The 72,089-nt window shown below is 37.2% G+C and overlaps 4 protein-coding genes across 4 annotated transcripts; 3 read left to right on the top strand and 1 right to left on the bottom strand.

Annotated features, from left to right (window-relative positions):
- The first annotated feature begins 21,507 nt into the window (after positions 1-21,507).
- Positions 21,508-30,410, top strand: LOC139149124 (GDP-D-glucose phosphorylase 1-like). Its single transcript, XM_070720688.1, has 11 exons — positions 21,508-21,628; positions 22,830-22,928; positions 23,378-23,494; positions 24,642-24,749; positions 25,315-25,485; positions 25,816-25,874; positions 26,470-26,572; positions 26,835-26,935; positions 27,396-27,541; positions 27,830-27,895; positions 28,960-30,410. The coding sequence occupies exons 1-11, from the start codon at positions 21,599-21,601 to the stop codon at positions 29,082-29,084; spliced, it is 1,125 nt and encodes a 374-aa protein (XP_070576789.1). The 5' UTR covers positions 21,508-21,598; the 3' UTR covers positions 29,085-30,410.
- Positions 30,411-32,514: 2,104 nt separating this feature from the next.
- On the bottom strand, positions 32,515-39,087 carry LOC139149123 (BRISC and BRCA1-A complex member 2-like). Its single transcript, XM_070720687.1, has 11 exons — positions 38,909-39,087; positions 38,622-38,704; positions 37,753-37,850; positions 36,888-37,079; positions 36,593-36,667; positions 36,187-36,287; positions 35,282-35,381; positions 34,802-34,872; positions 34,105-34,187; positions 33,262-33,415; positions 32,515-32,858 (listed from the first exon to the last, which is right to left on the bottom strand). The coding sequence occupies exons 1-11, from the start codon at positions 39,031-39,033 to the stop codon at positions 32,792-32,794; spliced, it is 1,149 nt and encodes a 382-aa protein (XP_070576788.1). The 5' UTR covers positions 39,034-39,087; the 3' UTR covers positions 32,515-32,791.
- Positions 39,088-39,159: 72 nt separating this feature from the next.
- LOC139149121 (probable ATP-dependent RNA helicase DDX28) lies at positions 39,160-58,180 on the top strand. The gene is made up of 15 exons (XM_070720685.1): positions 39,160-39,249; positions 39,346-39,525; positions 47,917-48,189; positions 48,551-48,673; positions 50,514-50,571; positions 51,091-51,233; positions 51,575-51,643; positions 52,169-52,250; positions 52,918-53,024; positions 53,945-54,043; positions 54,511-54,607; positions 55,086-55,240; positions 56,207-56,299; positions 57,255-57,407; positions 57,871-58,180. The coding sequence occupies exons 1-15, from the start codon at positions 39,190-39,192 to the stop codon at positions 57,970-57,972; spliced, it is 1,794 nt and encodes a 597-aa protein (XP_070576786.1). The 5' UTR covers positions 39,160-39,189; the 3' UTR covers positions 57,973-58,180.
- A 9,292-nt stretch (positions 58,181-67,472) lies between these two features.
- LOC139149114 (tRNA (guanine(37)-N(1))-methyltransferase-like) lies at positions 67,473-70,979 on the top strand. Its single transcript, XM_070720675.1, is given in 4 exon segments — positions 67,473-67,963; positions 67,966-68,245; positions 68,969-69,760; positions 70,220-70,979. Coding segments are annotated over 4 exon segments (1,545 nt in total). The 5' UTR covers positions 67,473-67,549; the 3' UTR covers positions 70,279-70,979.
- Positions 70,980-72,089: the final 1,110 nt, after the last annotated feature.

Below are 72,089 nucleotides of genomic sequence, written 5' to 3'. Positions count from 1 at the left end.
TACGATTGTGTAAAGTGTCTTTCAATCATATTGGTCAGCTAAGTTCAATTCTAAATGGGAACTACGCTCACCAACATTTGTATACGTCATTTTTGATTCGCTGTAAGTTACAAATATTATGATAGAGATATTTGGTTCCTCTTGTGTGCAAACTGTTGTATTTACCAGAATAACTGCTTATGTCATCCCTGTTTCTTCTCTCTCTCTCTCTCTCTCTCTCTCTCATATATGTTTCGGCTCTTGTCAGACAAATCATTGTAAAATCACGCTAGAAATAAAAGCTATATTCATTTTACAGTTATTATTCACATCGTTTTGTTTCGGGTAAAAAATTATCTGCATTTGAAGTCTTTAACACTAGTATGATGTATTTCTTTACTCCTCAAAGCTTAGAATATTTTGCGATGTATGACCCATCGACACTTTACTCTTATTATACTCATCGTCCGTAATATTGACATGGCTTTCTCAATGAAATATTATCAGACACAGTAGATATAATATTTCAAGTGGGATTGATGAAGCCCGACCGAGACCAGACGCTATCTGAAAAAGAGGGTTAGGTTATGAAGCAGGGTTGAATTACCCCCATGAGGGCATAAACTGTCAAACTGCGGTTTGGAGGAAATATATGATATGTATAGACAAAAGGTTGTCATGCTCGTATCACTACGTGTATATGCAGGTATTATTTATGTGTCTGCCAGTCGATTAAATGTGTTTTTCAGAAACCAATTTATAGAGACCCGAAGATCAGCGTATGATAGATCGTCAAATAGCTATGATGATCTCCTAATGATTACTTTCCTAGAAACATAGACGATACAGTTACTGCAGCGTCAAAGAGAATGCCCCGATAAATATTCGAAATTAAAAACTGCTGAAAGCGACACTGCGTCTCTCTGAATAGCATACAGACCTATCGTCTGCAAAATGCCTTTTTGGTTGTAGCTTTGTTGTTTGTTTGTTTCATATAATGTGTTCGTTTACTCGGTTACAGGTACATAAAACGTCATGATGACATGAAATACATCTATGGTTGCTACAATGCATGTATCTTTTGCGCATGTCGAGCAATCAATATTTGCTCCCGCCTGATAGCGAAGCGGGTTGTGTGAGATCACAGACCTCGTTTTTTGGAGGGTCTATGGTGAGATACGTAATTAATCAAGATACTAAATTGAGCTTTAAAAATCAATTAGTTACATGAAGTTACTCATAGTTTTTCTCATTATTTCAATATCAAGGACACCACAATGACTCTTTTTTAATATTGCTAGAACGCCTGCTCAAGTTCGGTTCAATACATTAAATATTTCTAAAAAAACTTGTGATGTGTTTAAGGGGTTCCTGCTCGAATGAACACCGCTTTGCTAGCGAAGATGTGTAAGTTTAACTCGTGTGCTCTCAACGCTGTCAACGTTCAAGACTCTCTACGGTCAGAATATGATATTTTTACACTATAGTTAGTCATCCTGTTTTCCACCATTCCGAGGTGGTCTAACTTTGGAGAGCGAGCTGGGTTCACTGGTATAGTCAACGATATTTTGACAATAGAAGACCTGTATGTTGAACTGCCAGTCTCTCGTATTTCTAAGCAGCGAGGATAGATGCTTTTGACGCGAAGACCCGACACGTGTCGGATACCCACCTAGTCTGATTCCTCTGAAATTAATTCTCTGCGATAGACTGTCTTATCTACAACTTTATCAACTGTATTCAGAGGGTTGGATAAAAGGAGCATTGTGCTGGGCGCATTGTGCCGCGACTGGTGTGTGTCAGTCGGGCATAGTTGCGAACCTATGCCGGTCATACTCGGCCATAACAGTGCTGTGGTGTTCAACTTTCTGGTTCGATGTCGCTGGTAAGCGATCGACAGCCACACAACCGACGTGTGTGAAGGAAACTTGACGTGCGCTCTCACATCAACCTAGACAACATTAGTCAATGGTGACATTGGCGACCACGCATCCGCGGGGTCGTCGCCATGGCTACCAAAGAGTTTTGTGGGAAAGGCTTGCTCCAATTCGACGCATCAACTGATGAAGCGCAGGTCGTTTATAAAATTGTTTTCCTCTTTCTTGATCCTTTTCTTTAATCGCTGTAATTACCTATCTCGTTCCGATTTCTTCGCTGCCATCAATTGCTGCCTTTAACTATCTAGTAACTAAAAGCTATCCCAGAGTTCTCTTTCAGTTCAGTTTAATTTTCTCAGTAACTGTTTGTGTGTGTAAGTGATACACTAAGGTGGAACTCGGGTAATCCGAGTATGAACTTTGCATGGTTTGGAGCAACGCAGTGTCAGTTAAGGGTCGTTTTAGACATAGTTTTATGTAAAATAATTACCTTTTACGATTTTGAGAGTTATTTAGTAATACATATTCACGTCTGTCTGTCGATCTGTCTGCATGCGTGCGTGCGTGCGGTGCGTGCGTGCGTGCGAGTGTGTATGTATGTATGTATGTATGTATGTATGTATGTATGTATGTATGTATGTATGTATGTATGTATGTATGTATGTATGTATGTATGTATGTATGTATGTATGTATGTATGTATGTATGTATGTATGTATGTATGTATGTATGTATGTATGTATGTATGTATGTATGTATGTATGTATGTATGTATGTATGTATGTATGTATGTATGTATGTATGTATGTATGTATGTATGTACACATACACGTATGATGGCAGGCAGGATGGCAGACGAGCAGGCAGGGAGATGGTTGTATATGCTTGGTCCTACACCATAATATCAAGATCTTCAAGCATTCCTGCTCTTTGTTCTCTTTGTTTTACTTTCGAAGGAAGTTGATCCGACATTTTTGTCAATAGTAGCCTACACTAGTGCCATTGTTCGTGACCAATACGGGCCATCGCATAACTGTTTACAATTTGGTGGGTTTGTTTTGACAACTATAGGCAGAAAACATTGCAGCTTCTATGATAGGTGTCTATACTCACCTAAAACAAGATGACATCGTGAAGAAAAAATGTATGGAATTTCTGGCATCCTCTATCGACGTGGTTCGCATCGATTTCCTTTTTCAACGATAGTTCGTTGGAACACGCCAAATATTTCTTCAAACTGATCGAAAGCTTGAAATTGAAACTGAAATCTCAAAAATGAAGTCTTTGTATTTCTATGTTGATAACTGGCAATGGGTCGATTGTTGATAGCTTTAAAAACAAACAAAATATAGGAATTGGCGACAGGAATTTCAAATTAGATAGTTTCGACAATGGACCTTCTCGCTTTAGGGTCGTGTTTCGTGACCAACCCGCTCTTGTACCGTTGTTGAACTGTAACAGGCGGAGCAAGATATCATTGTAACCATACACTTTGGTCACGAGTACCTTCATCGCTACAATTTTGTTTGTTTTCACGCCTCTCTGATTGTTTTTCTTTGCTTTTATGATTTTTTTATTTTGATTGATTCGTTGGTGCCATGCTTTAAATCACTTCGACTAGGTTGCATTGTCTTCAGTCTTGTTACTGCTTCCCGCCTTTGTTGTTGACGTGTCAATTAAATGAATCGTGCCGGGGGAACATATGATGCACATGGCTTCGGCACCTTTACCTTTTCGCATGCCGGTTTTTACTAGTAGGCTGCTTCTTTTAAGGTAGTATGCGCCTCGAAAGTAAAAGGCTTAAACATTTGCTCAAACTTCCTGAATGAAACTTTTAACCACTCTTTTACCAAATCAACAATAAAAATCGGGGGTCACCGTGCAAAGTTTGGAACTAGCGAAACAAATTAGGCCTACCCAACATTTTGCGATATTTTAAATTCAAAATGGCCGCTATTCCTGTGTTAATTCCATGAGGTGAAAATTAAACTTTGGATTTTCGAAAAACTTAGCCGCTGAAAGGTTTTCTTTCTCCAAGAGCTTTAAAATGAGCCCCAACAAGTGGTAGATCAGAAAAGAATTATAGAAATTTGAGAGTCCGACTATCTGTCACCGAGGCGCGTTCTACACTAATATCTATCGATGTGATATTTGGACAACTCCGAGAATGACCGTTTATCGTGAATCTTTGGTTTTGGTGCACTCGATAATTGTTGGCATTAGTTGATTATACATCACATCTTCATTGCGCTGGAAAATTACGTCATCAGTTTATGCGTAGATGGGGGACTTGGGAGGCAGTCGGTCGAGAGTAGTGGCTGGCGACGCGATATTCTCGTATGTGAGCTGAACGAGCGGGCCAACAAGAAGGAACGCTTAAATCGCCGACAAGCCAAGGTGAAGTTTTGAAAGAATGATATGTTTGGCCACACGTTAAGGGACTGTGGTTTTTCCGCGCTATTACCTAAATCCAGGCACGTAAATCATCGCAAACCTTAAAATTAAAATTACGGAAACATGTGGTGACACATTTATTTAATTATTCGTTCTGTGTTGAAATGACACATAGCGCGCTGTAGATATACATCCATAATCGTCTTAACACAATACAAACCATGCAGCGTGAACATTTATCCAGCGCGGTCTGAGCGAAAACGTTTTAAATAAATGAGTGATCAATAAAAGAAAACGCCACAATGAGGCAAGTCTGGATATTATGTTTATCGAAAAAGAGGGCTAGCTTCTTGTTCATTTCGGAGTTTTAGTTTATGAAAAGTTAACATTAAAATTCAAATAGATGTACCCCATTTCTTTAGGCTTAGGCTAATTTTGAAATAATGGAAATGACACGTAATGGTATATTTTACAGGCACACATAGGCAATGCACCAGAATACTGCAACAACCACCTGTTGTGCAACTAAAGAGTGGATGAGCATACGGAGGGAAGATCTTGAAAATTAAAGACAGGAAGCCTCCACATTTCCTACAGTGAACTGGGTATTTCTGTCAGCTTTCATGAACTACCTCATCGTCTTTGCGACGGGGAACGAGAAATATCTGCCACCGGCCACCTGATGACGTGCGCCAATTCAGCTCGCGTCCTGTCTCGCACTCACACTGACGCGCTATGCTCGCATCCGCGCTGCGCCGTGTCACGCGGGTACGAAATAACCCCACTTCACTGATGAGGGGTTCCTCAATTTATATTTAGGATAACTCGCTTCTCTGATCTTGACTTTGTGTTTTTTACGCATACTAAATTTATTTTCCCTTCGAAAATTTTCAATTTTAATCACCGATTATCGGCTTAGCAGTTCACAACAATCAATTTAATCAGAACAACCGCAATTAGGCAAACAGTAGCTCATCGAAAAGAAAACGCTATCTTTCACCATTGTAGCGTCCATTGTTTCCGTTCTTTTGGTACCCATAGCGGGTCTAAGTCCGAAAGACGGATTTCACGGAACCGTCAAATGATGACGACGGCCACCAGAGAGCCATTATCCGCCAGGTTTTTATTTCTCCTTTCGTCAATTATTGAAGTCAACGGTGTTTAATTTTAATATGCGCTGTCTGGAGATTTGGACATACGATAAGCTATTTAATAACAATGACTGTTCTAGGCAACTAAAGTACAATTATTTTCATACAACGTCTGATGACAGTTTTTTATGTCATTCAATAACTTTTAATTAGTCGAAACAGACAAGAGGACTAGCTGGCGAGAAACTGACATTACAGAAACCCCACTGACGATGCTGTACATTTCATACTTCGGTAATCAAATGCATCAATACTGGGCGGTTAATTACGCAGGAAATGCGGCTCTTAAAAGATAATTATACTAACACGTGTCTATATCAATTACTGTACTCACGGCCCTGTTTCAATTGTCTCAGCAATGCTATTGTGTATTTCTTTGTATTACTGTGGCTACACTACATGCAAACTCGGTTAATTGTTAACACAGTTGCCTTAGAGACTAATTAAGTTATCGTTTCAAATTATTTTATTTTTTGTTATCAGTTAATTTCATTTGACCTGTTCATTTTCAAGCGTAAATAGCAATTTTTCGCAGCTGTAATTTAAAGAAGAAGTAATTTTCACACTTTTTTCATAAAAAATTAATATGATAGTGTGTGGCTTGATTGTACAGATAAACGATAATTTTGTCACTTGATTGCACAAATTTGCGGTGCTCCAAAGTTTCTGTTTTTCTTTTTACGATCGAATCCTGGGACTGGATAAAACAATAATGTACTATAAAGTAAGAGCTGTAATTAAGAGTGTTCGAGTGATTTACGTCACGTATAAACGGTTGAAACTGAAAAAATGCGAAACATCGCCGGCCAGCAGCCTGTTAACCTTTTGTAATGTGATGACAGCAGTGTGAATGGGAACCTATACAACTTGGGTTAATCGGTTTGAGAGAGTGTTCGTGGTATGAACGTTGATAATCGAGAAATATCGGAAAATATCAAATGGTACCTAGTGTTGACATCAATCCTTGAGATCTGCACTTTCTAATCTTCTCTCTTCAAACCCATAATTAGAATTTCATCGCATGAGGTAACAGTGAGTTGCGAAGCAAGCATTATTTGTTAAATCATGTCTCTTCGTCAGCCTGCATTTTGGCATTCACTACAATATTGTTATTTCACTCTGATGTTTTTTGGTGTTTTCAAAAGCACGGCAACCGTAACTTCTGATATATTTTTCAGTATTCTGTTCAATTTAGAGAGGATATTTTCATTTGATTACCAAGTGCTCGGCTTGTCGAGACATCATGTAGATGTATCGCTTTGTTAGGCGTTGTTATTGTCGGCAAACGAATTTAAGTCCGTCCTCAAACTGTCTTTGGCGCTATTAAGAGTGAGTGACTACGCAAAAAGTAATAGTACCGTTATTATCGTTATAATTGTACATATTGTATGTAACAGTAAGTAGATATTATACAATGAGAAAAAGGGTATTTCCATTATACTTTTTAAATTTAAGATACATTGCGTACCAAGACACCATATTCTTGAATTTTATCCACCTCATATTGATCAATGCCAAATTTCAGCCTTCAAAAAAATATACATCTGATTAAAACGGAATCATTTTCATTTCTTTTCAGTGTAGATTTCCAACAATTCCTTTACAAAAATAAGTCAAAATGATTTTCAGATTTATGAAGAAACGAGCAGGGTAGACCAAGCACTGAAGATGCGGAATTATACATTATCAAAAGCGCTGAAGAAAAACTGTCTAGTTGGTATTTTTGCGTGTGGTTCTCAAGTTAAGAAGCAAATAATTTGGCAATTTACCTTGAAATATAGCATGAGACACCACTTTCTGAATACATTTCAAAACTAGTTTGCTTTCGTAAAATCTTCAAGAAAATGACAATATTACAATGTTCTAGTTTACACGCAAGTAGGTCCCTGTTTGCTCACATTTTTAATGAACTCCTTCCCTCTTCACCGACCCCAGTCATAAATAATGAAGGCTACCTTGGTCTACTGTGTTCAATTTTGAGATGAAATGACTTGGGGGTTTATTTCTTTAAGGAAACATGTAAAAAATACTGAGTAAGCGGCTGTTACCGTTTTAAAAACTAATTATATGAATTCTTATCTTCAATGCATTCCCTGCAGCCAATTCTTTCTTCATTTATTTTCAGTCCATGTGTGTAGAGGTATGTTTCAGAAAGCAATATCACTCACTGCAAAAGAAAAAACTTTAACTTCACCAACAAAATAGAACAAAATTGTGTGGGGGGGGGGGGTTAGGTTGGTTACACTTCAGTTCAGAGAACTGCCACAATTGCCCGAGTTGAGACAAGTTTTCTGACAATTTCTTGTTTCAATATCACCACCTTTATCCTATACAGTTAAAAAGGAAATGGCAATACTTTGGAATTTCGGCGAGTCACCCTCCATCCTGAGTAAGAAGGCTAAGGACCTTTGCTTGATAAACCGAAAAAAACACTCAAAATGTTTCGAAATAAATTATTGTATCTGTAATCAATAAATCATTTGAACACCCTAAATTACACTGTAAAAAATTATGTGGGTATGTTTGATATCAGTGTTCTTGACCGGTAAACGTTCCTTCTCACTTACTTCTTTAACCTCTTGAACATGAACACGATGGCATGGACAGCATGCTCAATTAAACATGAGTTAAAAAGATAAGTTCCGTGTCACTGTAAGTTTCCGAGCGGATATAATTTACTTTTAAGTTACTGGAAGTTAATCCTCTTTCAGCGCAGGTGCATGTATTCAAACATCTCTTACTGTTAAAGTAGAGCACATGGCAGGTAACGCTTCATTTGCTGTTTTGGTTTGAAAGTGTCTTCAAGGCTTAACTTGATTTCCCATGATGCATTGGCTAACCATTGCTGTGAACACCGGGAGCAACTTTCACTCGAATGCCGTACGTTGGACATTTTAGATGTTTTAAAACCCTATCATGTCCATTATGTTTATTCTGTTTGTAAAATATTAAGTTGCTTGTTCTGCTGCCAAAAAATGTCGAAATATTTAATGTTTCACTTGTCAACACGCTCTGTGTATGTGTGTAATGTTCAATGTCAATGTTGACACTTTAATTTTGGTCCGGACTAGAATGCGTTTATCAACAGTAACATTGCGTGTTGTACACAACGCGTTGTGTTTGCAAAAGTAATACTGAGTTTTTCTACTTGTTCTAGGAATATGTGTGCTTTTTTCCTGAAAAAAAAATCAAAATATTATCAATGTTACAGCTTTTGAACATAAGATTTCGAAGCTGTTGGGGAATCGTGTGTGTCTAGAAACACTTACATGGCGAAAATAAATTAGGATTCATAACGATGAATTTTCAGAATTTAAGTACTGTCTTTGTATGACATCTTCACTTCACAAAATGTCAATATTACTACCGTGTTTACCCGGGATCGCCATTTCAATGGTAAATTAGGTATGCATGAAAACACACCACACACATAAAGCGGGGTTCAATATTTCAATATGAGTTTTCCTTATTTTCGCTTATTTTGGATCAATAAACTTAATTTGACTCCTTGTTCATGTTTGTTTTTCAACCGGACAACTCTCTGGCGGTCGAAGAAATTTCCACACGTCACACTGCGGTAAAGCTTGATGTCTCTTAGGATTATAGGCGAACCCTTCTTACATATTAGTCCAATTAACCACTCTAATCATGACCTTCAAGAGACCTTTTCAAAGAACTCCTTTCAGGTCTAAGGCTACTTGAAAGTTGCCTAACACGTGAACCCACCAAAGACCAACAACTTGAGACGTCAATGGCCGATGGCTTCAAACAAAAGTTTAGGGGGTTGGCAATAATAACCATGGCTTTATGAAAGTTAGGTTAACCGTAGATCATGGAGCTACAAAAAGATCTTTTGGTAGCCCCATGGTACTATATTCCAGTTTGTATGTCGTAGAATGTGAATGTTTGCAAATTTTAGCGGTTGAAGTCATGCTTTTTAACTTTCATCGTGATCTGCTTTGACTTTTGGTTTACATGAAAGTGAGTTTCGGTTTAGGCATGATCCTGTCACATCTTTGTCAGGTTCACGGCGAAAGGGAACGCCTTCTGTGGTGTCACTTCGCACGATGTGATGCATGATCGGACATATCCGGCGGAAGAAAACCCCAAAGTTGGCGGATATGTTTCGCTAATTGTCGGTGTTTAAGCGGAAAATTAACGTCCTTTCTGTGTTTTAACTCGGAGATGACGCGGGACGAGAGAAAATTCACACCTGTTTGGGCGTGAATAGAAGAAGAGCAGCAAAGTCACAACTGTCCCTTTTGTTGAAAGTGACACCGATGGAAAGCGGGATCAATCCCAATAGCGACTTACCAAGGAGCCAGATAGTCTGCCCCAACTACATTATAAAAGAGAATATCTCAGTTTGAGATTCTTCATCCCTTTCAGGTGTATAGGCTGGATTACGTGGAACCCCTACCAAGTTGGCATTGGCGAAGGCTGGGGGATTAAACTCTTCAAGTCGTCCCCTGCAGTCAGTATGAAATATCTCAGTTTTTTAGCCCCTTCTTTGTTTCTTCCAACACTGCCTTTGTCTTGCGAGAAACTCTTAATTATCGAACTTTGTCGAGAGAATTAGGAACGTATAATCCCCTTGTGCGATTGTATAATCTTGTTTTGACGATCATTGTCGCCGTTAACGGGTCAGAGCGGGCCAGGAATCGCACAGGTGGATGGGTTAGCGTTTCTGGCGGTATAGATGTAAAAAAATCGTTACAGTGTGGTCGTAAGGTCGCCAAAGTGGTGCTTTTCCAAGACTTAAAAAAAGGGGTAGACATGTCATTGATGTTAGTGACACGGAGACTATAAAGTTTGTTTTCCTTGTCTGTTTTGATTGGTGAATTCAGTGGCATGCCCTCAGGGCAGGTTCAGGCAACTTTGTTTAGGCTATTGATAACGTTTCTAAAGCCCTACAGTTAAATAGGAGTTGCATTAATCCGAGCAAACACAACGAGCAACAACCATGAAATAGCCTGTTTGTGTGTGCCCAACAATGGCCCATGTTCAGAGACAATGAAGTTAGGGATGAGAAATGCTCAGGCCCGATTTGCTGTTAGTTCATTACACGCTTATTATGAAGCTCGCAAAAGGCGTAATTGCGAAGTTTGTGTTTTACCCCATTCACGGTGCCTCAAAACATCTTGGAGTTTTTTTTCAGAATGTCCAATCCATCAACTGAGATGAAGTAGGCAAACTCTTGAGGAGCCACTATGCAGCCTTTCATTGCATTGTTTCCGAGAGAAGATGAGCGCGGGGGATGATCCTAGCTCGGGGCCCACACGGAGTAACGGCTTCAGGTAAAAAATACACCCTAAGACCACGATTATCTTGCGCGCAGATTCTATAACTTGAGAACAAATTGCTTTCTTCTACAAGAGACTGAATTGGATGATGATTGTAATCTCCGCACAATAAAGGTCCTCTTTTGTCCCGCCTCATCACTTATTTACGACGAATCGCTCCCCCTGTTTTCTAAACACTACTTTTGTCTTTGACACAGGGCCTTTGAGACTCATATTTCCATACTATTTACATTTTACCGTGTTTTACATGCTTTGCGCCCTACAACAAGTGAGCACCGGTTCTATTGAAAGCTGGTCAGTAGCTACAGACTTTGTGCTGACTTTGCGAGTCACTTTTATTGAAGGCTTTCAATTGCTTGCATAATCAAGTGTCGTTTGCCAGCGAGCTCACGGACAATAGCGGATCTGACTGAACGCCACCGCTGTCTCGACGCCCGAGACAACGGTCGGTAAATGCTGCACTTTTTTATAAAATAAAGCGAGAAGGCATACTTGAAAGAGAAGCTGCGTCTTCAGAGACGAAATGGATATAGTAGGCGGAGCTATCTTTCACACTCTTGAGAAAAGTGGCGAATTTCTCAAAGAACGCAAATGGCTAAGTGTCTCTTTCAATTTTTTCAGCACAGGGTGAAATCTTTTTTCCAGGCTGAGCCTCGATGGTGGTCCCTGTCTTCAAAAAGCTGTCCACATGCGAATGCATTCACTTGTAAAAATAAGACAATTCCATTTGAAAGAACTTTTTCCTGATGAAAGGGGAAAGAAAAAAAACAAAAGTTTGATCGTAAAAACAGATGCTAAATCAAATAGTGGTGTCTAAGCTTGCTGGCAGTTCTCGAATTGTGCGTGTATGCCAAGACCTAAAAAGAGCGCCCCCAATCTTAATCTTGCTTACTCGATCGAAAGCTCAACCAGGTGAGGGTTCTAAATAAACATGAAAACCGCAACTTTTACCAAGAAGCCTTATCAGTGTAAGAGTACAACGCAATACACAAGAGATGAAATGAACGGCAAAATGCTTTCAGTGTATACTCCGCAGTAAAAACATATTTATAGTCTCTGGAGCATAAGGTAAGTTCTCTAGATAGAAGCTTGTCCAAAACAGTGTGTCTTCCATACTTCGCTGTTGTTTGTGATAGGTATATCATAGACCCTCGAGAAATGGGTATATGCAACCTAATTGTATTGGTTTTATTCTGTATAATTTCTCCGAAGGAAATTATATTTCTGGAACGAAAACGCGAGAAAACTGTTGAGTTTGAAAGAAATGTTGAATGACTCATTGTAAACGTTTTCTTTTTAACGATGAGGAGTTAATTGTTACCATGAATTTAGGCACTTTCCCAATATTCACTAAAACAAACAATCAAAAATAGGTGGTTTTGTCAGCTTCTTAACGATATTTTGTTCTCCGACAATGACATTCTTTATTACGACAGAAAACTTTCCCTCCCTCCAAAACAACTCGAAGACAATAAAAGAACTCCACGTAAGTGCCCAATCGATAGTGGGGTCCCTTTGTCCTTTCGCCTCCGTCGTATGAGCACGTAGATCAGGCCGAATAGTTCCGTTTCTGTCGGAGAGCGCCGTATCCATGGTAACCGGAATGAGAACAGTGAGGATTTGCGATAATGATCAATGGAGACCCCGTTGTAGATGTGGGGTTTATTTATCAAACAAATATTGTCATTCAGTGGCGACATTTAGAAGAGATCATGTGGAAATTAAAGCGATTAGGGCTGTATCTCTCGCTGACATCTTGTGAATGGGCCTTGGGTAACAATAGGGAGACTTTGCTGAATAGAGCATGTGGGAAAATCCTTCCCCCTTCACCATGGAATACACGGATTGTGTCAAGACTTACAAATCCCTTGATTGTTGACGGAACAAGCACACAATATTTAACTAGACATTTGACAATCATTTTTGAAAGGATTACACGAAGGATTACACGATAAACAAACGTGTGTCATCTCGTTTGGACCGGCTTAACTTTCTGAGGGCTTCGAGTGATCTTGGACTCGGACGCAACCGATGACGCAGACGACAAAATGAACTGTTGATCACTCACGAAACACCAAGTAGGGCGTAGAGCCTCAAATACGCGTTAAAAAGGTTCAAGTGTCGCCATTCCTTTGCCCTCTCGGTCCTCTAAAGGATATCTGTGCCGGGAATGTGTTTAAGCAAAGAAAGAAAATTAACAGCATTAACATTCTCTTAATACAAATATAAACATATTGAAACGATTGTAAGGTTGTATCCTAGAAAAAGCACTTTCAATATAATTAGGAAAATAAAACTATTTGGTATCTTCAGCCGAAACTCAGTGTTCTATCGAAAGTGCAATGGCAGCAATATCAAATTTTCAGAAGAGCGAAAAGTGGAAAGAATGCCTTTATCTTTCCTTCTTAAAACTCGATCCATTGATTTCCCTGTCCTTAGAGGACTGTGATTAATCGTATGAGTTCTACTTTCCTTCCGTTTGTTTCAAAATCTCCAAGAATTTTTAATTTCTTGGATTCTTGGATTTGACGTTCCGTCATGACCACCCACCCATTTAAAAAAGTGCACATATACACGTGCACATGTATATATATATATATATATATATATATATATATATATATATATATATATATATATATATATATATATATATATATATAATATATATATATCTATAATATGCTTGTCAATGCCTCAATGCAGGCAAAGTATAGTGCTCAATGCATTTCTGCAGGGCGGTAATACTGAGAATCTAGGAACTTGTAGTTGTCACTTTACAGGCTGTTTCATGCGCTAAGCAATCATCATCCTGACGATTGCTTAGCGCATGAAAAGCCTGTAGAGTGACAACTACAAGTTCCTAGATTCTCAGTGTATATATATATATATATATATATATATATATATATATATATATATATATATATATATATATATATATAATATGTGTATATATATATGTGTGTGTGTGTGTGTGTGTGTGTGTGTGTGTGTGTGTGGAGAGAGAGAGAGAGAGAGAGAGAGAGAGAGAGAGAGAGAGAGACAGAGAGAGTTGACGTTCCGTCACGACCACCCACCCATTTAAAAAAGGTGCACATATACACATGTATACACCAACACACAAAATTATATAAGAGAGAGAGAGAGAGAGAGAGAGAGAGAGAGAGAGAGAGAGAGAGAGAGAGAGAGAGAGAGAGAGAGAGAGAGAGAGAGAGAGAGACTACCTCTATGGCTATCAATCTAAGGATCTGTAGAATAGGTAGGTCATGATCCCTAAACGGATAGACTCTGTGTAGGTTTCCATTTCATGCAATTCATGGACTGTGGTAGGATCGTCAAATTCTTGTAAGCACGTTTCTTCCCACGGAAGGGACCAAGATTGTAAGAGAGTTATCGATCATACACTTGCCGGCCGCCTGTTCGCAAAGGGTTTCTTAATTTTTGGTGTTGATTTCTCATTCTAAGTAGTTCATCCAGAGTGAATTTATGGACCCTCCCTTTTTAAAATATATTATGACTTATTCCTAGCGCGAAAAGAAAGTTAACAACTATACCCATGTTTGAAGTGTCGACAGCGGAACTAAGCACGATGTACAATCAGCACTAATGAAACGGCTACTACCATTTGAAACTTGAAACTAGTTCAGTAAAAGACTCTTTACCTAAAAGTTACATTGGTAATTTGCACTAGTCTGATGAATATCAAGCACGGGATTCTTTTGTCTCCTCTCCTGGTTCCTTTGAAGTAAAAACCTAGCCCCTGTGGGCTCGTAATATGCACTTATTCTAGTGACCATTTAGGTAAGTTTTCACGCTTTTTTCGCAATAGGCGGTCGTTGGTGCGCGTGTTTGTTCCTTGTTTACCGGCTACGCAGACTGGTTTCTCCGAAGCGAGTACATTCCGGCCCATCGCCTTTCCTTGTTCTGTGATTGCGCCTTCTAATATTGGCAGGCAATCGAGACTTGTAGCGGCAGTTTGCCCGAGGGCCCCAAAGGTGGTCTATTCGACTCATTGTTAGTGCACCACCGACACGTAGCCAACCGCTATAGAGTGTACTCATGCATCGAACGTAGGCCGAGCCTTCAACGTAACTGGTCCATCAAGCAGTGCCCCTACACGGACTTCACGATCTTAATCTACGAATGTGGTGATTTTATCGTGCAATGCAAATATGGGACGCGAATAAAAATGAGGGGTCTTTCTAACAGTGGCACAACTTTACTGAAAGGGGTCGGACTGAAAAACCAAAAATCAAGCTCGCTTGAATTACACAAAGTAAATAGACAAAAAGCAAAACCCGAATAGTCTGACTGTGATTTATTCCGATTCATTTCCACGGAATATCTAAGAAAAAACCCAAAAACAATGGTAAAAAGTCTATACCTGCCCGTCAAACTGTCAATAAGTGAGAACAACGACGCCTGTAACGATAAAATAACACCGAGAAAATGAAGCGGAATGGGACATTACATTGAACAGTGACGAAAGACAATGCCAACCCTTGCATAGAATACTACAGCTACAAAACCTGTCTTTGAATTTAGCCATGAGCTTTGAGTGTGTAGTGGTGGGCAGCCGGGAGAGAAAAAAATCCTCGCATGCACTCCTGATTGCCACACCTTGACTATTGTACCATTGAAGTATTTCCAAGTAGTTTCCCTTTAAGGTGATGACTCGGCATGTCTAGACGCGGCCTTATCAATCTCTGTGGTCCCAGACAAGCACTAGCCTGAAGACAGGCCCTCGACGATGTCGTTGCAGATGCAATCCTGTCGGTTGAATTGACAAGAAAACACGGCTAAATCAATATTCTGCTGTAGACCCACTTTCTTCATACACTACTCTCAAGATGGGAAAAGAATGAAATACAGGAACTGTTGCTCTGGTATCTGAAGGAAATAAAACTCACTCATTCTATAGTATAGATTGCGAACAACAGGTGGTTGAAAACTAAGGCTTCAATCACGGCCATTGTTAAACTCATCTGACGTCTACGATTCCCGGGCAAAATTACGGACCATTTTTGAAACAAAAGTGTTCTACTCAAAGGGTCAGGGCGATCCCTCACTGCTAAATTAATGGAATCAGTGGCTTTTAACACCTCAAGTAAACTTATGAACACTTTTTTCCGTCACATACAGGATGTAAAACCTGAAAAGACGAGGAAAGAAACGTCGCGCTATCTCTCACGTTTACTCCACGGGAGAAAAAAAAACTATGTGGAGCATTTCTGATTTTACAACATTTGTTTACTGAGATATAAACTTGGACGTCGACGTGAGTCAAGCTGAGAGGAGGCCGTAGATCAATCGACGGTGAAGATTTTTTTAACGAAATCGGAAACAGAAAATTATTGGTCTATCATAATCACATGTTTAAAAACAATTTGATATATCGTACGAGTAAAACATGTTTGATACAGTTCGAAGGTGAAAATAGTGGCCAAAGGTCTGTTCTTGAGATACTTTATACAACAATATTAAATTTTTGAAGCGTAGTTCTACGTCATGTCGACGTAGCATCATAAGTTTCCACTTTTTCCCTAACATTGTTTTCTAAGTTCCCAATTTTACCCGCAGTCTCAATCCTATTCCTGACCCTTTTAGTTCCTCCAGTCTATCCTGCTGATTTACTTCCCAGTCAGGCACAGAGTTTTCTTTTAACCGCCAACTGACTTTAGAGGTAAATAAATATGCCAGTGTTTATCCCACACATTACTGTAATCTTGACTTTTGCCCAGGTGCGGCCACTCATCTTCTGCCGCCTCCGACGCCTCGACCGATCTCTCCGCTGAGCAGATCATGATAATCCCGGAATCATAAATCACCGGGAGTACAATGGAAAGCTTGCTATTCAAAATGAGATTCAACCTAACAATTTAAGGTTGGCATTGTCAAATATGTCACAGAACAGAGTCGCGAAAATCTGCACACCCTCAAAAATATCTGCCTAAGTATTTTCGAAGAATGTGACTTAAGAAGAAAAATGACAGACCTAGAATCCCCTGAGGGAAGGGATTCCTTCTTTTCGACATCATCCGGTGAATACACCACTAGGAGTCAGCAAGTAGATAAGCCTTTACTTACACGATTTTAATGGGCCGTGTCTGTCGAGCTGAAAAGGCGGGTTGGTTAACTCTTCTGTTCGCGGGACAAAAATATTTACGCTCGGGATTGGAGCTCATTCAACAGAAAAGAAATGAAGGCCACATTATCAGTTTTGGTCTGAATGGGCAGACCCAAGCTTAGAAGACACCAGTGTTTCGCTTCTAGGCTTTCTGTCCAGGCTTAATCCCTAGTAATTACGGATTTGCCACGATGCCCTATGGCGCTATGTAGAAAACAATGATTTGAGGCTGGTGACTATAGTTTCCCGCAATTACCTATATTGTTTCGATCTTTTCTAGCGGGAAAAAAGGAACGTCAGTCAAAAGTCTTATTAACTGCCACACATCTGCGTGGAGAGTCACATGTAAAGATTATATTAGCTTTCGCAGTCAATGATGACTGCATGGTGACGACAAGATTGTAATAACTTCAGATCCCATCATCTCTCGAACCTCGAATGGTCAATTCACTTTATACGTTGTATGCTGACCACTAAATTCATAAGTTGATAATTTTATTCGGTATCAAACTGAGCTTTGCGGGCATACCGCGGATGAATGTTCAGCTTTTGTCACTCAAAACTATAAAACTCCGCAACAGTATCTTGCCCCCTCTAAAAATATCGAAAGATACAATTTCAATGAAACTATTACAGGTCTCTGTAAATGATGATGTGGTCTGGTGTCATATCATCAGACAATCTGACGATGCTGCTCTTGTGTCAAGACATATGCACATAATTTTGTTTCACTGTTATTCCTATAGTTTCTTTCGATCTGCAAATCTGTTGCACCTGACAATTGATGTGATATATTACAAAAAATACTTTGGTAAAAATTTTCCCATTGTGTCGATGAATATCTGTACAAAGTTTTAGGACACCATGCCAATGTCACGATTAACTTGAACTTTTCGCCATTTCCTTATTACCGGTAAGACGACATTCTCAATCACTGTGACATTGTTAGCTTGATAATGCAACAGCTCAGCCGATAACGTAAGCTGTAGTCACTGCAGGGGACGTGAGGGCGCTCTGAACCGCCCTCACAAACGGCGTAAATGTTGTCACAGTTGACGATCATTTACCAAACTGACGGAAACAGCATTTCAAACTTGAAGAATCTGTCATGAAGGAAAACATCTAATACCGTCGACAAATTGAGATAGGGATGATAAATAGGGACATCAAAAGTGACAAACTCAACGCGTTTTGTTTTGTTTATCAGGGTTACGAAACAGTCTGCCGCTAACATGACTAGCGCTTGTTTTCGTAAGCTGCTTCAAAACCAAAACAAACAAGTTTGGACACAAAGAGGGATGGTAACATTAAAACGACGACAACAAGTGGTTGCCTTTAGCTAGAACATAATTCTTCTAGTTTTGTAATCGCTAGTCTTAAGGTTTTTTACAGCTAGAGCTTAAACTAGTCTGTTGTTGGCGGCTGAAACTGTAGTCAGCGGTTTTATACTAAAACTATGCACTGTATACACTCAGGCCATGTTTACAATCACATTTTACAAGAAAAAGGCTGTGTTTGATAATATACATATCATGTGGTTTTATATTGTTCACGTCACGAAATGCCATAGATGACATGCTAATGAACGCCCCATAGTGTGCATCCAGTCTGTCTGTCTGTCTGTCTGTCTGTCTGTATATATGTATGTACTAGTATGTACTGCATGTTTTTCCCAATCTCCATTAACGTTTATAATACCAGTTCAACCAGTGAGAAATATATTTATACAAAGCAGATGTCTTTGCGGTTATGTCCGACATGAGTTTAAATTTTCCAGCCATCAGCTTGACGGAATCAGCCGACTAGTCAATCAGCTGGCCGGTATGTGTGAGCGGATCTCAAGGTGGCATTCGGGATCTAGGCAAGGCAGTGAAAATATTGAAAAAGACTGATGTTCTATCAAAGAGGATCTAGGGCCTACAAACGTTCAAAAGTCACCATTTTTATCGAAGTCATAAACAAATTTATGACGTTCATAAAACAGGACCTCCTTTATTAACTGCAGTGTATATCGCTCTGATTTGATGAGAAAACGAACAAATAAATTGGAGTCAGTTCTCTTAATGAGCCATAATGTTGCAATAAACTGCAGGACATTCTAGAAGTTCCAGGTGGTTTCTTTGTCCCTCTGCCTTTGTTGCTTTTGTTCACGCAAATATAAAACCGCAAAAGAACAACACCGAACAAGAAAACCGGTATAACGCCCGTTCCCAGCCCGCTGCCGTTTACTTTATGCACAACAAACGACGCGAGTCGTCCCTTTGAGCTGTTCTGATGAGCTCTGTGAAAGACTTATGGCTTCGCTTCGAAATGTGTTTTTCGGGGACATTGAGATAACCATAAAACCATTTATCGCCGCCTGAGAACGTCTTTTGGTCACGGGTGTATTTTCTTATAGAAAAAGAGATCAAAACAGACGTGTTGCAAGATGGCGTGTGGAGAGGATTGTCAAGCGAGCATGATCAACTGCAACCATGTTTGCTATTGTCGACTGTTTTGCAAAGGACACAGCTTTCAAAGAAGATGGCGCACCGCTCTTAAAATTATCATTAAAATCCAAATAAAACTTGTACACTAGGCCCACGTGTAACTGAAATTATAATCTGAAACCAAGAACGACCTGAGCACCTGAACATGATGCTGTTTATATATATATATATATATATATATATATATATATATATATATATATATATATATATATATATATATATATATATATATATATATATATATATATATATATATATGTGTGTATATATGTGTGTGTATATATGTAGATATATTTATATATGTATGTGAGTGTGTGTATCTGGTATATATACATATATACATATATTATATATACATATATAATATATTATATATGTAGTCGGCTGATAAACTATATATACATATATCTGTGTATACAGAAGTCTATTGTTACTAGAGGTCTTTCTTTGTACATGAATTAAATCATGTAGATAGATAGATAGATAGATAGATAGATAGATAGATAGATAGATAGATAGATAGATAGATAGATAGATAGATAATAGATAGATAGATAGATAGGTAATTAGATGATTAGATAGTTAGATAGATAGATTTGTAAACTGAAACGTCTTAATATGAAAAAATCGACCGCCCAGCATTTTCTCTTATTTTTTGGTATAGAGCGTTTCCATTTTCCTGACACTATACAAATACACCAGAAAAGAAACAAGAAAGACACAAAATAGTGGCATACAGAAAAAAATAAACGCTTTGAAAAAAACTAAATTACACTTCTTTCGATAATGACCATTTTGTGTTATGGATTTCTATTTTGCCAGTATTTTTTGCAATATATTCCTCCACTTTCCGTGTATGTTTTAACATCACTCTAAATCTTAGAAACCTTGGTAAACACTTCAGCATTTTGCACTTATACAGATATTGTTTCCCAATAATCAAAAGATGGTTTAAGATGCTTGGAAAATCCAAGGAACCAAGAATTATATGTTGTAGAGTTGGAAACTCTGAACTACTTACAAGTTCTTTATACGATTTGTGGAAAAGTATCCCAGAATTCCCTAGCATAAATGCAAAAATAAAACATATGATTTCTTATTTCAACTTCCCTTCAACAAAAACTACAAAGTGGACTAGCGACATTCAAAGCTTTCATTTATAGAGATCGTTATTTGTGAAGAGAATACGATGTAACAGCTTAAATTGAAAGCTTCTAGCTGTAGTATCAAGTAGGGAAGTAAATATAACTTTGAAAGTTCACCAACGGAAATATAATATTTCTCTCAAAATATAAGCAGAACTCACTGGTAGGAAGGGCAGTGTTCAGCATTGTTCTCTTCCAGTAGGCCTATATTGTTCCTGGTTTTCTTGCGATGGCCGTGGAGATTGCCTATGGCAATGCTTGTGCATTTCAAACATATCGATATTTGATCTGTCAACAGATCATACTATAAATGTTGTGATGTTCTCGCTATTTTAGAATGCAACAGCTATCTGTATCACATCGCCATAATTATTTTGATCATATAAACAGACAAAGTAAATAACAAAAAATAAAAACAAACAAAATAAATAAAAAATAAGTAAATAAATGTATGGATAAATAAATAAGTAAATAAATAAATAAATAAAGTTTTATTCTTTTAACATATCTCTGGCAGATAATAGGTGTAAGTGTTTACTTTCTAATTCTTCGAATGCAATTTTAAAAGTGTAGAGTATCTGACATGGTTTTGAGCGCTGACATTTGGGTGATTGTAGACGATGCAGTGAACACAAAGTAGAACAAACATTGATATTCTGGCGGACTCAAAATGTTTTGAAATTTGTTTTCGCATGTAGGCCTTGATTTGTTACTTTTCATAATCACCTAGGTTTTTTTTTATACAATTCTTATCCGCAGATTTTTGCTCAAAGAATGGCCTGCCTGCCCGTCAGGCAATCGAAACATTTATAATGACATGGTGAATTTGGCAATATTTTCTTTTAGTGACATGGGAAAACGTTTAGTGGATCAAAAATGAAATCAAGTTGTGCAATAATTTTGGTTATTTTGCACGTAAATATAAACCCTAAGGAATTATGAAATCTTGGATTCGTCTTTCATTAATATCTTGTACGAGTTAGCTCAGCTTGAACCTGGCGTGATCCGATGCGATGGTTAATTTGCGACATGTCCATTTACGGCAGTACTGCATGCAACTTCGCAGCGCCAGCTGCTGACGTGTTAGTGGTCATACTGTTTTGCGACATGAGTAGCGTCATTGCAAGATGGCTGCGCCCATTGGAAGTAAAACGCCGGTAAGTCACCAGATAATTGTTACTTTCTTCGTTTCTTGTCAATTGGTTCGTTTTATTTTAACTTCAGGCTACGTAAGTTTTAGTCAACTACGAAGGAATGGCGTCACATTGATTGTGGCTTTGGTTTGATACTAATCTCCATGTTGTCAACGTATGATGTGGCCAACATGACACACCCGGCACCCTGATTACCCGATTATCTTGCTTAGCGGAAGGGTTCCTAGAATTAGAGTGTTTAAGCTGTCATTATAAACGGTATTCACAAAGTATATTAGCCCAAATACTCTGCCGAAAGCTCACGACCAAAACTACGGCTTGTAACTGGGTCTCCAACATGTCTATGCCTGTACTAGGCTGTAGCCCCATCACACACTGCGTACGATGTGCATTCCCGGCGCTGTACGGCCTCCCACCACATTAATCAAGGCCGTACAGCGCCGGGAACACACAACATCGTCAGCGCTAGTTTTGGATTCGGTGTCTCCTTGCCGTCTATAGTATTATGAGACTGTAATATGCCAAATGTAGAATTTAGACGATGGGAACGAGCAATAAATATGGTCGGGGCGAACTTCAAACAATGGAGTGAGCAAATAAGTCTCCACATGCTGTCATTTAAAATTTTACCAAATAAAATCGGTATGTCGTCTTAACTGCCATGGTTGCACCTTATATGAAAATGTTAGTCTGTACGTTGTTATGGTGGTACTCAATCAACCTTATCCAAAACTATCCCGTGAAATACTGTATGTTTGTACTACCGCCCATTCCCAATCTAATTTTAGACTCACCCTCTCTGTAGCTCAGGCAAATTTGACTAAAATATTCAAAATTAAATCAAATGCACAGATCACTGTATTCATGGTCGTTCATGCATGCTATTCAGATATTATTACTGTTATTATACCCAAACTGGAACATGAATCTTTTTAACAATAGCGTACCTCTTAAACGAGGCATAATTACTCCTTTAGATGAAGTACTGTAGACGTACATGTATGTCTAAAAAGTTGACAATCAAAAATCTCCACTTGATAAAGTGCTGGCTAACTGTACAACAACTGAACCTTTAAAGGTACCAGCTCTTAGTTTCTTAGATTCAAAATCCGAGAGAAACCACGCAATTGCATTGTACAGTATTTTTTCCAACTTTCTGATTCTCTTAAAGCTTATGTCATTCATTTTCTGTGATTACTGACAGGATGACTTCAGCAAGCCAGGCAGATTCCAGTATGGAGAAGCGGACTATGTGTTTGAATCAAAACCCTGGGCAGAGCCAATGCCATTCCAGATAAGTGAGGTATGTATGATATACAGGTATACAGACAGGTCACGAAAAACACAAAGCTTCTCTGCAGTTGATTTGCTTTGTTTATGGTTAGACATAGGGATCTACATAACAATGTGTTATGTAAATTAGTTTACTGTGAGGTTTAACACAGTGTACCAAATGTTAACATGCAAATTATCTGGCTGAAAGCTTTCCTGCACAGTAGCAAAACCTAGTCTATTAAGGTAGCATATGAAAATGACAGATTTTTATATGTGGACACATTTGTATGAGTGATACAATTGTAATAATAACACCTATGTTCCCTTAAGGAATTTTATAGATACATGGATTGTAGGATAAGGTCTGTATATGCACTTCCAGAAAACATGAAGTTTGGATCAAAAATAATTTACAGCTTTTCTAAGGAAATCAAAGCATATCACTATAATGGTAATTTTCAATATTTCCTCTCGCAGTTTGACAGGGAGCTCAGGGGAAGATGGGACCATGCTATGGAGAAAGGACATTTCCGCTACACATTGTCAACCCTGAAAACAAAGGTTATTCCTGGAAAATTAAAATACGTTGCCCAGGTAAGCAGCGGGCATGAAGTTAAAAATGGATGTTGAGTTTTCGGTTTGGTAGAATCTGTCAATGAAACAGTGTGAAAGTGGGAATGTTTGAAGACCAGTAGAGAGTAACAAATGTCCAACCAAAGGAACCACCTGCCAGTATACATTGTCACCTGTGTTACACCTTGGATATCATTTGATTGTCATGATTGGCTTAGACTTGGTCAAAATGGCATATTGAAGAAAGTGATAAAACATGGTTTAGGAGAGTTTGGTCCGTTTGATGATGTAATCCTGACCTGTAGACGTACCTGAGTCTAGTGTACATTGTACAAATTATGATGATCTGTTTGTGTAGAAAAGTATCTGCAAGACCCCTTGGCATATGACACGGGATTCCAGTTGAATTAGACAACATTATACATATAGTACTACAATTAAATTGTAAGTATGGTACATACTACTAGCTACAAACAATGCTGTGTCTATTCCTGGAAGTCGTTTTAAAGCAATTTAGGTACGGCTATCAAAAACGGGGCCGTTCACAGGGGTAACTCTCTGCTAGTGACAATGTTCTATGCCATGATTACCATTTCTAGGCATAGCTTCTGAGACAGAAGTTTTTAATCGGTGTAATAAAATTAATAACACATGATAGCACTGGCAAGATTATGATTTGTTGCTCACCCAAGGGATGGTGATCATGATGGTATTATTGACGGTACCTGAGCCAAAGACAAGGTATCAATATTACTGTCAGTATTACAATTTTACTTAAATGTTGCCTGTGATGGTATACCTTAGATATCGTCCATGTGAACAGTGTTGGAGTTGTAACCTTTAGATATTAAAAAGGACTACAGAGCACAACACACTGTTTGTTGATTACTGTCATTGAAATATTTCTGTCTCTTTGACTTGACTATGTTTAATGTACTGTGGTATATCTTTACATGTAAATGAAGCGTACATTTGTAACTTTACAAGCTTGATAGTTTAAGAGAGAGTTGTTGGCATGCCGATAAAAGCACTATCAATGACATCTCTAGTAAAGCCATAGATGAACTACCAAATTTAAAATGTTTTACCCTCTGTTGATACCACCCAGTTTTTCATTCACTATTGATTTTGTTTTGTACATGATCACGTAAATAATATCTGTTGACAGCTCAACATGAAACGTGCTACAGAGAGGCGGAAACCACAGGAAATCCAGAGTGTATCTCAGCCATTCAATCCAGATCTCTTCAATTTCCTGAAGATCAGAGAACACGAGGTAGGCAACTGGCTGATATGTAAAGGAATAGAAAGTGCCTGGACAGAAATAGCTAATTACATGATGCTTGTCTATCTACTAAATATTCAAGGTTAATGTCAGATACAGTAAATAAATACTCCTACAGAATATTGTCATCCTGGCCACTGTGCTAATTTGGTTCGATACATGTAGCTGCCATTTTGTTTTCTTTATGCTGTTCTAATCTCACTTGGTGACTTTCATAGTGAGATGTGCATGATTTGTACCATAAATATATAACTGTGGCTCTGTTCTCAGGTGCTCAATCAGAGAAAGGATAACAAGCACTTCACTACCACAATGCAAATACAAGCTAATTCATCTGCTGTGTTCTGTAACAAGATTTCTGATTGGTTGACTCATGACATGTATAATGTGTGTATGCATGACAAAGACATAGAAAGTTCACTGACACACACCATTGGAGCAAGTTGCCTTTATTTTAAATTCAGAGTAAGTCAATATGACTGAATGAAGACTTTGATTATGTCAGTTGATATCTACAATGTTTGACTATGTCTCCTTTTTTTGCAATCTTGAATAGATTCTCCTAGAACTTTCACCAGAACAAATGATGAATGGAGTGGCAGATCCATCAAGTGAGGACAGCAACACAGAAAGCACCAATGATAGAAACATTATCATCATCAATATCAGCCCCCTTGAATACTGCAATATATTGCTGGTGCCCAGCGTTGACCGGTGCCTTCCTCAGGTAAGTGTAAGACAGTCTCATTGTAGGATATTTGGGAAATACTTTCGTTTGTGCTCTTCAAATGAAAACACACAACTTAATCACACTTTTTGAAATTGGCTGAGGGTAATAAGATTGATAGCTTTTAACAAGGATTTTGTTATGAGTAACATGCCAAATTGTACTTTCAACCCAATTTGCCTATTGATGAAAAAACTTAATGATTCTTCGAGCTCAGTCAGACTGAAACAGGGTCACAGTTTCATCAACACAATTCACAACACTGTGGACTAAACACTACCAGTGTCTCTTTGTCAACAGATACATTCATAGTACTTTTATTTCTTTCAGGTGTTGACACAGAATGCAATAGAGGTGGCGCTTGACATGATGCTCATAAGTTCTCATCAGTAAGTACTGTTTTACACATCAGTGTAACTGCTTTCTTTTCCCTCTGTATGAAACAGTAGCTTTATTCTAACCTTTGGTTACGAGAAAGCTGACTGTATTTTGGGAAATGTGGTGTGATGTTTTATAGGTTGAGAAGTTACCATTCCTTGGCTATGTTCTTGACATTTTTAAATTATTGAAGGGCAGGTAATGAACATATGATTACAAATGATTTATCACTTGTTGGATGAATTGTGTCATTCGTTTTGTTATTCGCATAGTAGACTACTACCAAAATATGAGGGATGGGCATCCATCCGTATGAGGAATCATACTGTATCAGAGGTGAAATTGTGTCATCTGTGTGTTGCATTAAATAATTCACTGTACTGTAACCTTCATTTACTCCATGTTTTGTCTAATGGTGTCATATGTATTTTTGCACCTTTTTGTCAATTCAAGCACAACATGTATTTTCATCCTTTTTAGTAATTATTCCTGATAAATGCATACAGCATTATGAAACTAAAATAAAATCAGTCATAAATATGTTAAGTTTTTTCAGCTTTCATTGTATATGTAATGACATTCATTTATTGGTTCATTTTCCTGCAGGGGTTTCCGCATTGGATGGAACAGCCTGTGTGCATTTGCCTCGGTCAACCATCTCCATTTCCATGCTTACTATCTAGACAAAGAGTTAGCCATTGAGTACGCTGTGAGTAAAATTTGTACACATCATGCCATCTGATTGCAGAATTCATGTGTTTGAAGTTGAAAAGATCACAATTCCTCATTGATCAATGATTAGGTCAAAGTGGAGGTCCAGAGTGTTGCATGGAGTCATAGAAAATTCCTAGTATCCATCACATGTTGCGTGATTTTTTCACTCCAGGAGAATGGATGAAATGTTTGATGAATATGCCTATTGAGCTTTCCATCGAAACTGAAATTCTTTGATTTTTACGAACTTAACACAGGTGACCAAGCCAGTTATCGGTGGATGTCATGAGATAGTCAGCTACCCAACCAGGGGACTTGCATTCCAATTGGAGGAAAGAAATGTAAAACAACTTGCCAAGTAAGAAAGAATTTCTCGCATTTGACAAGTGTTGGATCTAAATTTTGAACAGAACATTTCATCATTTTAGTTTGTCAGATGTGAAGCATGTTGTAAATCTGAAATTCTTTCCTTGTGCTCAAAACTCAGCTGAACTTTGTTGCAGTGCGTATATTTTTGTAATTTTGTAAGGTGACTGGTAATTTCTTGAATTAGAAAGTTACAAAAATACAATTTCTGACAAGTAGATATGTATTGCGGTTCTTCCGTAAGAATTCATCACCATTCTTATTTAATACTTTTGTAATTATGAATGTATTGCATTTGTTATAAGCACTTCGGACATCAAAAGTACAGACTGAAATTTTTGCCATGGCAAACAAACAAGTACACATTTATCATAGCTTCATACACATACCTGGACAAATTTTTTACAAGTGTTACATAATTTCAAGAGAATCTTTTTTCTATCCCGATACAGGCTGGTATACAGGGTAACATCATATTTCCATAGCAATGAAATAGCGCATAATATGTTCATTACCAGAGGCACTGTGTTTGGGAAAGACAGTGATAGCACAGACAGAACAGTCAGGGTATATGTATGGCCAAGACGATCCTCATATGGTAAGATACAATGCTAAATGTTGCAAATACACTGTTTTGTTCCATAAAATTAAGTCAAAACATATGACTTTTCTTTAATGTGATCTCTATTTTTTTAATTATGATATTAAGTTAATACAAAAGTTGCTTGAAATTGAAAATGAAGGTGATTTAACACTACATTTACTCTATTGTGACCGTATTGTATTGGTTACCAGTGACAGCTTAGGAATCACCTTATGAGTGATCTATCCCCTGCAGTGAAATGTCCAAACACTGCAATTGTCTAGTTCTGTTTTTCTCACACAGGTGCCAAAACAGAAGATGCATTCAATATAGCAGTGTGCGAACTAGCTGGACACTTGCCAATCAAAGGTAACATCATCTCCAAAAATAATCTCCTCCAGCAAGTCAAAATTGTAGCATTTTTGGTGCTGTTACACTGGCGAACAGCATGATTTATGGAGTGTAGGGTGTTGATGTGTAAATGATTATGAAATCTGCAGTGTTTGTAAGACTTGTACAGGACCAGCAAATTTTGGATTTTAGAATTTAAAGGGACAAAGTCGGCCATTTTTCGTGAATTTTGTTTGATACGAGATACTACTTAAATTGTTTGACATGTTGAAAGATACTGAATGAATGGGTGACCATGCATATATTTGACCCAGATTTTAGACACGATACATGAAACCATCACGAAAATGAATTAATGGTAAAACCGGGGTAGCATATATGCAAGGTCGCCCATTCATTTAGTATCTTTCAACATGTCAAACAATATAAGTACTATCTCGTATCAAACAAAATTCAAGAAAATTGGCCGACTTTGTCCCTTTAACCATTTCACATATTTTCGAACTAGTGTTGTAAACTATATGGGAGTAAAAGTGTCATTGACACTGTTTTTAGGGGCTACGATTGAATTCAACAAATTTTCATGACATAGTGTTCTCTTGCCAGTTACAACCTCAGCCACCCCTAAAAAAACAAAAACAGACAAACAAAATAAAACAAAAAAATATGGACTGTGCAAGAATTTAATAGAAGAGTCAGTACTACTTCTGGAGATGATAAAACTGGTAAACTCATAGGGTAGTGACAACATTTGCTATTTAATCTGGGCATGGCAGACAGAGTGTTTTCCTGGCACAGCTGATGCACCTTGCTGATTTAAGTAGCATTTAATTGCAAACCAAATCAGTGAACCAACAGAGTATAATGAAAATGCAGGAAGCACTGCAATGATGTCCCATTCACAATGCCCTGCACTCATTTCACTCATTCAAGAAGTGCAGCTAGTATTTGTGACTTGTCTTAAACATTACGGTACTGGTAGTGCTTGTCAACTCAAATCCTGCCATTTTAGAACAAAAGTTTGATCAATCTCTTTTTTCTCTATCATCATGGAACTGTTTTTCTCTCTCATTGTTTTACAGTTGAACATGAGTATGACACAATGACAGAAGACAAGGCATCACATCTTCTTCGAGAAGCTTCGCTTTCAGTTGAAGAGTTTGATAACGTGAAGAAGCAGCTCATGCCTGTCTTGAATGGCAAATAAATCTTCACAGTGAAATTCTCAACGAACATCTCAATGAACGTCTTGATAAACCTCTCTGTCATATCTACACTGCTCCTCATTATGATCTTGCACGTGAATAGAATGTTTAATCACAGTCCTTGCACTGAGGAGCCGTGGTTTAACTGATCTGGCTTTGCACAGAATTTGAAACGTTTGATTAACAATGACTGTATCTCTGAAATTCTGAGAAGTTCATTGTGAAAGACAAAAGTGGATTACTGGGAAGGCATGTTATAACCCACTGATACATCTTAAAGGTATACTGTCACCTGTTCTGATTTTGCCACAGTTACCATGGAAAGAGAAAATCTAACCAATCATAGATTTTAAGCGGGTGGCCGCTTTTCAAAAACAGCACCCTCACATGGGCATTTTTAATACCAAGGAATGCCCTTTGACCATATATGGGCATATTTAGTTTACAGGTGACTGTATACCTTTAATATTGCTACAGAGGCAGTTACAGCTCTTTACATGATTCAATTATTCAGATACTGCGAATGTAAGTAGATAACTTATTAACAGCAATTGCTTCTGTTTTAATTTTTTTTACAGGGTTTGTGTAGACATACACTTTGCTCACTGCATTGTCTGGTGTTGCTGTGATGTATTCATACATCAGACAACTGTTGTATTGAAAGGCGGAAAGGTGAAATTTTCTTTTGCGTACAATTTTTGTCACAATAACAATGTTTTTAGGACTTTCAGGTTATGTTTAAGTTTAGGCATTGGGAAACCAATCATGCTATGGTAATTTTGAATGACAAAATTTGATTGCTATATCGATAAAATTAAATGTAGTGAAATAATGAATATTGTTCACTGGATAATATAAACTCAATTCACATTTACAGTGTATAGAGAAATACTTTTCTCAGTAACATAGCTGAATTTTGAAGTGTATATTATAAATAAATTGTCCATAGATAGATCATCAATGCAATGAAAGTACACTCTTTCATTTAATTCTGTATAATCTTTCTCAGGGACAGGAACATTGTAGAAAGAATTATGTTTTGCTCTCTGTTCGGGTGAACAACAACTTACAATTTTTCAGAGACATTCAACGCAAGTGAAAAATGATGTGATCAGTTATTAAATCAGAAAATAAGTATAGATAAAGCACCCTCAGACGCAAAGCTGTCCAAGTTGGTTGAATGCTTATTTTAACTTTCAATATTGTATATTGAATGTGGAGACCACATGACAATGTCAAATACTTTCACTGTGATTTCACTGAAGCCTTAGCAAGATATTTACTCTCCTGTGTTTTGTTTTATAAATAAAAAATTATCACACACACAACTTGTGCTGCTGATGTGGCAAGTGGTCTTCAATTGTCTGTTACAGCAGTATCCTGGTGAAATGAAACTGTGCAGAAAATGCCATGATGCAGAAAAATAATAAAATAGTATTATAAAATGTACATTATGTGACTGATTGAAAATCAAGTGACCAGAAAAAGTAACACACACAAAAAGTCTATGCATAATGAAAAACGCTGATTTTTCATTTTGATTCTAGTATTCCTTGCCAGGCAATTCTGACCGATAAACCTCTTGGGAATAATGGCTGTATCTTTTCAGTTTGTACATGCAAGTGGCCTGAGTGTGGGTGGCTTGAGGACAATAGCTTTTCAAAACGTTTGTTGAGTGCTTAGCATTCAAACCAAAACATAGAAGATTTGTTGTATTTTAAACCCATTGTGACATATCACTTCTTCCAAGCTTCAGGAATTCAGGAATTTCTTTTCAGAGTGGTTTTGCTGTGTGGCCAAAATATATCTACACTCAAATCTGGAGAACAATTTCTCTAAATATACTGCAGATTTACTGGTTTGGCTGCATTGACATTGTATTGTATTGGCCTCAACAGTTGACAAATAGTGTAGTATGTGAAAGTATGTGTGAGAGAGTGACAAATAAGTATTCATCTAAAAGTTTTGATAAATCTCTCTTTATCATTTTCCATGACATCAAGATTCATTAATTTTGCACTCGAAGCAAAAGTGAAGTCAGTCTGCTGTATGTTTCAGAATGTGCAACCAGCCATTTTATTCACATCATAGTACCGGTATGAATTAACTTGTGTCGCTCGTTGTCTACCTCCTCCACCTGCACTGGGATGCCCCCCCCCAAGTCACACTGTTTTGTTCTCAAGAATGGCATGATATCGAATTTATATTTTCATTGAAGGAACTTGTGTACAACTTTTATTAAGGCAGACGTAAGGATCGAATATCTCTGAGGTAGTGAAGGAGTGAAGATTCGTAGTTTGGCTTTGTTGTGTCATTTGTACATCAGTGTTAGGCAGTTGTGTGTTGTCAATCGTAGCTATAATACCATGTGAAGCAGTGTTTAGTGTTGTCAATCTCAACCATAATACTGATTAGAAAACATAAAGCATGGCTTTAGTACGATGCCTTGGCGTGTAGCTTAGGGCTAGAATGCCACTTAAAATCCTTTGAAGGTGGTTACTTTTGGGAAAAAAATCCAATTTGTGTTTCAATATTTCAGTACAATTTCTAAGACCAAACCACCCTAGATTACACTCTCCATTCCATCTTCACATACCAAACCTACAATAAGGGTTGACACATGGTATTTGTATTTGCCAAAACTCTTCATTGAAAACAATAACAGAGTCCTGTAATTGCACACAACATCGGGGAAGGAATTCAAACATATGCCCATTGTTCCGTTGGCTTTGTTCATCTTTTTTTCTTTTCCAGAAACATATCCGCTTATCCGTTGAGAAATTGATCACCCGTGAATGATTCCTATATAAACATCCGTCCAACAATGTCAGTTGTATTGATACTTTGGGGATTATTTACAGCTGGTATTATCTCCTTTTGTCCCCAAAATTTACTTGTTGTGGTTACCTTATTGTGACAGCTTGTAAAGAAAACAATGAAATATCAATAACCAGCATACCAGTGAACAAAAGAGACAAGATAACCAAAGGTTTTCTTCCATTCAGATGGCATTCAGTATTGTCCAAAGCCAACAAAGAAAAACATACTTTTGGGGTATGCAAGCAGTGAATTATTCAGAAAGGTTTGAAAAAAAGATTGCGGCCATTGATGAACTATGCTGCAGGGCAATATTATTAAGACATTTTAATTGGCAAAAGCCGATTATGCAAAAGTAGGTTTGAAATTTGGGATGACAGGAGAAGAGATTGTTCTGTAGTGACGTTGTTCTCTTGTGTACGTGGGCAATGTTTTTGTTTGGGTCATCGGTGGCCTAATCTTCAAACCCCAATAATATTCACCTCAGGCACTTGGAATCACACACACATACATCCGTACTGCCAACTCCTACTCTGCATGGGCACTGAAAACAAGTATGGCACTCAGACATTACGGGTCAGGGATATTCTAAAAATTTTTAATTTCGGCAATGAATCATTGATGAATAAAATGGCTTTATTCAAGCGTATGAGACAGAATGGATCATGTACAGATGATACAGAGTCTAGACTGACATATAAAGAAAACATGACATGTGCAAAAATGGTCACAGGTTGGACTGTACACAGGCATGGTAAATCTGTTTTGTTGGGCTACAGTTACATAATAGGATTGAAAAAAACCGGACATGCAGCAGGTGTTTTTGTTGTAGCCTTCTTTAAGTTCTGTCAGGAAAAACCAGTCAATTCCTCGGAAAATGTTATGTGTTTGGTCAGCTGAGTTTCCCACTTCCCACAGAATTGCGCCTGAACTCCGGAATAAATCCAATTATGAAACTTCTGCAAGTATCAAAGAACAAGAAATACATCACAAAAAGGTTCAAATCAAATTACTGAGTAATTGTGAAGAAGTACTTTAGTACAAAGATTTTCCTTGTGTGTTGGTTTCAATCTCAATCCCTGATTTTGGCATTAGGAAATGTGTGAAGTGCTTGTTAACTGTTTGTCAATCCTTTGTTTTCCATTGAAATTTATTATATCAACTACATAAATTTATATATATATATATATATATATATATATATATATATATATATATATATATATATATATATATATATATATATATATATATATATATATATGTCTGTGTACATGTTGGTGTTCATTGGTATGAGGAGGTATCACAGTTCATATTTTTAATTTTCCTCCTAACTGGGTATTCATACAGCATTGTACCTACTTGGCCCTTTCTGCCATTTCCATACAATTCCATCGTGGACTGTAAGGATAGCTCTTCTGTACGTGGTGGTATGGTTTGCCAAACGATGAGGTGTGGTACACAGACTGAAATGTGAACACTGGTTGCTCTCGGGGAAAATGCGGAGGTATATCAACTGAGAAAATGAACAAAGTTGAGAATGATTTACTTTGAAATTGATGCTGAAAAAGAGGACCTATACTTTCATCTCTAAAGTACTTGCATTTTTTCCTTTATCATATTTAGAGGAAGGATAGGGTCTGGAATACTGTGAATTTGACATTGGCATAAATTTGGGGTCTAACCCAAAAAGGTTCCTGACCAAAAACTTGGTTAATTTGTTGGTGCAATGTAGTTAAAAGTTCAAATTTTTCAATTATAAAACCCTGGTAATGAATGTAACAGACAATTGATTTAATGTGGCTGCAGTTTTGGCAATAAAAGTTCTGGGGTTAAATTTTTTATGTTGCATTGCATTATGTCCTTGAATGAAGAGGTCTTATTGACACTTTAAATGCAGCATTTTCACTACTGTATTGAAATGGCCAAAATGTAGCTTGTGGTACACTACATCACAGTCAGCTTTGCAACAAAATCTGCCCAACTATTAGCGTGGTAAATATTTTGGTCAAAGTCGGCTAGTTACTGACACTTGAAAACACATGCCTAATCCCTCTACTGAAGACCTTTAACAATGAACATGTCGACCGAGTTATTGAGCTTTGTTAAACAACTGTGACAGCCTTCCTCTTTTCTGCATATTTCATGAGAAACTGCATTATAATTTAATGAGCAAAGTCTGAGGACATGTTGTGTGATACTTACTGTGTAAGACAAAATGGAAGTCATTCCATTCTTGTAAGATTGAGATCTTGGCAAATTTTTCTGCGTCATACTCAAGAACCGACCTGGACAGTTGATTGTAGAAAAAAAGATGAAATTCAAGAAAAAGAAGGAACCTGTGACGACCATAATTGACAAAAGTCCTCCATTGAAAACTGAAAAATTATCTTTGCTGAAACTGGCAGATACCAAACAGACATGATGATTTGGATACACATCGACCAAAACTTGATACTATCAAAATATGTATACATTTGACTGGATGAAATTTTCAGAATGGTATGAACTGAGAAATATGCCTAACTTTTGTCATGTCTTGTATCTTTGCTTTCAACAGTTGTACAATCGTCAACATTTCCACATCCTAACAAAAGAGGGCGCACTTCAATCTGAATGCTTCAAGGCATCTGACCCCAAAGTTTTACGGAAATCATTCCTACATTTGCTTGTAGATATAAACAAAAAAATAAAAAAACAAATAACTTTGAACAGGAATGTTTCTCTTTGAGATGTCTATTTATACAATACGGTTACACTTCATTAAGCTTTTCTTCCTTGACGAGGTAGAAGTCTTGGATTAATGTGTTTTTACCACTCAATTTTATTCTTGCACTTTGTCAAGATTTATAATCCATTGAAACCATTTCCAGAAGACAAAGAAAGGTACGTGTGTATTTACCTTCCAAACAAACTAAGAAATGCTGAAATATATTCACGTCTTTTCTGGTAACTCTTCACAACATTTTCAACCTGTTGTTGAATGAAATTGTTGAGAAACCGTGCATTAATAAAAAGCAATGTTCTGAATTGTTTATGAGCAAACAATTCTTCAAATGAACGAAACTGCTTGGACTTTCATATAAGAATTTGATGAATGATATTCCCCACGGTATTCACAAATGGTTATGTATTACTGGAGAGAGCAAATAAGTGACTACCACAGTACATGTTAAAACAGGCATGAGATAGATGACTGTTGGTTAGGTACAGTGCAGCACTGGGACAGTCACCATGGTTAAAGCCTTTTCTTTGACCAACTAACTTTCAACTCCATAAAACATGCCTTTTCACTGGTTGATATTTCATACTTTAATAGCACTGACCACACATCATTAACTACTGTACCACAATATTATGGTTGATAGATATAACAACATACCTTATTGGCTAGGAGGTCTTTAACGTGGGGTACATATTCTGAGAGTGTGTTATCTCTTGGAAATACAGGTATTCTCAGATGAGATGCTCCACCTATAGCACTGAAGTGAAAAATATAACAGTTTTATTGCAATTTGTTTTGAAGACGGGCTATTGTGATATTATTCTGGTCAGCAAATGTTGGAAAGAAATTTGTTTTATGATGAATCACCTAAAGTAAACCGACACTCATTTTGCAGTATGCCCTCTTGTGGTGGAAAACAGAAAAAAATGCATGTTGTTTTTTTTTTCTTCGAAGTTCTATTCAACTATCACTTGTGACAGTCATGTATGATATCACATGTCTGTGGCATGTTAAAACTACACTGGCCAAGCCATATTTGCAAAAATTTATTCCTTCTGCAAATTAGCGAGCACTGAGTGCTCATTTTTGTCTGTCAAATGCAAATTTTGTCTTTCTTGCTATGTAAATTGTCTAGCTTCGACTCAATAACACACTAGTAATTAAACATAAAAGTTCTCAAAACATGATTGATTTTATAAAGCTATAATTGTAATTGTTCTGTAAGACATATCATGTTTTATTGCTGTGCAAGTCTTCTCATCCATTGTCTTCAAATCTGTGACTGTGGCATTATCAAATGTCATAGCACAATAAACTCTATCTATTGTAAGCAAGCAGTGTAGGAAAATCATGTTATCATACTGAATAATATTCATAATCTGATTATCCCTTCCATCAATGCAAATTGGTTTTAATGATATCTCAATAGGAGTATGAACATATGGTAGCTAATCATGAACGGTTTTGAACAAGTACCCTTTACAGCTAAGTTTTGTTGTAACATGACTGTTTTCAGTTGTAATTTTCATTTTACAAGTATAAGGTACGTCATTATAACTTACTGTTCCACTCTCGGTGAGAGATACAGTTGAGGTAGGACTTTGCTGGCTTCTACGTTGTGAAAACTTATCAGTAAGACTGCTATGTCTTCACCAGGATCTCCCTGTATAGATTAAACAGAGCAAAACAATATTAAATAATGAATTCAAGGAAAAATTTTTGAATCAATCTGGAATATTATAGTTTTGGATAGCAAAATTATCCATGGTAAAAACTGAGGTAAAACAGATCTAATAACTTTCATTTTCTGCAGGAAACCCTCCGCTTATTTAATACACGACAGTTCTCACAAAATTAATGACTTTACTTGTAGATGAATACCATTGCAGAGCTTTACCCTAATGAAGAGAATACCACTTGTGTGTAAGGGATTTGTTTTCTTTAAATCATAGCAGTTTATTGAAGTACCTGGATGAGATACGGTGGTATGGCTGACAAGTCAACTGGTAATCTGATGAGAAACGTAACTGGTGTATCCGCTCCCTGCAAATTAAATGAATACAGGAATGGTCAGAGTTGATAATACACTAAAAAGGTTCAACGTTTGACCTACATGCATGAAATAGCATTATGATGGACAGTGTCATCATAGTTCTATTATGGTCGGGTTAATAAATGCGTGCTTCAATTTTGTTATTATATTGTTGACTGATTTTGCTTAAATGTCATATTGTACTCTCAGAGTTATGCTGTGGTGACTCACTTTTGTTTTCCGTCTGCCAGCAAACACTTCTATTTGGTCATAAATATCTGTTTCTTTGAGTGCATTGTACTCATAGTAAAGTGTTGGCATGTCTTCTAATAGGGCTTCTTGATACTCTTTATATCTTTCAACCAATTCTGTCATGACATAGAGCAACGACTTTTTGTCCTCTGCATCCCAATCTACCAAACTCTGAAGTGAAAAGTGATGATCAACAGGCAGTTTACAAAAAGAGCATTAATTCGAGGATACACCTACAGGGGGCGCTCTTCATGTTGATATCAAAAAAGGTGGAATTCACATCCACTGTGACAGGGACAGGGGAAAATGACAAACAAGAAATGACTGGTTACATCATTGTGCAACTTCTTATCTAACCAGTCTCATATTGGTGCATTGTATAGATTCATTACTGATCAATCTAGACTATAATGCACACAATAACTTGGAAGGCGAACAGTCTAGTCTGACTCAAGTAGTTACAGAATTTCTTGGCTATGCAATGATGGTTTACAGTGAAACTCTTTTCACATACAGGCTTGCAGGTCACTGTGTTTTTGAATGAATCGCTATTTTTGAATGCATGTTTGCTGCATTTTAATTTTAAAAATATAGGATGAAGTTTCTCCTTGCTTTTTTTCATGTTATTGAGACCAACAGACTTTTCATGAAATTTTAATCAAAGTAAATTGCATGGTATTGGGGATGCATCATTTGAATCATGTTTTTCAGATTGATGTAAATTGTATTGCACTTGTAAACCAATAAAGCATTGAAAACTATGAAATTATACCTGGGACTGGTAGTAAGATGGCTTAATGGAAATTAGAAATCTGATAGATCAATAAGTTTCCTGCTCTCATACCTTGACGTCTTCTATTCTAGGGCAAAATCCTCTATCTTCAGGATCAAATATGAAATCTGGGGGATCTGATGGACACAGACAATTGAAAATAACTTGCCCTGTGGAGACAGGAATGAAAAAGTAGACAGAGCGGTACAAAAACAAGGAACAATTAATGGCGTAATCATTTCCTACACATTCTCAGTCTCTCTCTGTCTCTCTCTGTCTCTGTCTCTCTCTCACACACACAGAAACATGTACACATTCTTTTCAAAGCTGTTTTCATAATTATCACAGAAAGACATCATTTTTGTCACATTGCACTTGAAGTTTACAGATATATTTCTTTGATTGTACTGCCATTAATACTTGCCATGAGGATGAACACCTCCATTTTACAGTAATGGCAATCACAGATACCACTCTGTGTCATGAATCATAACACTTACTGCTTTGTAGGGCTCAAGAACACATCACTGAACACTAGAGGCATCTTTATGTCGACCTTCAAGATGAAAACCAATCAATCAAAATAATGTCTATAATGTACCTAGTATAAAGTATAACTGCCAGAGTACACACTTTAGCACTAAAGGGTCCATACTTAGATAAGATGTTGTCCCATTCGACAATGACCATCCTCTAACTCGTTGATTTTCAGGTCCTTGTAAAAAATTCCATGTTTGGAAAGTCTCATGCAGAAACCCCCACATAAACTTCAATGAATGATTTTGGTGGAAACGTGTGACCCTTTCAACACTACGGTTTGGCCAAAAACTATTGTCATCAATGAGGATTGTGTACTTGTTTACAGGGAATTAGGGGTGAACAGGTGAAGTTGTCAACTTGAACTTCGCTCAGCTTCTGTATATACATTCATATGTACTTACAAGTGACAGTATTTCCTGCAAATGGTATCGTCACCTTAAATCGGTCACAACATCTGACTGGCTTTTGTAATGTGATGTAACACCTAGTTGAAAAATACATAAAATATGGAAATCAGTATTGTTAAAGTCGCTAAAATCGACACACAAAAAAACTGTTCAACAATATATCGTCATCGCATAAAATGGTTACTATTTTTTTCATTCATGACTCACGACATCGTGAAACCGGATTTCTCTGGGTGTGGATAACATCGGTTGTCGAGTACATACACCGCAAGTAAACTCACCCCGATTTAATGTTTGAAATCTGCACAGCGCCGCCAGAAACGCCAATATTACTGTCTCTGCGGAGGGCATCAACAAACCTGGCGATAAATGGATCAAGAGAATCGAATTCTTCGTTTCCGATCATGTCGAAAAGCGTGAAGTATATGAAAATAATTCGGGCACCAGACCGCACACATCCGTCTTGTAAACAGTATTTTTTCCACTTCCGGGACTTGCCAAAACGAGGCTAAAGGTATTTCCCGAAATGAAAACGAGGTTGGGATAACCAAACGAGCAATGCATGGCGACCTCCTACACACAGATCAGAAGTATGTTGGTATCGGAAATGTTTTACCTTCGAGTAAGTAGGTTTCGGAGTAATTTCTGTTTCACTGGCTTTAACATTTTTCCGACTTTTGCAACACAAAAAGTTAATTTCTTGGATGATAATTTGCAGAATATTTTGACGACTGGCTGTTTGAAATGTACCGCGTTGAGCATGGCCATGGGATCGGGATCGACGTGGTCTATCTTGGGAAACCAGCAGAACAGACGTGTATTCAGCCTTTACAAAACATCGACATGGCATCAGACTCGGAGAAGATTCTTTCCGTCGTACATGGAGACGAGGCATTCGGTAATTCTTCATAACAAATATCTTCCAATTTTACATCATTGGACACCGTGGTGCGAAGCACCAAAGGTGTCCTATGTCGCCACAATGTCTGTGTGTGTGTCCGTCTGTCCGTCCGTCCGTCTGTCCGTCCGTCTGTCCGTCCGTCCGTAGACAGATTTTGTTCCACTCATAACTTACTATAAGAACCCTTAGGTCATAGACTCCCATGTATAAGGCAGACCACAGTCCCTCTATCCACCGGTCTGGAAACGTGGCTGGTTTCTTTGTGACACTCCGTGATATGAACCAACACACGATTCACACCTTAAACAAAGGACACTGACAATGTTCAACTGGCCGCTATATCGATGTCGCTACCCACGATCCTATGACAGCCGCAATGTGATCGTTCAAAAACATGACGTTTGTGGGTTGTTATTTTCAGAATATCACAAAACATTACAACTTGTTCACTTTAGAAACACTAAACAATTTTTTTTTCATTAAATGGGTAACGTTGCCCCTCTAGATAAAGCTTGAAAGGGACCACACATTATGGTTGCATTATGATCACGATCGAAAAACAAAATGGCCATGCACTGTTCGCAAGTGTCATGGACTATTGCCCGAAATCAAGAAGACAGGCAAAATCAGCTGAATATTAACATCGACAGCTGAGTAGTTCATTACCAAACTTGTTATTGTGTTGACATGATAGCATTTTGTAAAAGGTATTTACTGTGCCTGAGCGCGAGCGTACGTATCGAGAGTTCGCCATATCACAGTCCCTCTAGTGGATAGAGGGACTGTGGCCATATTGACGCTACATGGGAAAATATATATGCGAAAAAAATCTACGTGCATTTCTGCAGTTGTCGTTCCTATTCTGCTCCGTTAACAGACATAATTTCACAGAATATTACACAGAAAACATATTTAGATCATATTTGGAGGCACTGACTACTAGCATTGCAAGAGAAATGGACGACAAATTTTCCGGTGTGTTTCCAGCCGTGCCTGAGCGAGCGTACGTATCGAGAGTTCGCCATATTGACGCTGCATGGGAAAATGTGCGACCACACAACTAAAATCTACATGCATTTCTGCAGTTGTCTTTCCTATTCTGTTCAGTTAACAGGCATGATTTCACAGAATATTACACAGAAAACACATTTAGATCATATTTGGAGACACTGACTACTAGCATTGCAAGAGAAGGGGGACCACAAATTTTCCGGTGTGATTCCAGCCGTTGCTTGTGCTACGTACGTCAACACACTCGCAGCGGTCAACCCCAGAAATTATCGCACACTATCATCATTTACGATGGGATAAGGATCACGAAAAACACACACCGGTTTCAGGATATGATAATTTCTGTCTTCGTGTCGTAGATAGACGCAGAGAACACTTAATAGAGCCAAAAACAGCGAAAATTCGAGAAAAGCGTATACACAATCGGGGACTGTGGCATGCAGGACAAACCCAAGCTACGCATTATCACGTGACTGGCCCTCGTATCGCGGTTCGGCTGTGCGGTCTAGGTGATTGACACCTTTTACAATAGGCGTTTCCAGACCGGTGGATAGAGGGACTGTGGGCAGACCATAGACTCCCATGTATAAGGCAGACCATAGACGCAAAAACTCAAAAACCGCTGCACGTATTGAGCTGATTTTTGTGTTGTGATGCCATATATGATGTAGATGTGCCGTTGTTAAAATGAACTTTTTTGGCCCATAGATATGCTAATGAGGAAGAAAAAAAGCGAAAATGGTCAAAAATCAATAACTCAGGAACTACTCATCTGATCATTGTCATATTTGGGTTTTAGGTACCTTGGGCCCAACTCATTTAAACTCATAGATTTGATGTCAATATTTGATGCTTTCTATTTTAAATGTTTTTTTTCTTTTTTTGCCATTTTAGTTAAACATCTTTTCCTCTTAAACCAATGGTTGGATCGCTTTAAAATTTGGCGTGCGGGTACCTTGTGAAAACTCAAAATAGAATTTATCAAAATTATGGCACAATTTGCATATTTGTATTTTTGGGCAATTTTTGCCATTTTTGGTTAAAAAATCTTCTTTGAAACTGTGTATGCCATTACTTTCTAATTGGGTGTGCAGGTTCCTAGGAGTGACCTGAAGATGACTCTGTGAACTCAAGCTGAAATTTGCAATTTTTGTGGTACTTTTTGTCATGCTTTCAAATTGGTACATAGGTGAAATGTAGTAGGTTATTCAATCAAAGTCAAGTACTGCCTGTGTGAATGAGCATATTATGATTGTGCTGTTCCAGGCTGAGGTGCTATTTATAGGAATGATGCAATGTTAGACGGTAATTGATGTTTTAACTGAATTTGACTTACATTGTATGTAACTCTTGTACTGTATAAACCCTATCAATTCACCCAGAAAAAAATAATTAATATGATTTTAAATAATTGAATTAATGAGGATATCAACAAAGCCAAAATAATTTTAGTGTAGAATTATTAGAATGTTCAACTTTTTTGACAGTTCATGGTGAAATGCTTACCATCTCGGAGGATAAAAACATGTAAAGGCAACTTTCCTGAATCCCAACTTTGACATATTCTGAACCGTCATATATTGTGCTCTGTATGTTATCTGAAAGAAATTGCTCATAATAGTTTGTCATGATAGGTTGGTCAAATAAATAGAGATACAGAAAGTTCCAATTTCCATTTATGGTTGACTTGGTAAGGATAAAATGAAATTACTTTTTGAGGAAAAAGTAGAGTGATCAATTAAAAGAGTGGTCAAAGTGATAGGGTTTTTATGGTAAAGCTGGACTGTAAGATTCCTCATGTGCTATTTATAGCAATTATGCAATCTGTGTAAACAGTGCATTGAAAGTGTTACATGATTCCTTATAATGCTTTTGATGACCTTGAACTTCTTAAGTTGCAAACATTTGTCTCTTCTGTGTGCTTTCTCTGAGTACCTACAGGCTCAACTTATTCAACAGAACTTACTTGCGATGTTAATTTGAAAGTTAAAATGTGCTTGGTTAATAGGATGAAATACTGATAAAGATAACCAGCTGAAGATTCTTTATAACCTGACAGATATATGCTGTTTTTTTATGACGTAAATGGTGATAAGCAAGTCTTGTTTACTTTAATTAGAACGTAATTAAACTCTCATTTATATTATTATAAGCAGTAGTATCAAGTTGATCAAGTTAATATTGACAAGTTGGTCGGCTGTTGGAGGTTAAAAGCAGTATAAATAAATGTATGTATGTATGCATGTCAATGTGTTTGTCTGTCTGTCTGTCTGTAGACCCACGTTTTTTTGGAGGGTCTATGGTCTGTCTGTCTGTTTGTATGTATGTATGTTAGTTATTATGTGCGGATGTATGTCTGTCAACATTAAAAACTCCTAAATCGCAGCACCTACCATCTTAGTATTTGGTGGACAGGTGCATCGAGGGGTGGAGATGTGAATTTGTTGAAATAAACATGTGAAAGTCCAAAATATGCAAATGAAGGGGGGAAAAAAGGAAAAATCCTGCAAATTGCTAAAACTTTGTAACCACTGGCCAGATTTGGTTGAAACTTGGTATGCAGGCTCTTTATAGTGACTTTAGTTAGATTTCTTCAAATTGTGGTGAAATTTTGAAAGTTGTATTTTTTGGGCAATTTTCCCGTTTTTTGTCAAAAAATCTTTTCTGAAAGCACTCATCCCATTGCCTTGAAAACTTGTATGTATGATCCTAGGGTTGACCTTTGTCAGATTTGTTCAAATTGTGGTGAAATTTTCATATTTGTATTTTTGGGGCAATTTTTCCCATTTTTTGTCAGAAAATCATTTTCTCCCAAAGTATTTGTTGGATTGCTGTAAAACATGATAGTCTTGATCCTAGGGTTGTTTTCTGTCAGACGTGTAAAAGTCATTATGAGATGGAGCATTTCATATTGCTGGGGTATAAGATTAATTTGGACTTGCAATGGAATTTTCTTAGTCAACCTGTAAGAATGCAATGTCATGTGTGTACTAGGGTAGTAAGTATCGCTGCAAAATGGGAGGACAGTGTCATTGACACTATTTTTAGTATATAGGGATAGACTATAGGATAGAAATTTTTTGACAAAATGTCATGTGACCTCGATAACCTTTTACCTAAAATACACGATTATGTCAATAAATAAGTAACCACAAGTGCTATGTCCTTTATATTTAGTAGGATGGGAGACCTTATGACAACACATGCTTTACCTCGTTAATTATGCCCATATATAATTGTGGCAAGCCAATAGAGCTAGAGGTCTGAATTTTGGCATATATGGATTAATTAGCAATGCAATTGGTTTTTTACCTCCCATTTGCCATACATATATGGCAATTGGGAGGTTATATGGTTGAAAAAAGTCTGTATGTGAGATGTCTGTCTGTATGTATGTATGTATGTATGTATGTATGTATGTATGTTAGTATGTATGTATGTATGGATGTCTGTCCGTCCAACGCAAAAACTCACGAACCGCTGCACGTATTAAGCTGATTTTTGGTGTAGTGATGCCATACATGGTGTAGATGTGCCGTTGTTAAAATGAACTCTTTAGTCTCATAGATATGCAAATGAGGTAGAAAAAACGGCGAAAATGGTCAAAAATCAATAACTCAGGAACTACTCATCTGATCATTGTCATATTTGGGTTTTAGGTACCTTAGGCCCAACTCATTTAAACATATAGATTTGATGTCAATATTTGATGCTTTCTATTTTTAATGAATTTTTTTTCTTTCTTTTTTGCCATTTTAGTAAAAAATCTTTTTCTCTTAAACCAACGGTCGAATCGCTTTAAAATTTGGCGTGCAGGTGCCTTGTGATAACTCAAAATAGAATTCATCATCAAAATTATGGCAAAATTTGCATATTTGTATTTTTGGGCAATTTTTGCCATTTTTGGTTTAAAAAATCTTCTTTGAAACTGTGTATGCCATTACTTTCTAATTGGATGTGCAAGTTCCTAGGAGCGACCTGAAGATAACTCTATGAACTCAAGCTGCAATTTGCAAATTTTGTGATACTTTTTGCCATGCTTTCAAATTTGGTACATAGGTGAAATGTAGTAGGTCATTCATTCAAAGTCAAGTACTGCCTGTGTGAATGAGCAGATTATGATTGTGCTATTCCAGGCTGAGATGCTATTTATAGGAATGATGCAATGTTAGACAGTATCTGATGTTTTAACTGAATTTGACTTACATTGTATGTAACTGTTGTACTGTATAACCCTATCAATTCACCCAGAAAAAAATAATAAGTTTTTAAATAATTGAATTAATTAGGATATCAACAAAGCCAAAATAATTTTAGTGTAGAATTATTAGAATGTTCAATTTTTTTGACAGTTCATAGTGAACTGCTTACCATCTTGGAGGATTAAAACATGTAAAGGCAGCTTTCCTGAATCCCAACTTTGACATATTCTGAACCGTCATATATTGTGCTCTGTATGTTATCTAAAAGAAATTGCTCATAATAGTTTGTCATGATAGGTTGGTCAAATAAATAGAGATAGAGAAAGTTCCAATTTCCATTTATGGTTGACTTGGTAAGCATACAATAAAATTACTTTTTGAGGAAAAAAATAAAGTGGTCAATTAAAAGAGTGGTCAAAGTGATAGGGTTTTTATGGTAAAGCTGGGCTGTAAGATTCCTCGTGCTATTAATAGCAATTATGCAATCTGTGTAAACAGTGCAATGAAAGTGTTACATGATTCCTTATAATGCTTTTGATGACCTTGAACTTTTTAAGTTGCAAATATTTGTCTCTTCTGTGTGCTTTCTCTGAGTACTTACAGGCTCAACTTATTCAACAGAACTTACTTGCAATGTTAATTTGAAAGTTAAAATGTGCTTGGTTAATAGGATGAAAATACTGATAAAGATATCCAGCTGAAGATTCTTTATAACCTGACAGATATGCTGTTACTTTAAATGACGTAAATCTTGATAAGCAAGTCTTGTTTACTTTAATTAGAATGTAATTAACTCTCGTTTATATTATTATAAGCAGTAGTATCAAGTTGAACAAGCTGATATTGTTTATATTATTATAAGCAGTAGTATCAAGTTGAACAAGCTGATATTGACAAGTTGGTCGGCTGTTGGAGGTTAAAAGCTGTAAAAATAAATGTATGCTTGTATGCATGTCTATCTGTCTGTCTGTCTGTCTGTCTGTATGTATGTTAGTCAGTATGTGCGGATGTATATCCGTCCACATTAAAAACTCCTAAATCACAGCACCTAACAGCTTAGTATTTGGTGGACAGGTGCACCCAAGGGTGGAGATGTGAATTTGTTGAAAGAAACATGTCAAAGTCAAAAATATGCAAACGAAGGGGAAGAAAGGAAAAATCCTGCAAATTGCTAAACCACTGGCCAGATTTGGTTGAAACTTGGTATGCAGGCTCTTTATAGTGACTTATTAAAGTTACATTTCTTCAAATTGTTGTGAAATTTTGAAAGTTGTATTTTTGGGCGATTTACCCGGGTTTTTTTGGTCAAAAAATCTTTTCTGAAAGCGCTCATCCCATTGCCTTGAAAACTTGTATGTATGATCCTAGGGTTGGCCTTTGTCAGATTTGTTCGAATTGTGGTGAAATTTTCATATTTGTATTTTTAGGACAATTTTTCCCATTTTTTGTCAAAAAATCATTTTCTCCCAAAGTATTTGTTGGATTGCTGTAAAACATGATAGTCTTGATCCTAGGGTTGTTTTCTGTCACATGTGTAAAAGTCATTATGAGATGGAGCATTTCATATTGCTGGGGTATACGATTAATTTGGACTTGCAATGGAATTTTCTTAGTAATCAACCTGTAAGAATGCAATGTCATGTGTGTACTAGTACTTAGTATCTCTGTAAAATGGGAGGACAGTGTCATTGACACTATTTTTTTGTCAAATGTCACGTGACCTTGATGACCTTTGACCTTGAATATGCATATATATGCATAACTCAGTAACCACAAGTTCTTTACGCTTCAATTTTGATAGGATAGTAGACCTTAAGATGTCACATCTTGTACCTCATTTATTATGCACATATGTATTTCTTGGCAGGCCAATACAGCTAGAGGTCTGATCTTTTTTCCCAATTTAGAACCATAACTTAGACATGCCTCTTGTTTCAAAATGGGAACAATGACATAGACCTATGTGTCCATAGATCTGAACATATACACTCCAGTGATACTTCTTAATGACCTCATTTCCCTGCCCCATCAAGACTAATACTCCTATTACAAGTGGGGACTATGTCATTGTCAATGACTTGTTACTTCTAGAATATACAGAATATTATCTCACATAGTGAGTGTCTGAATATTATTCTGAATTGTATTCCAAAGCACATTCTGAAAGGACTCTTCTGGAATATACAGAATATTATCTCACATAGTGAGTGTCTGAATGTTATTCTGAATTGTATTCCTAAGCACATTCTGAAAGTAACTCTTCTGAAAATTTCACATTCTTTGCCACTGCACCATCTCCCTAATACATACTGATGACCCACGGTGTCCACTCAAGTCTCACTTTGATTTTAATATTGGCTGGGAAGGGTATTGTTCAACTCACGGCGATGGCTGCTGAGGTACGCAAGTATATGCATACCACAGCAGCGACCATCTTAGCTGCAGTACAGTAGCTCGAGGTTTTGCCTGGGTATTTGGGTGGACGGCAAAACCAGATGTCCGACCCAAATACCCAGGCAAAACCTCGAGCTACTGTACTGCAGCTACGACCATCTCCGTGTGTCGAACCACAAGCGACTGTGTTACTGATGTACTAAACCATTGCATCCATACCACGTTTATGTATGTACGCAAATCAACAAAGCAGATGGGAATGGTAGACAAAAATACTAACATAATCATAGAAGATGCATACTATTGTGCCGCACGCTTTTGCATATACTATAGTAAAGACTTCAAATGATGGTAACATATGACATCATGAAAAATACTCTAATTGAATAAAGCCCAACAAAATCATACATGATACGTAATCATTACTGTGATTTCCAGGAACTCCAAGGAAGTAAATTCCATTTCCAAATAATAGAAAGCAGATGCCATTTCCAATACAGCATTTTGTATCACTTCAACTGAATGATCCGTTCGATTGAAATGATACAAATGATGGCAATCAAGGAAGCTCATGATCTCTGCAAAGAGGTATGAGTTTGGACAGGCAGATTTGTTGAAATCATTAAAAACTCTTTAGACATTCAGTCAAAATCTGTTCAGTATATTGTCAGCATTTTTCAGACTGTTATTCCAACCCCCATAAAACTAATTGCGCTACAATACTGGAAATACAATTACATTCAAACACCTATAATCTGATTATGGTACTCCTCAACAACAGAGTAGCCTACCATCACAAGACAATGTCATCCGGATACCAAAAGCAGTGGCCAGAAAACTTGAGAAGAGGATGAACCAACGGGGTCCATTCAAGTTCCGTGGCAGGTTGTTTGTCGGGCAACCAGGGAAGCTCATCATCTCTGCCAAGAGGTCAGAGTTCAGTCACTACCAGAACCAGTACTATGATAAATTCAAACCTCCAAGGCTTGCATCTCAGGGTTGGAAGCACAAAAAGTCAGTGGGTGATCACTTTACAATCAACAGCATTAAAGGAGTAAGTGTTAATCTTTACAGCTCTATTTGGTGTCATGGTTGTCAACATACACATGGTTTGCCTCAAAGTAGGGATGACCCAGAATGCCTCAATCTAAATTTGCACTTTCTCTGAAACAAGCAAAACCAGCATCCCTCCCTACCAAACTGCTTTGATTTAATAGTACTCTGTGAATGGTAAATTGCCTCAAGAATGACATACAATCTTCCTCAGTTGCCAGCATTTTGTATCAAAGACATACAATCTAGACAAGCATATAACATTTCTGTTACATGACCATAATAACTTTATGCAAATTTAACAGAAATATAAGGTATAACCAGTATATTGTTATCTACATCACACGTTCTATCATTTTCAGAATCCAACTCTGATGAAGGAAGAAACTGATGGTATTTCTACGACCTTTGACTCATTTAATCTTCATGAATCACTTCTGGATGGCCTGAATAGTCTGAACATAAAACAACCAACAAAAGTACAGGTACTTTTGATTTGTATCTATCTCTAGACCTTGGAATAACTTCTCATGGAATATTTTAGTAGAGTCCTGAACTAATATTCTTTCTTAGGAACATTGAATGGCACAGATTTACTAGAAGATGACAGGTGATTGCTAGATTATATATGGTCTTGCCTGAAAACAAATGATATGGATATGTGTGCCAATAGTATGTCCATGAGAAACATAGGCACGACACTGAACATACAGTCTTGTTGATTCTGAAAATGCTGACATTGACTTGATTTCTGTTTTCATTCTGGTACTGGTAACTTTTCAAACATGTTACACACAGTGCACACTGTGTTAGGGTAGACTGAGTGTTTAATGTGCAGCAACCTGTGTCTCTATCTGTGTGGAATATGACCAGGTCTGAGAAAGCAGTGGGGAGACGAAGTCGTCTTATACTATAAATGACTACTTTATTCTATACTGATATAATAGACAGTGGCTAATACAGTGAAGCATAACACTTGGTTGAGAGACCGTGTATAGAGTCCATTGACGTGAAGTGTCTCTGTTGAGGGTAGAAATGTCTCTGCCTTGGCAAGGCAAAATTCCTGTAGATAAAGCACTTTTGGCAGGAAAAGTGTCTATGAGTCATGAGAAAGGCACATGATGGATTATACATATTGTCTTAGCAGATGGAATCTCTGGTTGGTAAAATAAACAGTGATAGGAAGCAGTGCCTCAAAGCTTAGTCTTAGAAGGAATGCTATCTGAGTATCTATAGTAAGACACTGTACTAATAATGACGTAATACAAGAATATATTTCCTAACAGTATCCCTAACGATGCAGTGCCATCCCCTCTGGCTGGAACCTGCACATTTTTGAAAGCTATAGTCTTATCTTGGCACAGTGACATTGTACTGTTTTAGTTGCAGATTAATGTCAGCTCGAGTACTGATTAAAATTTTGTATGATCAGTATGAGCAAGTCCTAAACAATTTTTAGCAAGTGAGGAAAATAGCGCCCTCAATGGTGATTTTGAAAGGTTAGGGTCCATTTATTCTTATAACTTTAGGTATGGTGGGCCTTACACCTTTCAGACCTTTCCAGATTAGTTGTATGAAAAATTTTCTGTAGACATCTACAGAATTCTTTTGAATCTGGTTTTACTATAGAATTCCATAGAAATTGGTGCCAAAACCCTATAAACTTTTGTAGAACTTCTATGGATATATATTGAATATCTATGAGCCATATAAATTTATGGAATTCTATGGAGTCTTTTTTCATAAGGGTAACACACAATGCCATCATTGACTGTCACTTGAGCCAGCATTTTGACTCTGAAAGACAAAGATCTTTCCAAAAAGTTTTCACAAGCAAGCTCAAACCATTTAAGTATCACTGCAGGTCTCAAAACTCAAAGGGTTAGCACCATCTTTCTATGAACATAATCTTCCTTGGCAGCAAACTGACCAGTGACAGTTTGATACTGTCATTTATTGGCATGCAGCATCCTAGGTAACATAGTTTGTTCCTGTTATGCACGTTCTGTGCAAACTATTCAAAACACAATGGGAATTTTATAAGTGCTTGGCCAACAGAAAGTGTGAGAGTGGTGTTGTGGACGAAACATAGGTTTAGCATGTGAAAGTTTATGAGCTACAACAAGACAATTTCATGGAACCTGTTTCAGCAAACACACCAAGACACTGATTGAACATTTGATTGCTAACTGGGTTGTATTTACATGACTGTTTATACTAACAGATGTCAGTAGCTACAGTTACCATGAAATACACACGTTTTTGTATTTTGATTTTTTCGAAATGCTGACATGTACACTTTTACCTCACTGTGTCTTATTTTAGGTAGCTGCCATTCCAAAAATCCTCCATGGACATAATGTTTTATGTGCAGCTGAAACAGGTACTCATTGATTCCCTTTTTGATGCTGTATTTGTCTGTGCTTTGCCATCCAACAGAAAATGGAAAAATATGCAATACCAGTACCTTTGATGATGCAGAACTTTAGATATAACACATTTCTATTCAATTTTCTTAACATCTTTCTTTAACCCCTGATTCCATAAAAAGCGAGTTCGATTTGTAACATCACATCCCTTCAATGTAAACAGAAGAAAGCGGTGTTGTTGATATGGATGTAGATGTAATAATATGGCTACCAGTACCTGTATCAAGAAGGATACATTTCAGTATTTACCAAGGCATTCTATTTAAATCCTGGATTCAGATTATACATTTTCAATCAACCGTAACATACTCTACATTTTATTCATTATGAAAGATAGAGCTCTTTGCTTCCTTTCAAGTATGTCAAGGAATATACCATTATCTTAAAGCAAAGGAAACTTGTTAAAGAGAGAATAGCATTTGTTAAATATTTCTGAATATTTCAGCTGACATGCTTGTGTCTTATTCTACCAGGGAGTGGGAAAACTCTGACATATCTTCTGCCACTTCTCCATCATCTGAAAAAAGAAAATGAGGAACGTGGTATGGAAGCTGTTGCCAGGTTACCAAGGTCATTGGTGTTGGTGCCTTCTAGGGAATTAGCTGAACAAGTTCTCGTAAGTTTGTTTGTAATATGTCTTCACTCAAAGATGTGTATGCTACGGTTAGATACAGTCAGAAAAAATAATCCAGGTATATTGCATTGTAGTGAGGTTTATCACCAAAATAACATTATTTGAGATGCTCTTATCAGATCATTATTTTTTACATGTCGGTAACCCCTTTTAGACATAAAGTTGGTCAGTTTACTCACGTGCTGATCAAATTGTGGCATTTTCCTGTTGAAATGTCTATGCACAGGAGAAATCATAAAAAAAGTTAGTGTTTACTGATAGAATTTGATAGTCTTTATTGACTACTGAGATGCAATGAAACTGTTGGCTTTTTTCATCTACAGGCAGTTGCCAGAAGGTTATGCAATTGTGTTGATTTGTCAGCTAATATTATTGAAGGAGGCAGGAGAATTGTAAGTATACATGCAGTACAGCTAGACTGTTAATCATTTCAGGGAACTGAAAAACTGACAGAGGTATATACACATGTTTATATGCTTATGTACAGTTTCACCCAGTTGTGCAGATTTTCATATTTACTTACACGACAGACTGGAAGTTTTTCCCACTTGCCTTGTCAGGTTTTATCATCTTTCCACAAGTACTTTGCACCAAGACAACTTATGACTAGGCTGTACTCCACAAAACTGTTCAAAAAGTTTGCCTGATAACTACTGATTGATTATACCTTGATGGCACATGAAGATGTTGTAGATTTTTAGGTCCTTGATAATATTGAAACTTTGGAAAAACATAAGAAAAGCAGTCTTTTGTAAGAAAGGCATGAATACAAGGAAATGCTGTGTGTTTACTTTTGATGGAGATGATGTGAATTAAATGTCTGAAAATTCTGTACTTACTGACTTACCGGTACTTTGATTCCAGTCTATTGGATTTAAGTAAAATTGATAAATGGCATTACTGTGCTTGTTTTGCAGAAAACTTTGCAAAACACAACCGTTACACCAACAGATATACTCATAGCCACACCCAGTGCTCTACTCAGATGCCTCATATCAGGTAAGTTGAAAAATATTTTTTTAATTTCACTGAAACATTCCAGAAACTGTTGTAGTGTTAGTGCTATGTGTACAGGTATACATATGATTTTATGAGTTGCAACCATAAATGTAAATGGACCATACCGTAGTACAAATGAGACATAGGCATAGAATTACATGTATTCTAGCCAGTGCTTATGCACTCACTTTTGTATTTTTAAACACCACATGATTATTTTTGATGTCCCTTTAAAACCACAATAGCCAGTGGACATCATTGAATTCAGATGCAGGCCTATTCGGTTAGGTTAACATTTTCAAGCACAGATTCACATTAAGAATGTCAAACTTTTGTTGGTCTTTTTAAAACTTCAGGAAGTGGCAGTAACAACAATGCAAGGCGTATGGACCAATGCTACATTTGAATGTGACTAATAAAACAAAAATTAAATGCATAATTATATGTCTGTTTGTGAAGTGGTCATGTATCTGTGATATTTGTGGTCATTGAAAGAGGGACAATATTACATGTTGTAGCAAGTGTATGTTGTACTCGTGTAATTACAATTTTTGTACTGGCTTGCATTCTTTCATGAAAACAGGTAACCTTGCTCTATCCCACTTCCTGTGCTGATCTGAGTTGCCTTACTTTCCAGAAAGCTCACTTTTTGTGTAATCTCTTTCAGGCTGGATTCATTTAACTAACATACGTCATGTTGTCATTGACGAAATTGACACTATGCTTGATGATAGTTTCAAGAAAATTGTTGTGAATATTGTAAAGAGAATACCGGTGAGTTGGCACAAGGAAAGTAAGATCTTCTGAGAGTCTGTAACACAGTATGTCACCGAATTAAAGTCACAAAGTAACTTTTGTATGTTTCTGATATCATATTCATATTAGGAAAATAAACTTAAAACTTTTTCTGTCCTTGCAAATTAAAAGTTTAAACCACTAATCAGTACCCTTAGCAGCACATCTTTTCTCTATTAGTGCAAGATGCGAGGTATAATGATATTCAAATATGCAGATTACATTAATGAGCATTGTTTCGGTATTAAAATTCTATGCTAATGGCCCTTAATCAATGCGGAATATTCATGTACCTCGGATCTTGCATTGTATATCTTTTCTGGAGGATAAAGTAGGTTTTTCTTCCATACATCTTTGACATGATGAACTGATAGGGATATTAACATTTTCCAAGAGATATCAGTGTTTTTAAATGAGGTTCAATCCTGCAGCTTGATATGCTACTTTGCAAAATGTTTTAGCATGCTGACAGCCAATATTATAGGATGATGTAACGGGTGATCTGTAAAAAGTGTGGATTAAAAGGAAAGAGTCAGTTTGATCAACATTCTTGCAAAAGACAATCACAGACCTGAGAGTTTTCTTGATGACAAAACAGTTTATTTAATACCTTAAAAATGTTCAGAATCTTTGCCATGTTTGAACTGAAACTTCGACAAGCATTCTTGTTGATTATAATAGATAACTCCCGTAGTGTAGAGAATTTAATACACTTAATGCCATCAGTGCTGCACTTAGAGATACCAATACTAGTAACTTGACACATGATGAATTATAAAGTGTATGGTTGTCACTTGCATAATTTCAGATGCTGAGGTGTGACATCTCAGATTGCTGTAAATATGCATGTACTCACAACAGAGCTAAGTTCCCTTTACACTTCCACTTTTGCTTCTAAGATTCGAGGTGAAGCAGCCATGTCAGAGAATGCACAGCTCATCATGACAGGTGCCACAATGCCAAAAAATGCCAATTTAACCTTAGAGGAAGTTTTAGAGGTAAGGGAAAGTATAAGAATTTATTGTTATGGTCAGTATGTTACCAATGAGTATATTGTTCTAAGGTAATGAGGATGGTGCTGGATATGGTGTGTGAAAAATTTTACAGTATTATGGAGTGAATATTCGCTGGGATCACGTCTACGTAATCAGAAAAATTCAATTTTTATAAGAATGAAATTAGTACTTTATGACTGATGAACTGAATAAATATTGTTTTACTCATAGCAACACAATATCACTGTGTATGGGTAATAAAAGTCATGGGTTTAAACCTCTTATAGTGTTCCGAGTACCAGTAATGTGCTGAAGTTAACAGAAGTTTGATAATTATGACACAAATTTGAAGCTGTTACTACCCATTTCAATTACAGAAATGGCAAATGAGATTTGAAACTCAGATATAGTCACCAACTTCATTTCACTTTCATTTCATTCATACTGGTTTCTTTTCTCCTTTTATTCAGCCAGAAGCTTTGGTCACAGTTGCTACATCTTATTTACACAGATTAATGCCACATGTACCTCAGAAGTTTCTTAGACTTCACAGTTCAGAGAAAGCAGGTGAAGTTCAAAAATTCAAGAAAGACAAATAATTTTGCAAAAATATGGAAAACCATCCTAGTATGAAAGTTGCTAATTTCAAGATATCCAGTTGAAGAGAATTTCTTACATCAAAATTTTGTTGTTTTAATGAGAGCCTTTTAAGCATGAGTAACACTGTGTTGTGATTTTAGAAAGACTTGGTGTAACAGCATTGCATGAATTAAAACAAAAACATCACCTTTGTCCGTTCAAACTACCATGATTTGAAGAAGTGGAAACAGTGTAAAACAGTAATGAGTGTCAAATCACTAAAAAACAATAAAAAATACCCGCATAATTGTGTGTACAAAGTACAAAGTACAAAGAAAATGCCAAACCTGTGTTTATGTTTGGCTCATACAATGAATATAAGCTACAAACAAGTATCTGTACTTGATAAAGTAACCTTGACCTCCTGTACTTGCACTTTAATGTTAACTTTTTATTTATTTTTCAGGGAAGCTGCTAGAACTTGTCAAACGAGACATAAAACATGACATTCAAGTAATGGTTTTTTGTGGCAGGACAGAGTCATGTAACTGGGTCTCTTATTTTTTACAAAATAACAACATTCCAGGAGTTGTAAGACTAAATGGTAACATGAATGTGTCGGTTAGTGGTCATCTTTTTCATCCTCAATGTTGTATTGCTCTTATCCCATACAGAGTTACCTTTCTCAGCCTGTGATCGTGCTTGTGTAGAAAGTTTGATCCCATAACATTACATTGGTATATGATCAAGGCTCATCCAGTGGGCTTACCATTGTGTAAGATTCTTCCCACTTCTTTAACCTGGTGAAAACATGATCTCCTATTTTCACTAGGGAATACATTTGTTTATCCTTGTCCCAGAACATTGAGTGACACCATTGGTCCATTGGTGTTGGGCTGCCTGAGAAAGCTGGAAAAAAAGCCAAAACAAGTTAATCAATCTCAAGGATATCAAAACATGGCAGGATATTTTTTGCTCCCTTTCGTGCTCTAATTTCACAAAACGTTGGTATGGTGATCTTAAAATTGACCAGAAATAAATTTTAAGGATGGAATAAACATATTGTTATTCAATATTATTGCTTGTAACTTTTCCCATGTATTGACCATGGGCAGTTTATTTCCTTTCGTTAAAGTGACTATGACATTATGTCATGTCAAAACATATTTTTCTGGGCCGTTGTTTGAGCTTGGGCACCTTGAACAAGAAGATAACTAAATACCGTCCTTGGTCCACTCACATCTCACAGATATATTTGTTTACAATGAAAACCTTGCATGCATTAAAAACCATACCTTTACCTGCATTACTTATCCAGCATACCTTACTCTACTTCGTTGCCAATGCAAGGTTTCTTTCTACATGCAATACAATGAAACATTTACTACTTTTGCTAATTTCATTTTCATAGGAAATAACAAACAGCAGACATGTAATATTTTATTCAGCAGGTGATTCTTTGAAATGTTTCAAGCAATTTTTATCTTCCTCAGTGCAAGACTGACCTTTACTGGTGATTATCAATATCATGGTGTGTTAGTATGTCATTCAAAGTTTATATTTTATCTCCATGATATTTTTCCACAGCAAAGAGTGGGAATATTTAGACGATTTCAGAAAGGCACAGAGAAAGTTCTTGTATGTACTGACATTGGTTCAAGAGGACTGGATACTGTCAGAGTAAGTCAAAAAATCTTTGTTATCAAATACAAGCTGAAGATGTATAAAGATAAAAACAAGACAATGATAGAAAAAACTGGAAAAAATATATTTGCTATAGAAGTAGAGGACTATTTTGGCCACCAAAAAAATAATTATTCCCAAGATTTATGATTGTTACTCAGTTAAATGACTGTGATGTTACTGTTTTCACTCAGGTAGCAGTGCCTTGCATGCTTGAAGGCCAATTGTCTTCAGCTTGGGAATAGACACTATAGCTTCTATCCTGAATGGTACAATGCTATTGATTCTGTGTGACCTTCAGTGTAATATCATAGATAATGACAGTTTGAACTGGTGTTATGTCGTTCACATAAGCTGCAATAAAAAAGATAAACTAGCAAAATACAAATCAATACTGGATGAATAAATTGGCCATTGAATAGATATATCCCTTTTGGGGTTGAGCAATGTTTCAGATGCTCTGTAATGCAAAACAATATATTAAATGTGTTGTACATTTGTAAAAAAATACTTTTTGCCAGAAATTTGTTCAGTGATAGACCTATGAAGATGTACAATGCTTCTGAAAAATATTGTTAAATATTCAGACTTCTCTGCCGTGAATTTATTTGCTGAAGAGGAATTTTACAGGATTAAAAGACATGATTGTGTGTATTAACTTCAATGATATTTAGTGTTAGTGTCTAAGAGGGATCATCATCCATTGTTATCTGTCAACGTATGTCTTAGTCTGATAAACCACTGCTCAGGCTTTCGTATTGCCCTCTGTAGCCCTAGCTTGACTGTCAAAGAGAAATACTTCAGTTGACTAATTACCCAACCAAAACACTGGTTCGTTTTTGGAAAGCAAGATTATTTCTTTCACTACTTCTGTACATCTTAATTTGTAAGCAGCTTATTGCATTAAGGACATTTTCACACCTAGATGATTTGTCCTTTGTTATGTTATCAGGTACAGCATGTCATCAATTTTGATTTTCCCAATGCCATGTCAGACTATATCCACCGTGTCGGCAGAGTTGGTCGAGTCGGTAGCCTTGCATCTGGACATGTTACTAGTTTTATTGTGCACAGATGGGATGTTGATCTGGTCAACAAAATAGAGGTATGTAGAAACAGTCAAAGTTGACATGGGGTCAGAATTCAGTTGTAAAACTAATAATGCATGTTTTACAGGTAACTTAATCGTTAAAATTTGATCATCTTGTCTCTATGGCATCAAAGTATGTGCCATTTTTTAAATTCAGATAAACATACTTTCCATTAAGGGACACAGTGTGCATCATTTAATGAAACTGAAATCAATACGTTGCAATTTAGCTGTCAGTTCTGGTAGCTTACTTGATAAGTCTGCATGTGTTGTCACAGGTTGTTCATAGATGCTGTTGTAAATGCAGGTAGCAATTCTTCCTTCTTTCTATTCTCCTGCCTATTCCATACATTGAATTTTGCTTTGCAATCAATTCTTCATTGATTCACACTGCAGACAAGGTTCTGCCTAACACACAAACTTTTTCATCACTCAGATTAGCATTGTAAACCATTTTCACTTTCTGATCTTCTCACAGAGAGCAGTACGAAAACGAGATGTTCTGCCCAGTGTAGACGCCAACATCAAGGGCAGACTGAACAGAATACAGCAAGCAAAATTAAATGAAGACATGTTATAAATTCCACTGCCAGGACATCACATAGAGGTCATAAAAGCTGGATGGAAAAAGGGATTACCAAGTCTGTCAGGACTTTTGTAGGCCTCTTTGGATAAATATTTATTCAAAGAAATAGTCTGTCACAGATGTTGTAAATATTGTAAATGTGGAAGTATTCAATACCCACGAGCTGTGATAAAGATCTGTAACAATAAAGATACATAATTGAGTTCATTGTCTATGTTCTTTTCTCCTAAACATAGAGATGTAATGAAAGAGAAGCTTGACTGTTTGATTTTTTCTTCAACATTTTATGGTATGTCCAAGAGGAATATTGCTTAATGTCGATATTGATATGTAAATCTGTCAATCAGAGATCCAGTGTTCCTTACATCATTGCTATAGCTCAGTTCATTATAAAAGTTTCTTTTTCATTTATATAATAAATTGCTGAAAAAAATGTTGATCAGCTATAAGTGTCAATGTACTCTTCAGTGATTTTTTTCTGTCTTTTCCTTGTTCTGGCCCAAAACACCTTTTTGAAATGCCTCAAGTTCAACTTGACATCATCTTATGAGTCAGGTCAAATGTTATGGTTGGCAACTGAATGGGTTAGAATTTGATTATCAATTATCAATAATATATCATTGCAACTAAGGTATATCTTGTGGTACAAAAGCTGATACGTTATATTTCAGTGTTGTTCAAGGACCTGCGAAGGTTACAGGAAATTCGTATTTAAAGGATTAAAACTCACAAACTGTGACGAGACGTCACAGCTATTGTCCTTTCAACATGGACCTTGATTCTTAGCTTTGACTACTGTAAAATGCCTTGAGTTCCTGCTGCTGGTTGTTTCAACATTTAGGGACAGACAAGATATCGCTTGAGTAGACGACTTCTGGCATTGAGTAAAAACAAAGATTCAGCCTTTTTTCTTCAGCCGCAAAAAGGAAAACGGTGCAAACTGCTGTGGTGCATTGGACCCAACCTAGCATGGTAGACTGTTGCTTCAAAGTTTTCTAAAGCTGTTTCCTTATCAGCAGTTATCAATGATTGGTTCACTACAAACTTTTTCATCCAAATTATGCAGAAGTACTTGTAAGAACAGTGATGAAATCAACATTGCTCTAGTATGTAAAGCCTTTATGTCGTCACCATGAGAAATCCTAAATGGCCGTAAAAAATTTACACAATGTATATACAGTCGCAGTCCCTCCACCAAACACCAAGTTGGTGGCAGGACTGATAAACTACATAAAAGATTGCACACCATACTTCCTTGATGTAATTTTCAATGATTGCATTCAGACTAATCTTTGAGAGTGTATTAAAAAGAACATTGACGAAGATCAATATCATCAGTACTGTAGCGCTAATGGATACATTTACTATATAAAGGGTATGAGGTTATTATAAATAGCTGATTAATAGGAACCGTTAGGTGTGATCTCGGTTTTGTTAGCTACTATAGACTATAGTCTATAGAAGCTATTGGGATGGGTATCCGTCCGGCGTCCGGCGTCAGTCTGTATGTATGTATGTATGTATGTATGTATGTATGTATGTCCGTTTGTGAGGCGTCCGTCCACTCAAATATCTTGAGAACCGCAGTACTTACTGATTCGATATTTGTTGTGTAGATTAAAAATATGATTTTGAGAAACTGTTTTTTTTTAATTTTTTGATATTGTTGAAAATAGGCAAATTAATGCCAAAAAAGGTGTTTTTGATAAAAAATCTTCTTCTTCATAACCGCTGGTCAGACAGCTTTGTTATTTGGTATACAGGTCCCTAGGGGTAACCCAACTTAGATTTGTTCAAATTGTGATGAAATATGCAAATGTGTATTTTTAAGGAATTTTTTTGTCATTTTTGGTCAAAATTTGACTTGCATTGTATGTAATTCTTGTACTGTATAAACCCTATCAATTCACCCAGAAAAAAATAATTGATATGATTTAAATAATTGAATTAATTAGGAAATCATCAAAGCCAAATAATTTTTATGTAGAATTATCAGAAAGTTCAACCTTTTTTGACAGTTCGTAGTGAAATGCTTACCATCTTGGAGGATTAAAACATGTAAACGCAACTTTCCTGAATCCCAACTTTGACATATTCTGAACCGTCATTTATTGTGCCCTGTATGTTATCTAAAAGAAATTGCTCAAAATAGTCAATAGAGATAGAGGTAGAGAAAGTTCTAATTTCCATTTATGGTTGACTTGGTAAGGATAAAATAAAATTACTTTTGAGGAAAAAAATAGAGTGGTCAATTAAAAGAGTGGTCAAAGTGATAGGGTTTTTATGGTAAAGCTTCGCTGTAAGATTCCTCATGTGCTATTTATAGCAATTGTGCAATCTTGTGTAAACAGTGCAATGAAAGTTACATGATTCCTTATAATGCTTTTGATGACCTTGAACTTCTTAAGTTTCAAACATTTGTCTCTTCAGTGTGCTTTCTCTGCGTATGTACAGTCTCAACTTATTCAACAGAACTCACTTACAATGTTAATGAAAGATATCCACCTTCTTCATCAATACATGTGTCACAAAAGGTTATTCTCTACATATTACACAGCAGAGCTCTGTCAACTGTTGAGTTGCTTGTTTTTTCAAAACCGCTGGTCAGACAGCTTTAACATTTGGTTTACAAGTCCCTAGGATGACCTATTAAAGTGAGATAATTTCATACAGTCAGGAAATACTTAATTTTGTATCCATGTCTATTGTAGCTTCAGGGACTTTGGCCCTATGTTTCATGTCCAGGCAATATTTTTGAATACATTTTATCGCCCGAGAAATATTCCTAATTTGCGTAAATCAAGTATGGCTGCCACTGTTTTTCGCTTTTCACTGCATTTCACTTAAAAATTATATTTAATCTACACAACAAGTAGTTTTTGTTTCCACTCTGTATTGAATGTATAGAATGACAAACAAAATGACTAGTAAACTCTAAGAGGAAGAGGTGAGACAGTGCATAATTCGAATAAATATAAAACTTAGTAATTGGAACAAAATCGTTGCTGTTAATAGATTTCTTAAAAACATATTGAGCAAATTGACATTTTATTAAAGCATTTTGATTATTTAGTGTATTTTTTTTTGTGTGTGTGTAGGCAATGCATAAAATCATTTAAGATTCCTCATTTTACATAACTGCAATATGCCCCTCCTACCACTTTACTTTTCCCTTTCTTTCACCTATAAATGACTATACATAATGTTAAAAAACAACCGAGATCATTAGAAATGTTTCTTCATTGTAAATTTTAGTAGGGTCATGGAAATTAAATACCGCAAGTTTAAAGGCCTTTGTTAGCACGAGATTGTCTCATCAGAAAATTTTACATACCGGATTACAATGTCAATGGAAAACAAAAGGCTATCACACCTCCATAATCCTCTTACAGACTAGAACAAAGGCGATCCCAGGGATCGCGAAAAGTACCTTTAATGAAGTTTAATTTACCCAAATGCTAAATGGGTCTTATATGCCGTTCATACACAGGCCATTGAAACGTCTCTGAAACGGTTCTGGGCCAATACTGACACAGAAAGTTATGTGTGGACCCTCGAAGTGGTTCTGAAGCGTTTCAGATTTTAGACGGTTTAGTCGGCCCGACCAGAGCCGTTGTAAGGATTAACTCTATCCGCAAATCGCTGTGTGGACAGACTGAGCCGCTTCAGAAGCGTTTCAAACGCCCTCACGCGACAGGTATTTGTAACATAAAACAAACAACAACCAATATACAATATTCACTTTCGCCATGGCTGCCGAACACAGTACTACATCTCGCGGTATACTGGTCCGACGAAGAGATAAGCTTGCTACCAAAAACCCTATCAATTCGACCAGAAAAAATTCATTACGATTTGAAAAACGTCGAATTAATAGGAAATTAAAACTGCCGAAATAATTTAGTAGTCGAATTTATTGGAACGACGAGGATGAAATTTAAGCGAGACATGTTTGCCATGTTGAGACTGCTTCAAAGCATGGACTGTGAAATTTTGTGAGGTCGACAAATTTCGTAACAAAAAAACCTCAAACGCACGGCCGCGATTACAGACGGAACAATCTGTGACACTGCCACCGGCCGCTCGACGGACGACACGTAAGTTGACATCGTGTGCCAGCCCTTGGAAATATATTGTAACTCCTTGACAGGCAGATGAGATAGTCTTATAGCGTTTGATGCATTGAAAGTTTGTAAAAATAATAAAAAATGACATCACCGATCATAAGAAACGTGGTGTTGAAGATAATAGTTTTTAAAAGAAGACTATGACGACCATATTTCTGTAAGTATTATCTAACTTTAGAAAACCAACATCTGAAGATTTACTTCAACCAACACTTTTGGATTTGTTCCACTCTTTATTATAAGATTAGTCGAATTTCTGGAAAGTAGGTGTACATTTTCGATGTCTGTGTATCGTCTACACCGAAGTCATATCCGAAAGAGTATAATCAGTTCGCGACAGCGTAAACCTCTCTCTTCCTCTCTCTCTCTTCGGCATTTCAATGTTTTATATTGTCGACATTTATATATCAGTCTGAAGTTTCAGGTCACTGCTCATTGCAAGTAGTTGATGTCAATTTTTCCGTATCGGGCATGGTCTCTATCGTCACTCTAACGTTAGTGTTTTCCTGTTATATTCCATATCAAACTCAAAACACAACGTGAACAACGCTGATAATATATTGCATCTTTCGTATCGAAAACCGGTAAAGTTCGTAACTGGTGACATGTCACGGCCTGGAGAAAGTTCATCACCATCGATCGAATGTCCGTGGCGCTTTTGCTTCCAAATAGACATATTGAAATGCACAGGGAACTTCGCGGTATGGCAATTATATGAATTTTACCGTGAAGAAAGTCTGTGACTTTAAAGTGGCCGTACAACCAACAATAAACATGGCGGAGCAATGATACTTCGATTTTTTTTATTGCGACCTCGACCGCTGGTGAGAGCGAGTCGTCTATTTTTTTCCCACCGGCTATTTGGCTTTGAATTTTCAATTGCCATCATGTGCTAAGTTAAAGCTAAAAACAAGACGGGCGTTCTCTGTACATCAATAAGCCTTTTGAATATGAAAAAATCGGACATCTGAACCTCAACACGCAGCTTGAAAGTTGTTCTCCGAATCAGGACAGGGACATCGGCCCGGGACATCGGTGAGGCCGGATTTCACGTAGTAGCTATGGAAACCGACGGCTCGTTCGTTGTAAGAAACCATGCGATGTACGCTCCCTTGTTGGACCGTGGAATTTCGCCGTATCGCCTCTACAGACTACACAGTCTATTACCTAACCATGCTAACAATCACACGATAGTTCAGTAACATGTCTTCATTAATCTACCGATCATCGACCGTCGAACACTTCAAAAACAATGGTCGCGGTCACGGATTCAAGGACGTTCACAAGACACTATCAATAAGTGGCGCGCAGAATTATTTTTTCTGGTTTTGAGAACTTCTAAAATAACTTGTAATCTGTATATCTTTACACATCGAACCGATATTGTATACCTATCACCGTCGAAGTTTATGTCTTTCACTGTAGAGTTCTTTTTATCCAAAACACATATTCAGAAGAGTCCCACAGAGCAGTCAAATGAAAGGATAATTGCTTCAAGCGAATGAAATTGCACGAAAGAATGAAAATCAACAGCACACCATGGACGTGATTTAAAACAATAGCGCTTGTGAATAGGACTATTCTATTTGAGTAAAAAGTGCAGTTTTTCTCGCAATTTTAGCAACTGTAACGACCCTTTATTCTTTAATACCTTTCCATACTTGAATTAAACTAGGTTTAGGGCTTATACACACAGTGTACACTGATGTACAGAACTTTAAAAAGTATTCTGCTGGTAACGAACAGGGGTTTACACTCTAATGGGCGCAGTAAAACAATGGTCACCTCCATAGGTTCAAGGACGTTCACGGGGAGACACGATGGCAAATAGTGCAGTGTCGTAAAATTGCTTAGACTAGTTTTAAGAACGGTACAATATCTGGTCATCGGTGTACCGCTACCTGTGAATCGAAACGACAAGTGTAGACCTATAGCTTCGAAATTTTATGGGAGAGACACCACGACTGAGCCCGACAGTAGCATAACAAACTATTCCCAATTGTGCGTCCGTGTTTAATACAGACATCTCTGTAGGTGATTCTGGTTTCTCTTGAATCAAAAGTCCGACATTGACAAAATTGACATAAAATAAGTCCGAAAAGTTATGTTTTATTCAACTAACTGATTCATCTCCTTTGATATCCCCTATTAGCTACATGTAAACAGTCCGGAAAGACTGACATCGATGTCTCCCGGGCCCCCATTTCTTCACCGTTTGCAAAACATCTCATCAGCCGGACGCATGGGCAATGTCTTTGTACGTTGGTCAAAACTAATGACAGTATAGGTCAGGATGTAACATCGGTCAAAGTAATATTAAATATGGAAGACGAAAATGCTTTCATTGATTGACAAAAATGAGTAGAAACGAGTCAGTAAATATCGAACCATAAAGGGGAGATCGAGACTGCCATCCCCCATGATTAATCAAACTGGGAACAAAATATATATTTCGATCAACAGACTTACACAACCAGAGACAGCATTTTATTCAGCTTTAAAATAAGTCACCGCCTTTCCTATAATAACACCCCGTTTGCGTTTCGATCTACTCTGCTCTGTCCCCAATCGGTATGGCCGTCCGGGTTTCGCCTGCCGTACTGACTGATACATGGTTATTTCTTCACATATTTTTAGCTCCCATAGCCATATGTATATATGGCAATGGAAGCTATTCTTATAGGCTAGGGAAATGTCTGTATGTCTGTATGTCTGTATGTCTGTATGTCTGTCCGTCAACATCAAAAACTCCAAAACCGCTGCACATTTCATCCTGATATTTGGTGTGTACATGGATGATGGGCTGTAGATGAGATTTTGTTCAAATGAAGTTGTCATTGCCAAAAATATGCAAATTAAGTGAAAAAATGTAAAAACAGTCAAAATTGAAAATCTCAATAACCACTGAGCAGATTACATGAAAAATTAGCATGTAAGTACTTTTGGCTGACCTGAAATAATTGTGCTTTTTTGATTTTTTGATATTGTTGAAAATATACAAATTAGTGCCAAAAAAGGTGTTTTTGGTAAAAAATCTTCTTCTTCATAACCGCTGGTCAGACAGCTTTGATATTTGGTATACAGGTCCCTAGGGATAACCCAACTTGGATTGTTCAAATTGTGATGAAATATGCAAATCTGTATTTTTAAGGAATTTTTTTGTCAATTTTGGTCAAAAATTTATTTCATCAAAACCGCTCGTCTGACAGCTTTGATATTTGGTATACAGGTCCCTAGGGATAACCCAATTTGGATTTGTTCAAATTGTGATGAAATATGCAAATCTGTATTTTTAAGGAATTTTTTTGTCATTTTGGTCAAAAATTTGTCACATCAAAACCGCTCGTCTGACAGCTTTGATATTTGGTATACAGGTTCCTACAGATAAACTAAATATGATATATAGAATATATGATGAAATCTGCAATTTTGTATTTTTTGTGCAATTTTTGACATTTTTGGTCAAAAAATGTGTTTCTCAAAAACTACTTGTCTGATGCCTTTGATATTTGGTATACAGGTTCCTGGGGGTTCTCCAAGTGTGATGTAGTGAAATTTGATGAAATCTTCAATTTTTGTATTTTTGGGTCAATTTTTGCCGTTTTTGGTCAAAATATTTGTTTCTCAAAAGTTACTCATGTGATAGCTTTGATATTGGTATACATTTTATACATAATTATGATGAAATCATCAATTTTGTATTTTTGCAGCTAATTTTGCCATTTTAGGTCAGGCCATCCTGAAATGAGCTATCAAAGATCTCAACCATCTTCATCAATACATATGTCACAAAAAGTTGCTCTCTACATAACCACAGAGTATCATAGACAGAGTGGCAACACCTATTGTTTAAGGCGTGAAGCGGTTACGTAAGCAATCCGTGTTTGCCTCGCCTCACGAAGCTCGTGGCTCTCTTTTCGAAGAGTGCCGACCATGCACCCTTCGGTAATTTCGGATTTTCACCAATTGTTAAGCGAAAGTATGTTCGACAAAGTTTGTCTTGTTGTTGTCGTGTGGTGCTGATCGGAATTGATGTGCTGGCAAAAACGGGAGTGTTTTGAGCTTCAGGAAAGTGGGTTTTACCGTTTTAAAAATTCCTCTCATATTTTTATGAATATATAATGAGTGTGTTTGAACCAAATTTGAAAGTCTTTATCGATACTGTCTGGTTTTACTCAATGGTTTACGGTCAGTCATACCGTCTTTTACACGTGCGTCAAGAAAGGACATGTTTATGAAACTGCTGGCGTGTTATGTTTTGATTGGCGTGAAGCAGTGTTTCTGGCCTGAGAGCTCACAAAGTAACTATGGTTGCTACGCGACTGGCAGTACGATGCCATCTCGTCGTATGTTTCGCATAATCTCGTGTAATTATCAACCACAAACAAAGCCCACAAAAGTTTAACACCTTTGAAGCTCATTTTATTATGAAAAGCCAATAGTCAACCGAGACGACCATGGAACAAAAGGCATGCAAGTGTTGCCACTCTGTTTATGATTCTCTGTGACATAACACAGCAGAGCTCTGTCGACTATTGGGTCGCTTGTTTTTTTCAAAACCGCTGGTCAGACAGCTTTAATATTTGGTTAACAGGTCCCTAGGATGACTTAGTGAGATGATCTCATACAGTCAGGAAATACTTAATTTTGTATCCATGTCTATAGTAGCTTCAGGGACATTGGCCCTATGTTTGTGTTATCTCATACAAAGAGAAAACAAGCTGAATCAAGCTGCTATACGAAAATGCTAGTGTTGATCTCATAAGTTTTGGATATTGGTTATTCCAAGAAAAATTGACAAAAACGCACGTTCCCGATGGCACCAGAAATAAAATCTGACAACAGTAAATATTTTATTTTTGAAAAAAATAAATAAATAATAATTATATAATCATTAACTTCAAGTTGGACTGACTCTTGATTTTCCATGAAAATTTGACAAAGCTTCAAGTTCCTAATACCATCTGAAAGAAAATTCAACGAAACAAATACTTTGTCTGATATTTATTTTTAGAAAAAAAATTAAGTACAGATTTGTAATTTCATTTCTATTTTGACAAACCTTGATTATTCCCCAAGTGCAAAGTTGCATCTCAGATAAAAAATAAAAAACTAAAAAACAAAGTAAGCAAAGCAAGGTTTTACATGTAGCTCTCTGAGCTCGACTTTGCAGCCGGGTTCGTCCTCGAACAGGTCAGTGATTTCCTCAGGTGTGTTTCTTGCAAGATTGGCGTCCCGAGCAACCAGGCACGGTATCTCGCGAGATGAAAGAGATTTGTTCTTGCGACGTTTCGAGTAGTACCTATTTACGGCACAATCAAGTATGGCGCACGTGTAGAGCGAGTAGAGCGAACTCGTATCAAGGTGGTATCACGGTAGTACTGAAAATTAGCGGGGTTATTCCCAAAGAAGACGTTAGAGAAGACGCCTTGTGAAGGATGTAGATGGCCGTAGGTGTATTACCTGTTTGTCATGTTCTGTGTATTATCAAATCGCGGGTATGTTCACTTGCAGTGCGCAGATTGTACCGTACGGCGGTAGTTGCAAATCGTTTCATCACTCGCGTTGACCCAGTGCTTGGGCGCTACAGAATCAAAACAAGTTGTAGGGTCGACATTGTAAGAAGATTTTGTGAAAAGAGTATTGCATCGCAACTTAGTAACGTAGACGAAATGTTCAGCCCGCCGACTGGCATCACTGGCATGAAGACGTTGGACAGGGACGCCTTCCGACGAGTGGTGACGGTTCCTGCCTTGAAAGTTGAAAAACGCTGCCTATCCAAACTGATGAAATCCAAAGACTTCGACAGTGTTATTTTGAAGCGAAAACGCTGTCATGTCAAAGTTATTAGAGACATACGGGCAACGAAGGAGACGAAAAATTCTTGCTCCTCGACCCGGATAAGGTTTGTGCGCCCAGCTCACTCGGAGATGACGTCATCCAGTGTCTGCGGAAGAATAACATCGAGGAGAAACTATTTGATTACGATTTGGAAATCACGTACAAAGACTGGACGGCTGATGAAATTTTGAGAGCAGCTGTCCCACCAGACGTTGAAGTCATAAGCAGTTTTAGTAGGCTAGGGCATATCGCCCATATGAATCTGAAACAAGAGCAAATGGAATATAAAAACATCATAGGTGAGTGTGTTAGAATGATCATGGATGTACAAAAATCTATTTTTGTACATCCATGGTATGATACAGGCTTTTGGCGTGTACATCCATGATGTATATGACACATCAACTGAATTGCCCAGTGGGTGTTTGAAAGTGAAAGTAAACACTGGTGTATTGTAGGGTTACATTAAATCATAATTATATCATGTCAGTTGAAGTACCATGTAATTATAGTTTATTATAATTTGTAGAAACAGATGGGGAAATGGGTCAAGACAAGCTCACTCTCTACCACTAAAAGACTATGTAAAATTTGACGTGTGGGCGTTCTATCTTTTAATCCGTCCTATGGATAAATAGGCAAACTTTATGCGGAGATTTGATAGCAACTTAATGATTCCGGTACTATCATTTTTTTACACCATAGACAGTGGAGTGGATCTTCCACGCCACTCATCTATGCCTGGTAACTTACACAATGGTAAGAGGGACCGTGCTTACACATATCTTTAATCTTAGGTGTGAACACTGGAATTGTATTTTTGTGATATTGTGTTCAAAGATTTTCTCAGCATCTTTTTATAGAGTGCACACAGTCTTATGAACAATTTCAGTGCATATAGAACATTGCAAAGGTTAAGTAGCTTGTTTTAATTTCTGCTTTATCAATCACAGATGTTTGAAGAACTCAAATAAAAGGAATCTAATATTTTCTGTTTATTCAAAACATGCCATGCATTTCAGGTCAAGTGATATTGGATAAAAACCCTGGCATCAAGATGGTGGTTAATAAGGTCAACACAATAGACAATGAATTCCGCTTTTTTGAAATGGAAGTGATGGCTGGAGAAGCAGAGACCATGGTGGTGTCACTCAAGGAGAATCACTGTACTTTTGAGTTTGACTTCTCCAAAGTTTACTGGAATCCAAGACTGTCAACTGAGCATGATAGGATAGTTGGGGAATTGAAGAAAGGTGATGTTGTGTATGATGTCTTTGCTGGTGTCGGCCCATTCGCCATTCCAGCTGCAAAGAAAGGATGCCAAGTGCTGGCAAATGATCTGAATCCAGAGTCCCATAAATGGCTTGAGAAGAACGTCAAACGGAATAAGATGCAGGATAGAGTTGAGTGTTTTAACCTTGATGGAAGGGAATTCATCAGAACAAAATTGAAGAAAGATTTATTAGAAAGACACAAAATAAACACTGAGATCAAAGACAGGGCTTTCCATGTCATCATGAACTTGCCTGCATTGGCCATTGACTTCTTAGATGCCTTCCCTGGCCTCTTCAATGATATCTCTGATGAGGTCAGAGGTGAAATGACTTTACCCACAATTCATTGTCACTGTTTTTCAAAAGCTGAGGACCCATGCAAGGACGTCAGAGAGAGGATAGAACAGGTGTTAGGGTCCGAGCTTCGAGAACCGCACATACATAATGTAAGGGATGTGGCACCCAACAAGGAAATGCTGTGTGTCACATTCAGTCTGCCAGCAGAAGTAGTCATCAGTGAGAGGAAAAATGTGACCAAAGGTGGGTAGGAATTGGATCAAAGATGCAAATTTCATTACTCAACATTAATACGACATACTTCCTTGCTGCTTCAGAGAATGATCTAACAGCTATTCTTTACTGCAAATTAAGTCAAGAAAACATTATTAGTGTTAGCCTTTCACTGCCACCAAATGATTTTGATCCGACTTATGTAAAGGCTGCTGTTCATAGATGGGATTGCAAAGCAATTTCAATGGTAACTGAAAGCAGAAGAAATTATGAAAGCAAGTGTGCCTTTCTGTCAAATAAGTTAAATTTTTTGTATTTCCAAACATGTCAAAATGTGGCTAAGGTTTGATCCATGCTCAGTGTTCTATATATAACATCCTATATTCGAAATTATAATTGTCACTTTACATTGAATTAAAACCTCGAAAAACACACTGTATAATTTATTGTTATCAATAATAATATTTTCTCTTTTGTTGTTTTATTCAGTGGCTGACGGAAATGAACTGGAACCCCCAGCAAAGAAGCAATGTGTTGAAAAACACTGATGATGATATGGTTGGTTTCACTTAGTGGGACCCTTTGTGGCTCAGAACAGACATCCTCTGAAAAGATTCATTCCTTATTTTCAGGTTTTAGAAGCAAGAAGTGGTTCAAGTGCGAGAATGATATTCCAAAAGTTCTTGACTTCAGTAACTATGAGTAGCTATAGATAAGTTTTTCTGTGTTAAATTTTCAGTTAATATAATTTCTTTCGCATCATCTGTATGTGTTGTGTAGACAAAACCTGCATCAAATTTTTTCATTTCACATCATGGTGAAAAGGAAATTGAAGTTGCAATACAATTGATTCCTTCCAGGATGCTTTTCAACATACAACTTATCCTTTCACAGCACAGGAACAAAGCTATTGTCATTTTAGAAAGATGTTGAGTGTGTTTCCGATAGATCTGTTTGAATGTATACAAGTACTTTTTGAACTTGAGGTTACAATTTTAGGCTAAATTTTTTTTTTTGAATAAATCAGTCAATTAAGTCAAATTTGTTTAAAGAGTAGTGTACACAGTAATTTTAATGAAGAATGAGAGACTTTGCCTTTAAAAAGGAAGCTTAGTACCCTCTGAGGCTCTCTGATTCTCTGGGGATAATTTAAAGCTCCTTCAAGTCATGACATTTTTAATCGCTGTTCAGTGGACTTTGCTGTACAAAATAGCAGCATTTCTCTCACTAATAAATATCCTGTAACAAATTGTTGAGTTTTAGACTCCATTTTGTTTGCGAAAATTTTGTATTAGTTGAGATATAAGCAGTATTGTGTGGGACCATGAAATTGTGATCTACTAAGCATGTACTCGGCACTGCCTACAGACTGGGCAGAAAACAAAAGGTAAATTCCGGTCTACCAGAAGAACTACGCGTGATGTATAAACAAATTGCAACCTGCTGTAACTAGCTAAGAAGTGAGTCCAAGCTATACTTTTCCACGCATCGTAATGGTTAATGTGCCAATGATTGAGAAATACTATGTTTGACCTTTCCACTGAAATATAAAACTAGACTATCCTACATACTGGTGAAAGTGATGGAAAGAAAATGGATAATACTTTGCTGATTGTATGCAATAAACATCTTATTGTGTACCTTTGTTTTTATTCAGTCCATCATCCAACAGGCGTTAGCCCAATTACAGGATGAGGTAATAACCCACTAACTCCCCCAATGGAGCACTGAGGAGTAAAGTGCCTTGCTCAAGGGCACCTTTGTATGTACTCATCGTGAAAGGCGCCCTCAGACAATCATCCATTAATACCATATAATGAAGACTGGGCCCAGTAATCTACACGTGTACCAGTATTATACAGGTGCTGCCAACGAAGCTGTTCGTGCAAAAATGTGTTCGTGTGCAAATTTTCAACGGGATGGCGGGCAAATTTAAAACCAATCAGCGGGCGAGGAGAAAAAGGAACGAATTTCAGTCTACAGTGGTCACGGAAAAAATTACTGGCATTGAGTACTTGAACATAGAGGGAGGGGAACACACGTACGGTAGTTGATTTTCAGGGAAAATTAAGCGCCCAACTCAGAGGGGAGCAATGTCCACAGATTCTGGTAGCTTTACACTGAACGCGGATGTCTATTACGATCCATGCAGTGAACGAATTCGTATCACACTAGGTGATAGATAATTGTGTAAATGAAATGTACATGCGGGTTTATGTACATCTTGTGGGCGGCAATACAGAACTTTCTGTAGTGGGTAGAGGGCAGTAGGGCCTAGGGAGCCTGAATTGTTGTGGAGAGTGGACAGAGCATAGATAGTTGAGGGCAGTGGGCATCTAAATTCAGTGGGAGGGTATAT

This window comes from Ptychodera flava, chromosome 14 (genome assembly GCF_041260155.1).
Source record: "Ptychodera flava strain L36383 chromosome 14, AS_Pfla_20210202, whole genome shotgun sequence".
Classification (NCBI taxonomy): Eukaryota; Metazoa; Hemichordata; class Enteropneusta; family Ptychoderidae; genus Ptychodera; species Ptychodera flava.
This window is presented reverse-complemented; position numbering and strand designations above follow the sequence as displayed.

What these genes read in the sequence shown, in the direction of transcription:
- LOC139149123 (XM_070720687.1), bottom strand. Translation starts at nt 39,033, where the DNA reads ATGATCGGAAACGAAGAATTCGATTCTCTTGATCCATTTATCGCCAGG. An exon ending in TGCAGGAAATACTGTCACTT is followed by an intron (nt 37,851 to 38,621) that starts GTAAGTACATAT and finishes CTGTCTCCACAG; the next exon opens with GGCAAGTTATTTTCAATTGT. An exon ending in CTTCCATTTTGTCTTACACA is followed by an intron (nt 33,416 to 34,104) that starts GTAAGTATCACA and finishes TCATTTTCTCAG; the next exon opens with TTGATATACCTCCGCATTTT.
- LOC139149121 (XM_070720685.1), top strand. Translation starts at nt 39,190, where the DNA reads ATGGCGACCTCCTACACACAGATCAGAAGTATGTTGGTATCGGAAATG. An exon ending in ACATGGAGACGAGGCATTCG is followed by an intron (nt 39,526 to 47,916) that starts GTAATTCTTCAT and finishes CCTCAACAACAG; the next exon opens with AGTAGCCTACCATCACAAGA. An exon ending in ATATTGTAAAGAGAATACCG is followed by an intron (nt 53,025 to 53,944) that starts GTGAGTTGGCAC and finishes TTTGCTTCTAAG; the next exon opens with ATTCGAGGTGAAGCAGCCAT.
- LOC139149124 (XM_070720688.1), top strand. Translation starts at nt 21,599, where the DNA reads ATGGCTGCGCCCATTGGAAGTAAAACGCCG. An exon ending in AATTAAAATACGTTGCCCAG is followed by an intron (nt 23,495 to 24,641) that starts GTAAGCAGCGGG and finishes ATCTGTTGACAG; the next exon opens with CTCAACATGAAACGTGCTAC. An exon ending in TTGACCGGTGCCTTCCTCAG is followed by an intron (nt 25,486 to 25,815) that starts GTAAGTGTAAGA and finishes TATTTCTTTCAG; the next exon opens with GTGTTGACACAGAATGCAAT.